At 32.5% G+C, this 70,023-nt stretch overlaps 8 protein-coding genes across 17 annotated transcripts; all 8 read left to right on the top strand.

Moving 5' to 3' along the window:
* The first annotated feature begins 15,095 nt into the window (after window positions 1-15,095).
* Window positions 15,096-16,280, top strand: LOC107924941 (uncharacterized). The gene has a single exon (XM_016855519.2). It carries the CDS (start codon window positions 15,386-15,388, stop codon window positions 16,013-16,015), a length of 630 nt encoding a protein of 209 aa, XP_016711008.1. The 5' UTR covers window positions 15,096-15,385; the 3' UTR covers window positions 16,016-16,280.
* Window positions 16,281-21,429: 5,149 nt separating this feature from the next.
* On the top strand, window positions 21,430-25,280 carry LOC107925306 (calcium-dependent protein kinase 21). 3 transcript variants are annotated; one of them, XM_016855963.2, is made up of 9 exons: window positions 21,664-22,202; window positions 22,297-22,358; window positions 23,084-23,227; window positions 23,305-23,457; window positions 23,719-23,834; window positions 24,006-24,173; window positions 24,288-24,415; window positions 24,691-24,790; window positions 24,870-25,280. In XM_016855963.2, the coding sequence occupies exons 2-9, from the start codon at window positions 22,313-22,315 to the stop codon at window positions 24,969-24,971; spliced, it is 957 nt and encodes a 318-aa protein (XP_016711452.1). In that variant the 5' UTR covers window positions 21,664-22,202; window positions 22,297-22,312; the 3' UTR covers window positions 24,972-25,280. The 3 variants fall into 3 exon arrangements, with proteins under 3 accessions (XP_016711450.1, XP_016711451.1, XP_016711452.1); XM_016855961.2 differs by having other exon boundaries at window positions 21,430-22,358; XM_016855962.2 differs by lacking the exon at window positions 23,084-23,227 and having other exon boundaries at window positions 21,471-22,358.
* A 2,411-nt stretch (window positions 25,281-27,691) lies between these two features.
* LOC107925115 (uncharacterized) lies at window positions 27,692-30,999 on the top strand. Of its 2 annotated transcripts, none has more exons than XM_016855686.2 (6): window positions 27,692-28,192; window positions 28,578-29,366; window positions 29,471-29,661; window positions 29,788-29,994; window positions 30,077-30,137; window positions 30,222-30,999. In XM_016855686.2, the coding sequence occupies exons 1-6, from the start codon at window positions 27,965-27,967 to the stop codon at window positions 30,801-30,803; spliced, it is 2,058 nt and encodes a 685-aa protein (XP_016711175.2). In that variant the 5' UTR covers window positions 27,692-27,964; the 3' UTR covers window positions 30,804-30,999. The 2 variants fall into 2 exon arrangements, with proteins under 2 accessions (XP_016711175.2, XP_016711174.2); XM_016855685.2 differs by having other exon boundaries at window positions 30,219-30,999.
* A 704-nt stretch (window positions 31,000-31,703) lies between these two features.
* LOC107925200 (uncharacterized) lies at window positions 31,704-39,208 on the top strand. 4 transcript variants are annotated; one of them, XR_005903652.1, is made up of 10 exons: window positions 31,704-31,837; window positions 32,393-34,038; window positions 34,115-34,472; window positions 34,622-34,706; window positions 34,806-34,862; window positions 35,316-35,375; window positions 35,454-35,675; window positions 36,133-37,635; window positions 37,862-38,504; window positions 38,658-39,208. XR_005903652.1 is itself a non-coding variant. In XM_041079466.1 (8 exons), exons 1-8 carry the CDS (start codon window positions 32,463-32,465, stop codon window positions 38,357-38,359), a joined length of 4,359 nt encoding a protein of 1,452 aa, XP_040935400.1. In that variant the 5' UTR covers window positions 31,919-32,462; the 3' UTR covers window positions 38,360-39,208. The 4 variants fall into 4 exon arrangements, 1 of the variants encoding a protein (XP_040935400.1); XR_005903650.1 differs by having other exon boundaries at window positions 37,862-38,511; XR_005903651.1 differs by lacking the exon at window positions 31,704-31,837 and having other exon boundaries at window positions 31,919-34,038.
* Window positions 39,209-39,482: 274 nt separating this feature from the next.
* LOC107925126 (protein MITOFERRINLIKE 1, chloroplastic-like) lies at window positions 39,483-40,475 on the top strand. Its single transcript, XM_016855698.2, has one exon. The coding sequence runs from the start codon at window positions 39,639-39,641 to the stop codon at window positions 40,155-40,157; it is 519 nt and encodes a 172-aa protein (XP_016711187.1). The 5' UTR covers window positions 39,483-39,638; the 3' UTR covers window positions 40,158-40,475.
* Window positions 40,476-41,760: 1,285 nt separating this feature from the next.
* On the top strand, window positions 41,761-48,255 carry LOC107925177 (starch synthase 3, chloroplastic/amyloplastic). Its single transcript, XM_016855777.2, has 16 exons — window positions 41,761-42,294; window positions 42,568-42,634; window positions 42,723-44,048; window positions 44,491-44,705; window positions 44,897-45,167; window positions 45,253-45,428; window positions 45,655-45,762; window positions 45,843-45,952; window positions 46,067-46,172; window positions 46,273-46,446; window positions 46,552-46,680; window positions 46,772-46,954; window positions 47,159-47,290; window positions 47,390-47,501; window positions 47,765-47,888; window positions 47,977-48,255. Exons 1-16 carry the CDS (start codon window positions 42,199-42,201, stop codon window positions 48,107-48,109), a joined length of 3,462 nt encoding a protein of 1,153 aa, XP_016711266.2. The 5' UTR covers window positions 41,761-42,198; the 3' UTR covers window positions 48,110-48,255.
* A 2,565-nt stretch (window positions 48,256-50,820) lies between these two features.
* On the top strand, window positions 50,821-51,823 carry LOC107925109 (uncharacterized). Its single transcript, XM_016855678.2, has 2 exons — window positions 50,821-50,929; window positions 51,178-51,823. Exon 2 carries the CDS (start codon window positions 51,180-51,182, stop codon window positions 51,576-51,578), a length of 399 nt encoding a protein of 132 aa, XP_016711167.1. The 5' UTR covers window positions 50,821-50,929; window positions 51,178-51,179; the 3' UTR covers window positions 51,579-51,823.
* Window positions 51,824-55,494: 3,671 nt separating this feature from the next.
* Window positions 55,495-59,714, top strand: LOC107924926 (probable beta-1,3-galactosyltransferase 2). 4 transcript variants are annotated; one of them, XM_016855504.2, is made up of 11 exons: window positions 55,495-55,866; window positions 56,613-56,700; window positions 57,187-57,248; window positions 57,347-57,558; window positions 58,051-58,114; window positions 58,187-58,259; window positions 58,348-58,468; window positions 58,578-58,665; window positions 58,761-58,886; window positions 59,002-59,111; window positions 59,226-59,714. In XM_016855504.2, the coding sequence occupies exons 1-11, from the start codon at window positions 55,757-55,759 to the stop codon at window positions 59,426-59,428; spliced, it is 1,257 nt and encodes a 418-aa protein (XP_016710993.1). In that variant the 5' UTR covers window positions 55,495-55,756; the 3' UTR covers window positions 59,429-59,714. The 4 variants fall into 4 exon arrangements, with proteins under 4 accessions (XP_016710993.1, XP_016710994.1, XP_040935398.1 ...); XM_016855505.2 differs by having other exon boundaries at window positions 55,548-55,866; window positions 57,190-57,248; XM_041079464.1 differs by having other exon boundaries at window positions 55,738-55,866; window positions 57,190-57,248; window positions 57,352-57,558.
* The last annotated feature ends 10,309 nt before the right edge of the window (window positions 59,715-70,023 follow it).

The following is a 70,023-nucleotide window of genomic DNA, read 5'->3' as shown; positions in this document are numbered from 1 at the left end:
TCAAATCCTTCTTTATGGACGGATCATTCTTTGGTAAAAGTATCATGTAGTCCTCTGTATTAAGAGTTAGATTGTATTTTATCTCATTTAAAAGAAAAAAAGGGGCAAATAATCCATGTACATTAGATTAAAGAGTAAATAGTCTTTTCTGTTAAAAATTTCATCCATTTTTACTATTAAAACTTAGTGTAGTCGGCAAAATAAGTAGACAATTTTTAACAGAAATATTAGTTTGTTCTTTGATCTAAAATATAGGAATTAATTTGTTTTTTTATAAAAATAGTAAAATATAATCTGACTCCTAGTACAAAGATATTCACGTAATTTTATTTCATTCTTTTTTCTGTGCTTGTGGGAACTTTGGATTGATTTCCAAAAAAGAGCAAAACTTTAAATGGCAAGGTGTGATCATGTCATTGTCTCTTTTGGTTCACATCATCATAGACCCACCTCCTTAAAAACTTTCCTGCCTAAAATTATTTTGTTTTCATGTCATGCATTGTTTCACCTTGAAAACATACCTTGATTCCCCATTTGCCCCTTGGCATTAGACATTCATCATCATTTTAAAGATATATATCCTAGTGAAGTCCAATCTTTGTCTCCCATGACCCATGTAAAGCCACTCGTTAAGATTATATAGTAAACTCTTGATGGCTAAATCCTTATACATGATTGGTAGTAGTAGCTTGTTTGGGTGCTGTCATATCATCTAAGCACAACTCCACCAGCTCTACCGGTTATCGGTTTCTGATGAGCCTCAGCCACACTTTAATGATTGTTTGGGATGGCTGAAATGCCTAGCATGTACCTAACTTGGATGACCCAAGAGAATGGAAGTGGGTGAAAGTTTGGGATATAAATTATTATGGAGGTCATTATAGTATGAGTTAGATTGTATTTTATTTTCTTTATTTAAAAATAGAGAAAATTTTAGATTGTATTTTATTTTCTTTATTTAAAAAAAGAGAAAATTAATTCTTATGTATTAGATCAATGAGTAAATTGAACCTTTTATTAACAATTTCATCTATTTTTACAGTTAAAAATTGGTCATATTGTACGTCAGTATAAGGTACATGTGACACACTATGTAATTGTTTAGTTATTTTGTTAGTTAAGCAAGTTTTTAATAGTAGAAATGAATAAAAATTTTAATATAAAGGATCAGTTTACTCTTTAATCTACCGTATGGAGACTAATATACTTATTTTTTAAGTAAAAGGGACAAAATGTAATTTAATTCTTAACACAATGATTTTACAACGTAATGATGCCCTAAATGGTTTTGGTCTGATGATGAAATGTTGAAATTTTGTTCTTTTACTTGAAATATGACTAAGGCCTATAAGTATAAATGACCTGTGTTCTTGTTATACTAGCTTATAAAACAGGTCACGGTCGGATCGAACTCGGGTTATAGCCCAAAGGAGGCACAAGACCTACAAGGTCCAAACTTCCTCAATCCTCAGCTGGTAGCTAAGGAGCATAGCTTTCAAGGACCAACAATCTTGTTAGGAAAGACCCAAATACGAATCGAGTTGCAGGTCATTGGATAGACTTGTCGAGCCAAGACAAAAGAATAACCAATCACCATGCATTTATCGTGTACCAATTCATTCTCACCGTCTAGACTCTTTCACACTTTTTCTCTACTAGCTTAAGCTCCTGTTGTAACAGCCTAATTTTCAGTGGTATCGGGAATAGAGATTTGAGATCACCAAATCCGACGAGAGAGTTAAAAATTTAATAAATTAATACCTATGAGTCAAATGCGAATATAAAAGCATTTTTGAATTAGTGAATTTGGTGATTTAAAAGAATTAATTAGGTAAATTGGGTCGAGAATGAGGTATCGAGACCTCGACTTCATAAATCGAGCCATAAATATTTTTAGAAATATTTATGGAGTGTTGGTGAGGTAGTATTAAAATTTAGTCAGAAAATTTTGACGTTTGGGTGGTTAATTAAATAAAAAAGACTAAATTGAAAAGGGTGTAAAAGTTGCTAGAAGGATTAAATAGCTCAATTGTCAAATGAGGAAGGACTTAAAGTGAAAATAATCCTAAAGGAGATATTTTTGGCGGCAATAGCTGAGAAAAATCAGGAAATGGATGAAATAAGGGCAAAATTGGAAAATTGCCAAAATTGGCTAAATAAAAATGGGACTAAATTGGAATATCTAGAATTCTCTTCATTTTCTCTTCATATTCATCAGATGAAAAACAGCCATGGAGGAGGGTTCAAGGTGGTTTTCATACTCTAGCTTCATGTAAGTTTAATTCTTGCTTTCTCCTTGAAATTTTTATGTTTTTGTGACTTTTACAACTAGGTCCACTTGTTGAATTCATTAGTTTTTGATTCTATGAAAGAAATTGAAAGTTGCTATGAATATGTGCTGGAAGTATATGATGATTTGACATGGAATTAGAGCTTTAAAGTATTTATATGCTGATTTTATTGAAAGAATTGAATAGAAAGTGAATGTTTGGGACCTAATTGTAAAAGAGTTTGAAGTTAGAGTTCCATATGGAAATTCTAAATTTCAATAGTTATGAAATAACTTATAATGTCTAGAAAAAGTATTAATTGAGAAAATTATCTTAATTGAGGGGTTAATTGAGTAAGGACTGAATTGTATGAATTGTGAAATTTGGGGCAAAATGGAAATCAACATTTTGCACTAAGACTGTTTTAGACAGCAGCAGTAGTCTAACTTTGAAAAATCACCAAAAATTATATAAATCGAATTAGAGGATGAATAAAATATGAAATTAAAGCTTATTGAGTCTAGTTTCTTATAAAAGAAATTATGTAAGCAATGGAATTGTAAATCATGAGATACAATAACTTTTGTGAGACAAGGTCAGAATGATTTCGAGTTTCCCTGTTCTGACTTTGGAAAATCATAAAAAATTGGATAAAAATAATTAGGGGCTTAAATTTCTATGTTTAGAATCCTTAATGAGTCTATTTTCAAGAAAAATAAACGAGGACATCATTCGAATTATGTACAAGAAGATAATTAATTTTTAGTGAAGAAGGGTCGGAACTGTCAGACAGCAGAATAGGGGAGACTTTAATGAATAAACTGTATTAATTGGCCCAACCAAAAATTATTAAATTTTTATGGTAAGAAGGTATATGAGTCTAGTTTCAGGGAAAATTATCGGATCTTAATTTTGAGTTCTGTAGCTCAAGATAAAAATAATTTAGTGACTATGACACAGATGGACAGCTTGAATATTCACATAAGTAGATAGTGAAAATTATGGATAATGTTACCTACAAGTGTGTTGTTTATACTAAGGATGTGGAATGGAGAGGAGGAGGAGGAAAAATATGTATGAATATTCAGCTAGCATGACTAATTTGTATGTTTTAGGCTCAAGGACTAAATTGAATAAAAGTAAAACTTTATGGGTAATTTTGTAAAGATGTCGAAAATGACTAAATTGAAGGGAATGAATTGTTTTATTATCTAAATTAATAAATTGAATGAAATTATCAATTTAAGATTGGGTGAAATTTGGGAATATGGTAAATTACCAATATGCCCCTAAATCTTGGTATTTCTGTAATTTAGTCAGGTAGGTTCGTATATCCTGCATGAGCATGTAAATATGAAAATTTAAGTATTGTATCGTATTTTATATGATATTTTAAATTGAATATATGAAAAGAATGTTACATGAAACATGAAAATGAATACTAAATAATATAAATTAATTGAAATTATTCTGAAAATCTCGGTAATGCCTCGTATCCTATCCCAGTCTCAGGTACGGGTATGGGGTATTACACCTGTTTTAATCATTACAGTATCAAACAACGTCTCAAAGCATAAATTTCACATCCCTTAACTAAAGTACTTTTCAGGAAGTCTCAGTACCATGTGGATTAACAGTTCACGAATCCATATACAAATCATAATATGGGATATGGCTTTACATTTATCTTTTGAAAACAAATATGAAAGTTTTTGGCCTCATTTATGGCCATGTTTGAATAAAATCATGGACCATATTGAGATTTTTAGGAAATTAAGTTTAATTTGCTGGTCCTAATATAAAGGCATTTAAGATGGGACTATAAAACCAGTACGATATAACTTCAAGCAATTCTTTTGGTTTAATCAACAAATTTAAGCATATTGTGATGGTTTGATCAGTAGGACCTAGGACCATGACACAAAAAGCCACATTTTTTTGTCACAATCCGACTTGTCAGGTTGTTTACATGATCCAGATTTGTTCTCTTTGGATACCCAGAGTTTCTTCTACATATACCTTTCAACTGATTCAAACTCAAACCTGTAAACACAAAGAAATGCCCTCTGCAACAATGATTTAAATGGATCAAGTTACTGAAAATCAAATAGACTATGATAAAAATGGAGATTAAGTGTATATAAATAAAAGTACCATGAAGATACTTATATTAAGAGTTATATCGCATTTTGCCCCATTAACTTAAAAATAGGCAAATTAGTCTCTCTCTGTTAGATCAAAGTATAAATTGAACCTTCTATGAAAAATTCCATCCATTTCTACAATTAAAAATTGGTCTTTGTACGTAAAAATGAGGTACACGTGTGTAACTGTCTGGTTATTCCATTAGCTACGCCAGTTTTTCACAGTAGAAATGGATGAAATTTTTAATAGAAAGTATAAATTTACTCTTTGATCTAACGTACAGAGACTAATTTACCTACTTTCTAAGTTAAAAGATAAAATACAATCTAACTCTTAATACAAAACTTTTACCGTGTACATCAGATAATTTAGATAAAAAAATCTTTATTATGAAAAAAAAGGTGACCAACTTTATTTTGTTTAGGTAACAGAACATGGCCATGATTTGATCTGGCCTTGGGGTCCTACTGTCAAATGATAAGATTGCAAGTGATGTTAGAGGCCAAATACAAGCCATAGTGCATATTGGTTCATGATTGAAGGGAAACCCTACCTTAATTTCAATGAGAAATGGACTTACCACCAGCACCACACAGAACCACAAGGTCTAGGCACCACACCATGCAAGTGGGATTTTTTTTTGGGGGGGAGGAGCACCTACACTCACTTGACTTATAAATATATATGCACTTTCTGTTATATGTCATTGTGTATGATAGAATGAAGTATCAGTTGATTGAGACATGCACATGAGTTGTAATAAAGCATAAATTGAAAGTGAATGTAAATCCATCTGAAACTTGTTTAAGACCTTTTGAAATTTATGGAGAAACACTAATTCTTGTAATAGCACTATAACAGTTGATTAAGATCTGCATATCAGGCTGAGTAGGTTAATAAGGTTTAATTGTGATTTTAATCCCTTTACTATACTGAAATTTGAGATTTGATCTATCTGTTTTAATTTGACATGATTTTTTATTCTTATACTTTTATTGTGTTATTTATCAGGTCCAAATTGTTAAGCCCATTAGTTGTTGCTGTTAAAACGATAAAAGTAGAATTTTTTTTTCTTGCTATTCGACCACATAATTAGGGTCACGTGGAAATTCAATTAACCATGTTCAGTCAATAATAAATTTAGATGTAAGTTAAATATTAAGGTTATTTTTTAAAAAGAAATCCATGTCATCACTTTAAGAGTCTGAACTAACTGTGTTATCAATTTAAACCTACTAATAATATTATAATAGTAAAGGAACTAAATTATGCCAAAGTAATTAAAAATCACATATAAATACCCCTTTCCTTTTAACAAGGAGGCAAGACAAGCTATTACCTAAAAGAAAGCAAATGCTAAATTCGTCCATAATACGGTTATTCATACTATATCACCATCACCGTGTAAACCGTCATCTCTTCTTCTTACCCTACATTGTGTCAACAAAAGATATCTATTTATATTAACATTGTTAACCAATTAGGTGAACAAGGTAAGAAAGTGAAAGGAGAACGAGAAAGGGAAGGATGAAGGTTGGAAGGAGATTTCTATTTCCGAGAGAGAGTTTGGAGATCGAGAAGAGGTAATGTCCTACATGAGCAGTTTGCCTAACCTTTTTGTAGTGGGGAACAAACTTACCAACATGTCCCAAGATTGCTAATATGAAAGTTTAATTTGATACCCTTGACAGTGATAGTGGCATGATGTGCTAACATGGAAGTCTAATTTGATACCCTTGACAGTGATAGTGGCATGATGTTTTAGGATGAGATATATTAGGGCGACTAGCAATCAATTACCATGTGTTTGCACGTGACCTTAACATAATCTCAGCGGAGTTATCACTTTACAAAGTTTGTCGAATTGGGATTCGCGAACTAACCTAGGTTGGCAATGTAACTGATACAATTAAGGGGACACTTGTACAACTCTCTATAAATACACAACTAAATTTGCAAAATACACTACAAAATCTGTGAAACCCATTACACCAAGTATAACAAACACGAAAGATAAATAATTCCATTTTTTATTACAGCTTCTTTGAGAATCATTAATGAATATCAACAACCCCAAAGTCCAAAAAGGAATTGTATTAAGTATTTTACTATGTATTTCGCAATAAAAAAAAAACCAAGTGAATAAGATAGTATAACTGCACCCATTCAAAGGGTACGTACCAAAGCCTTTGTTATGGCACTATCAAAAATACGTGTTGAGCACATGCATGTGTTCAAACCAAAAGGCAGGGACCAATCTGAAAGAAACAATTCCTACCATGCCCTATTTATATAGAATCTATCTCCCATCCCACCACCACGTACAGTGAAACAATGCTCAACTTGCATTTAATATTGCAGAGAGATTTATTCAAGTTTTAATGTCTTACACATGTCTCAGACTATTCATAAACAGGGAATTTAAATGGTATTTTAATTTTGGGGAAATCACGGTTTTGGTCCTTTGGCTATGCTCAAATTTAAACATTTTAATCTCTATATTTTGATTTAACATAATTTACTCCTTTTTTAATGTTATTAGTTTAGATTCAACCTATCATGTTGAAATGATTTTTTTTTATTTTTTTTTGTTGGAAGAGAAGTTTCTTAAAAATGTTCACTCTATGCTCTATCAGCAGCAGGAGAAACGCAGCCCCTCAAAGTGGAAAATTGCTCCTCTATTTCTCTCTTTAAAAATTATAAAATTTTAAGTTAATTCAATGATAAATTTGTATATTTACCCCTTAACATTTAATATTCAATTCTAATCCCTCCGAAACCAAATTGATTATAATTTAATCCTTCAAAAAATTGTAAAATTTATATTAATACAATGAAAAAAAATTATATTTTAACTCTCAACAATTCATGATTCAAATCCAGCCCTAAAATATATTTCTGGCATCCCCTTGATGAAGATGAACATGACATTTTATTTTCATGGTTTCATGCAAGCTTTTTACAATGGAAAAAAAAATTGCCGTGCACTCTCCTGTTTTAATACGTGGACTTGTAGTTCTATAGGTCTAGAAAAAAAAACAATGAAACCCCACTGTCCTGCACCAGTTTTGATTGAGTAGCTCGTGCAAGAATCTGGTTTACATTGGCTGGCCTCACAATACTTTAGCCTCACTTTCCGACAAAACCCTAAAACCAAACTTTGCAGTGTTATTTTTTCTTAGTACATCAAAGTTGGGAACCCTTTTCTTAAACTAATCATAGAGTACTGCATGACTTTATTTTATGAGTTTTAAAAAAGAATAATAGTTACCAAAAACTCTGATCCAACTTATCTAACCGGGGCATGCATGCATTATAGAGACTATATAAGACATATCAAATGGTATAATTGTTATACCTAACTTTTCGTGAGCTCACTTTATGCTCTACCAGTTTCGCAAGATTATGAATCACCTTGTGAGCTAAGGATATCTGCGAAACAAAGACTCGGGGAGTCCAAGTCTTTGCAAAAGCCCTCAACCTCATGAGTCCATGGCTTGTCACACCCATATCACATTTATATGTTGTTTTAACATGACAATTTATACTTACGGGACAGGACATAAGTAATTAGTTGGCAATGGTGAACTTTGAGATTTTGTTTAGAAGGAACCAAGCTAAGATTATAAATTTTGGGGGACCAAAGCTAAAATTCTTGCATTAAAAATGCTTGAAATTAAATTATTAATTTTTCAAAAGGGCTAAAATTATAATTTTTTTATTTATTCAAAGATTAAAAAGTACTAAATTGATCTTTTTTAATTTTGGGAGGGGATATAAAGCAAATTTTCCATTTAGCCAAGGGAGGGCAAAGCTAAAATTCTTGTATTAAAAATACTTTAAATTAAATTATTAATTTTCAAAAGGGCTAAATTATAAATTTTTTATTTAATCAATGGTTAAAAAAGACTAAATTGAATTTTTTTTTAATTTCGAGGAGGAGCCATAAAGAATTTTTCTATTTAGCAAAGGGACCCTTTGGCTACACCCCTGTCGGTTGGGGGATGTCTAGCGGAAGGAACAAAAGCATCCATTTTATCACATGCGTAGCCAGCCAAATGGTGAAATTCCTATATAATGCCCTCTAACAAGTAAAACATTAAATTTAAGCATTTTAAGCTTTTACTTAAATGGAAAATTTCAAATTTTGGTCCCTCTAAAAATAAATAATTTAATTTAAGTACTTTTAACACAATATATTTAGTTTTGTTCCCCTCCCAAAAAATTATAATTTTATTTTAACCCCTAAACAAAATTCCTAGTTCCAACCCTACCTTTTATAAACAATACAACACCCACCAAGTAAACCGATAATCCTAAACCTTGTATAAACTATACTAATCCCCAAAAAGTCATTATGTTTCATGCAAACATAAAACCATAAAATCATCACATGCATTGAGATCTTAAAATGCAAAGGCTTTATGGATTTGTTGCAGAGATGGGGACGGTGATGGCTGTGGTGGTGCATGTGAGAGTCTCAGATTCTGCCACAAATAATAACACACAGTACACCCCCCCCACAGATGCTGTCTTTGGCACCCAAGGCTGTTCCAAAACTGTATTCATTCAATAGAGATTATCCCAAATTGCATGACATGTTCTGTTTTTTCTTTTTTCTTTTTTTCTGGTCATGGTAAGTGTGTTTGGGCTGTCATGTTTTGGTGTATAAGGGACACAAAGTGGTGGGTCATGTTATGGGAGTTTAAGTGTGTGGTTTATATATATATATATATGTACAATCTAATAATAATTTCCACATTGTTGCCACTCTATGGGATATTTAAATGTCAATTAGTTAGCTCCAATGTTATTGGATATGGCTTATTTTATAGCCGCCATTATCGTCTTTGATTAGCTTTAGAATTTGGATGTCAGTATACAGCTAGATATGTCTTCTTTTAATTAGTAAATCATGACCATATTTGCATTGCTTAATTGGCTTTGTTATATGAAACTACTCTAACATCAACATATTATTACATGCACATACTTTGTATTAACCTAATATTAATACTCTATTAACTAATTGATTTATTCTCGATTAAGTTTTAATTTGATTGAAATTTATGAGTTTCAACTATAATTGTTTAAATTGTATCAAAAGAAATTTTCAAGTTTAGTTTTATTTTCTGTCCAACTCGTCCGCTCATTTCACTTTAAAAAATTAATAGAATATTAAATATATATTTGTAGATTAATATTTAGATATTTTATAATTAAATTTAAATTGAATTCAAGTCAAGCCAAGATAAAAATCATTGTCTAAATCGAGTCCATGGACAAGTACGGTTCAAACACACATCTTTCACTTTAGGGATGGGGTTATAGGTGGTTTAAGAAATGTAAGGAAAAGACAAATTGATTTATTAGCAAAGTGTTGAACTTGATTTTTTAGATTTGTCAATTTTTATATGAACTTGATCAGTTCGGTTTGATCGTAATGTTAATAATTTAAATTTGAATTGACTTGAACTCAAGCTAACTTGAATTCAAAATTGACCCGAACATGATCCAAACTCGAAATGACTTAAACAAATATTCCAAATGACTTGAACTTAAAGTGACCAAAACTCAAAATAATCTTAATACAATAATTCGACCAAAAAAAAACCCAAACTCAAATGGACAAAAAACCTTAAAAAATTCGAACAGAAATCAGCCAAAAGATTTTAGAATTCAAATTCATCCAAATTAGATTGGCTCGAACTAAAATAATTAAATTTTTAATTATATAAAAAGTTGTAAAAATGTGTTTTTACATCACATAAAAAATTATAAAACGTGTTTAAATTACTAAGAGTACTGAAGAATTGATGACCAAAGTAATTTTTTAAAAAATAGAGCCAAATGATAGATTGGATAAGTGCTAGGGACTAATTTTACTTTTATTCCATTTAAAATTTAGCACTTATGTTGATTATTAACACTTTGTAAAGTTACTATAGTTACTACTCAGCACACACATGGTAGGAATATACCCACATCACATATGCATTAACTTTAAAGAAAATTATTTAAATAAATGTCTAATCCTAATTCTTTTAAAAGCTTGAATTCAGATAGATTTTATAAGTAAATATATCTTGATTATCGCAATAATCATGAGATTTCTACCATTAGTGATTATACAATTGTAAAAAAGAATGATATAACCAGGTTCTATCACACACGTGTATATATATATATAATGTATGAAAAGTTTTGAATTTACTATAGTGGGGAAAAAGGAAAAAAAAACAGTGGACCGTGCTATCATCAAAGCTAACTTAGCATTGGATGCTGATAAACAATGATGGAACCAAGACTAGCAAGAGCTGGGTCAGGTGTACAATCTGCCGAACCCAACTAGTGGAAATAGGACAGTGGTGCGGGTCCGATCTCTGGTGAAACCAAGGTCTACCTTTTTCTACTATAAGGCCAACAGATGGTCAAGTGGCTAGTGGATGTGATGCATATTAAGCACACCACTATCGTCACGGCAATTATTGACACCCCTAAGAGTTGCTGTTTTCTACAGCACTATTTGGTACATAACTATTTTGAAAGGATTGACGTTTGATTAAAAGTTTTAAATTTAAACTTGGGTTAATTTCATCTTATGTCCCCCAAATGATAGTTTAGATTTCTACATTGTTCTTTGTTGATACAACGAGAAAATTGTGGTTGTTTGTGATGGCTCACTAAAAGGGTGGAGAGTTGTAGATGGATTAGAATGATCAAAATGTGAAAGCCAAGAGAACACTAGAGAGGAGAGAGTTGAGAGTTTGGTTAGAGGTGAAGGTGTCTTGTCTTCTTTTTCTACTGTCCAGAAATTTATAAGAGAGGTTTTGTCTTATAGTTCCTAATGTGTCACGTGTACTTATATATTAGTTTCGAACACCATGAAAGTTAGTTGGTCTACTGATGACTAGTTGTCGGAGGTTTCTTGGGTAAGTCTTAATGTTTGGGCTATCATGTCTTGGGAATGAATATACTTGATGTGTGAATAGTAAACGTCTTGCATCATGTGGCCCCGATGATTCAGGCTCATGAGGTCTTAACTCTTAAGTTCACAAGTGTCCCAACTCGCAAGGTGATCCCATTAGTCAAAGACATTAAAACACAAGGTTATAAATACTCGAGGTGAGCTCACAAGATATAAATATAACAATCTCAAAACATTTTATCTGAGTCATTGAAATATCAGTATCATGTCAAATAAGCTATTCTGTCAATTTAAACACTAGCTCGAATTTTCCTCAAAGCATTGAGGATTCTAATTTTTTTTAAAAATAGAATTGAACAGCTCATTACTAGGCTTTATGTAAGGGACTATGATTGTGATTTGTGATGATTTTTTTTTTAGTGATGGTGAAATGGGATAAGGTTTTTATTATTTTAAATAAAAAATGATAATCAAATAGTTTGGCCCTACAAAATAGCCTCTCACCCACAAGTGGGATTACTTAACTTTGAAACCACCTAAATTAACAAAAACAAATAAATAAACAACCCTTAAACCATCAATTATGGAAGGCTAATAATTATTATCATATGCACAACCATTGGAAAGAAAAAAAATTTACTGGTAGGGTTAAGATGGTAATATATGTCTATTTATTTGTGGGTAAATTGAACCCAAAGTTACTAAATTATTATTAAGTTTACATTTTAGTCACTTAAAAAAAGTTACAAAATGGTCATTAAACTATTCAAAAGTTTTCGTTTAAGTCATTGAATTATTCGAAAGTTTTTATTTAAGTCACTAGATTGTTAAGTTTTTTTAAAGATAAGCTACAATAGAGTTCACCCAACTATTATTTTTTTTTCTTTTTTGGTCACCCGACTATGAAAATTTACAAAATAGTCACCTAACTATTTAGTTTTTTTTTGTCATCAGCTAGCTAACGTAAAAATGAAAACACCCAAAAATCCAAAATAGTTGGGTGACTAAAAAAGACAAAATTAAATAGTTGAGTGACCATTTTGTAACTTTCCATAGTTGGGTGACTAGTTCACCCATTTTTTAGAGAAATAGTTAGACTAACAAACTCCAAGCGGTGATTAAATGATTGGTTTGATGGATCAGTAACCATCAAATAGTAGAAGAACATATCTTAGATCTAAGTTGATCTAACGGGTAGTGCCAAAGATCGGAAAGAAAACTGTTTGGATTTAGATTCGCAGATTTACGGCATTCAAAGCTATTTCACGAAAAAAAAACTAAATTGTAGAAGAAAAGGGGAATGAGAGCTTTGAATTGGTACAAGCGATACGAACAAAAAAGGTCATACATCAACAATGTTAATAGTCTAGTGGCTTAAATGAATACTTTAGAATAATTCATTAACTATTTTATAACTTTTTTTAAATTGAATGACCAAAATATAAACTTACTAACGATTTAACGAACTTCGATATAGTTTACCTTTATTTATTTTAATTTTTTTAAATATACTAAAAAACACATTATTGTATAAACTCTTCTTTCCCTAACAATACACCAAATAATAACTATTCTAAAAAAAATCAAATAATAATTATTTATTTATAATTTATTGTCACTCTCAATAGCCTTAAACCCTTTTCTAATGCTCACAACATCTCTACATTTTGTTATTAGTAAAAAAATCTAGCTTATATATGGAGCTACGTGGCAATGTTCTAGACGTAATAGTGACTAATGGGACACGTGTTGGAGGATTGAAGGGCAATGGAAATGAGAGGGGTTTTAGTGTGAGAACCCACGTGGATAGTGGGACCCAATTTTGTATGAAATTGACATAGTCAAACAGGACACATAAATAGATTGTCAAATTCTACTATTAGTTCTTATATTATATGTGTAAGTTGTGGATTTATCTTTTTATTCTAATTTAATCTTTCTCGTCAAATTTTAAATTTTCGGTAATAACCTGAATAGTAATAGTTAAGTCTATTAAATAAAATTTTGCTATTAGTCCCATACTATGTATAAATTATGAATTTAGTCTCTATTCTCTAATTTAATAATTTTTGTTCCTCTATTTTTTAAATTTTATAATTTCAATCTTAAACTATATGGTAGCAGTTAAATCAATAATGATGTGGGTTTTCTCTCAAGATTATGTATAAATCATAAGCTATCGTGGCATTAAACATGTGACAATACGTTCGCCACATAAAATTTTAAATATAGTAAAATTTAACTTAATAAATTTAATGGCTACCATTTAGTCATGAATGAATTTTCAAAACTTAAAAAAATATAAAGACTAAAAATGATTAAGTTATAATACACGGGTTAATACATAATTTACACATAATAAAGGGACTAATAATAGATATTGACCTAAATAGATAGCTTTATGGTGCGGGCTCCACTACTTTTTGAAGAAAATGAAATCTGACGTGGATATATTATTAAGGCCATTTGAATAAAAAATTGTCTAGAAAGTAACTTATATTATTTATAAATATAAATTAAACATAATTAATTGAAAACTTTATCCATTATTTTAATACATCAAATATGAAAGTATTTTTGTGAACTCTTAAAATATTTAACAATGATATTTTTTAATCTCATACTTTGACATGATGATCAGAGCGCTCATTGTTTCAAGTGGTTTGAATTTAAGTTGCGCTAATTATCTTATTGTTCAAGTTTTTTGCACATTTTCAAAAAAGCAAGTGGTAGACATTTATTTAGACATCTTCCTCTCGCGCGTGTGTGAGTACTACCAATGGTCTAAATGTTAAATTAATTACAAATTTCAAAACTTTCTAATTAAGTCATCTAAGTATCAAAATTATATGTAAAGCATATAGAAAACACACAATTTGATTTACAAACACGTATATTTACTGTATGAAAAAATTAGATATGACGTGCTAAAAGAATGTCACTCTAATTTATCTTCAACTCTCTATTCATTGGTAAGTATACTCCTAAATTACATATCACCCCTTTATTTCATTTAGGGTTAATTTCATCAAAATGCTTTTAAATTATGGTCCAAATGTTAAATTGATTCAAAACTTCAAAATATTCTAGTTGAATCGTCTAAATATCGGAGTTAATCAATTAAGTAAATCATTTACACTAGCCATTAACTTAAGCGTTAAATGTTATCTTAAACACGACATAAAGTATATAAAAGACACACAATTTAAATTATAAACACATATACTTATTACATAAATAATTTAGATATTAGGTGTTTTCATGTTGAAACACGTACAAATTATTTTTACAAAAGATGTATTTATATATTTTTATATAAAATCTTTTATAAAAAATTTACTTCCACTAACTTTGATCCTAAAATATCATTTCCGCCCTCCCCCCAAATTTCATCTTAACCACTTCAACTAAAATCGTATTTAAAATTGACGTAAATTTTTATAAAAAATATTAAAATTTATAAATAATTCTTCTTCAACTACAAATTAGTATTAATAAAGGAATTATTAGTATCATTATCCAAAATTTAGATTTTTGTTATTGTCGTTTACCTCTAAAATTTCCTCCAACCACCTGGCGGGGGTGTTTGCCACGTTCTTCATAACAGCGCGTGAACATACACTTTCTTCTTCTTCGTTCTTATTTTATTTTACTTTATTTTTCAATTGCATATATTATTTGTTTTTTTGTTTGTTTGTTTTTTTTTATAGTTTCGTGCCAGTGTTGGGTGTCTTCTAAATTCTCACCATAAATCTGATTGGAAAGTCGGAGATGAAATGAAAGACGAAATGAAGTCGAAATTCACATGAAATGAAAAAAAATGGCTTCTCGTTGTCTTCTCAAAATGCTATATAGTATAAATACATAGCTTCCCCTTATATGCCTCCTTATGTTCGAGTCTCTTCTCTAATGGACTCTAATTAAAATATTTTACCTCCCTCTTTTCTGGGTTTCTTTTTCTTTTCTCTCTTTGATTGAATTTTTAATTTTTAATTTTTTTGGTTTTTGATTTTGGTATTTTGGATAGTATTTTATTGTTTTCATGGCGAAGGGACGGCGGTTGACCACCAGCAGAAGCGAACGGTTTCTAGGAAGTTACAGTTACGGTTACAGTCATGGGGATGCCCTCACAGGCGAATCGGAACTTGGGGAAGAAGATGTATGGTCGATGGTTGATAACGTCACAGACCGAGATGACCGGAGAGAGTGGAGTCCACGCTCTGAGTCCGAGAGTAACGAAACCGCTAACTTCGACGTGAGAAGCGGCCGTCGTCGGATCCCGCGAGGTGACGCTGGTCACGTTGGCGGGCTTTCCTTGGCTTTCGATGATTCTTCATCGGCGAAACCTAGGATCGTACACCAGTACCGTGGCCATGATAACGTGTCGGCGGCGACGGAGGATTCGCCACGTGGACGGAATATGGCCACGTCAGCGCCGTTGAATGTGCCTGACTGGAGTAAGATTTATAGGTCCGACTCGGTGGAGGAGTCGATGCATGACTCGGATGACGATGATGATGGTGAGTCGGATATGATGCCGCCACACGAGTACTTGGCGCGTAAGAAATCGGGTGGGGCTTCGGTTTTTGAAGGTGTGGGTCGGACCCTCAAAGGCCGGGATATGAGACGGGTCAGGGATGCAGTATGGAACCAAACCGGGTTCTATGGTTAAAAGGTTAACCAATTTGTTAGCCACTTGGACCAGAAAAAAAAAAAAAAAAAGGAGCCTAAACCAACTTAATTATTACATAATAATATATATATTTTAACTTGAGCAATGATTCGACTGAGTCGACACAGTAGAGTTAACTCAGTTTCCGAGTGAGCTCAAGCAAGCAGGATTTTGAACTTAGGGTCCTAAAAGAAATGAAGTGTGTTTACCTCCTCCTCTTTACAAATTAAGTTCATAAAAGAAAGTGCCAAAATTTTCCATTTAATGGGACATTATCTTAGGATAACTCGAATATAGAATCAAGTTAAGACTTTTAAAACGAAAAGCAAAGTTCATTTAACATAGTTTCTCTATTTACAATATTCGAATACGAGACTTTACCTAAAAAGGTATCGAAATCTTTATCACTAAAGTCAATAAGTACAATCACTATAAAGCACCATTTATATGAATTTGACTTGATTTTGAATTTTTTTAAATTGAAAGCCACCCATTACCATTTTAGCAATTTTCAATTAAGAATGAAAAATAAAATAAAATTCAAAACTTGGTTTAAATTGTTCATAGATAGTTTTGGAGTTAGCTCCATTTAATAAAGGTCAAAATATGTTGTCATTAGCTGTATTTAAGTACATTTTCACTTAAAAATTGTAGTTTAATCATTGAGATCATTAGTATTTTATATCAAAATTTGTTTATTATCAAATACGCTTACTATGTTCATGATAATTTGACAGCATGGGTGCATTGATGATAAATCAATAGTGTTAATAATTGAACTAAAAATTTTAAATAAAAAAATGAAATTTTCTTGTAAGTATAAAATATAAATCTCAAACTTCATCAAATGACAGGGACTTACGGCATAATTTGACCTTTAATAAATAGTATGTTTGAAAATTGGCTTTTGGATTTAATAAAAAAATGTAAATGTTGATGAATTTTTAAAATATTCGAATATATAAATAATAGAAAATCTTAGTTAATATGTACATAATATATATATGGCGGTAAAAATATTATGGAGTCTCCTATAATAGGAGTTAGATTACATTCTCTCCACTTAACTGAAAAAATGATAAATTAATTATTGTACGTTGAATCAAATAGTAGATTAACTCTTTTTATTAAAAAAACCATCTATTTCTACCATTAAAAACTAACGTTATTAACAGAATAACTAAATAGTTACATGTGATATATCACTATACCTCATTATAGTGTACACGTACTAGTTAATGGATTAATTTTTTATTAGAAGTTTTGATCTAACATATAAAGATTAATTTATTTATTTTTTAAAATAAATAAAACAAAATACATCTAATTTTTAATACAAAAACCTTTAACCAATGAATCACATTCCTTCCCCTATTTGTAATGTAAAACAATAATACCAACCACTACTCCAACTAAATGTAGGCAATTTATTCATACTTTATATAACAAATAAAATAAAATCAAAATACTAAATTTATGTGTAAGTGAAAAAAAAAAATGAAGGAATAAAAACATGGTAAAAAAATGGACAAAAAGTGGGTCCAAAGTCCCAACCAAAATTGCTTTTGATGGAAGGTGATGGGTGGAGCAAAAATGGGGTCAAGATATAACACAAAATACACAACAAAGTCCATGAGAGAGAGAGCTTTGTATTGTAGCCAAAGTTGTGATGTGGGGGCTTTGCCATTTTGCAAGAAAAAAAAATTGACATTATAAGTCCCTATTTGATGGGTCTTTCAATTTAAGCATCAAAATTTTTATGACCATTCCTTCTTTCTTTCTTTTCCATCCCTCCATTCATTTCCTTTTATTTCTTTTATTTTTCAATGAAAATTTTATTAAAGCAATAAATATATGCCTTTTGGGATATTTTTGAGGTCCCATGGATTTTGGTAGCATTGGTTATTATTGGTTTAAGTTCATTTGTTCTTAGATTCCCATTCTTTTGATCCATCCAATTAAATAATGACTTTAGAAAGAAGAAAAAAAAAAGCCAAAGATGAACAATATCTTTCTCTATTGTCCCAATTTCATTCTCAAATTGTATTTTTTTCAATGCTATTTTTTATTGGTTACTAAAATTTCGAATTTAATATATATTTTTATCATTACAATTTTTTTTTGAATAGTTCGCATTATATTTGTTCTTTTTTGACACTGTGCTTAGAATTAGCTATAGCCTTTTTCCAACTTATAAATAAGAGGATAATGTGCTTCAATGCACTAGAACTCACGTCCTCTTGCATTAACAACAATACTCATACCAATCGAGCTAGAACTGAATCAGCTTATCATTACAAATTTGTGAAAAGATAATGGATTGTATTGATATAAACAAATAACAATTTTGTCACTACAACTGTAATTTTATGAGCTTGAATGTGATTTATTGGTGTTCAAATATAGCAAGTTGAAAATGAAATCCTTTAAATTTTGTAAGAATAAGAATTTGGGCTCACTGTATGACTTTTTTTGGGCTTGAAATTTATGCATCAATACAATAAAACCAATGGGTTACATTACATGCATCCATAGTGGCCATATCAAAATATAAATAGGTAAAAAATTGGAATTTTTCTTGAATACCCATATATATTTTAGTAACTGATAGTTTCGAGACAATTAAAATCATTTAGGGCAGCTCTTTAGTGGTTTCAATTCCACTTTGGTCAGAAAAAATTATTAACTTTTACCAAAGGTAGGACATTGGAGTCTATAACATAACTCTAGAGAAAATAATGATGATGCTGACGCTTTGACTAAAATGATTCACGATAAAAGAGAATAGCTTTATGTAATTAAATTGTTTCATTTTCTTTCCACTAAAAAAAATTTGTTTGTAGCAGTGATTAGAAATTTTCATTTGACATTTAAATGACATAAGTTTAAAATTTATCATTTCTCATCCCTCTCTAATATTTGTATTTTTTTATACAAGTGAACAAGGACATTACGGGAGAAAGAGGGAAAGTGTTTACAAATATAGAGATTGAACCAACGGCCTGATTGACTGCTAATATTTGTAATGATAAAAAGAAAAGTTTATCTATTATTTTTCCTTTTAAAATATCAATAAACAGTTAGAAATAGTAACTTTTTAAGTAGAATTAAGAGAAAAACACATAAATATAAGATTAATTGTATGAGACATTCTTAAACTATGACTTGGATTTTAAATCGGCCTTTGAATTTCAAAACATTGTAATTAGTTTCTCCAAGTACTAGTGTCATAGCAATCATGCTATTCCATCATCCCAACTATTAACTTCGAGAACTAAATGCTTGATTAAATATAATGTCGAACATTTTCAAAACATGAGAATTAATTTTAAACCTATTGCATAAACAACTTGAATTTAAATTGTCTATATGGTAGTCACACACATGTTAAAAATTTGATCCACGTGCTTTAAACGCGCTCTACATTAAGGCGTTTAACACCTAAATTGGCGGCTAAACTTATTGAATGGCATGATTGATATAGTATTGATCCATTGAGCACTCAATTAGAACATTTTAATGTTCAAGAACTAGTTTAAAATACAAGAGATAGTTGGAACACTCTTGGTGTAACTAACTCATAATAATAATGATGGATAATTATTTGATACACTATCAATGAACTTTTTTTAACTCCAAAGAAGACTCAATATAGAAGTATTATGGAAGCCCCTATAGTACGAGTCAGATTGTATTTTGTCCCATTTACTCAAAAAATGGGAAAAATAGTCTCCATACATTAGATAAAAGAGAAAACTGGTGATTTATGATAAAAATTTCATCCATTTCTACCGTTAAAGCTAAATTTATGTACGTCAGCATAAGATACATGTGGCGTGGTACTTTTACCGAAGAATCAACTAATTGTCAAGTGTTCTCTATTTTTTTTTGTGTGTGTGTTTATGTTCGGAATTCGTAATTATCCCTCTCAATAATATTGTCTTTAAGGGTCGAATTTCTATTCTTTTCTTTAGAATAGAATATATGTTCCTTTTAGTAATATTGTTTGTGGAACTAAAATAAAAAATTGATTAGCAGTGTACAGAATGACACAAAATCTGAGCTTTCTTTTGATAAATTTTTTATAGGCCCTTGATGTTGGTCCTTTTTAGTGTATTTTTCTTTCTTTTTCAGGCTTGAAGTCCAGTACTAATGGGGTTGAACTAGGGTCCAAGCTAGACCCTAAGATACAATATAAGAAAAGCATTTCCAAAGCCTAGTCCACATAAGCCCATCTATGTTTGGATATGAGGCTTTGAAGGTATTTTGGGATAAATAAGATAGTTAATAGCACTTACTTTAATAGTTGATGCTTAATACTTAGTGTCAGATTTTGAGAGGTCAATTAAGACTAAATTTATATATTTAAATTAAAATATTTTTATTTTATTAATGTAAATTATATATGTGTTGTATATTAAAATTATTTTTTGAAATATATTTAAACTAGATTAACCGAATTTCTATAGAAAAAAAATGTAATTTATATTTAAAAAAAGAAAAGAAAATCATGGATGAAATATAAAAATATTTTTTATTTAAAATATTTTCTGATTGAGCAGTTGACATCTTTGTTATTCCAATAACTATAAGAATATACATTTTTTTTCCTGATTTAACAGTAATGTTTTTTTTCCTCTTAGGATTCTATTTTTTTTATTATTGTTCGGTTTTTAATTAGGTCATGCTATCGTCTTCCTTTGATTATTATTTGGATATAATAATTTATTTGATCTTTCAATTTAAAAAAAAACTTTTTATTTAATTTTTCGTTTCTTTTAGCTCTTAAACATGCATTATTTATCAAATCTCCTCGAAATTGATGTAAAGTGAATATATTGTTAACTTTTACTAACGTGGCATATATGTCAATTACTATGTAAATGCTATGTTAGGAATTCATTAACTTTTTAAAATTTAAAAAATCAAAAAAATATTTGTAAGAAATTAAAAATTATTAAAATTACAGTATCCTTTATTAAAAGGATAGAGTCAGAGTATAGTTCAAACATTTTATAAAAAAATTATAATTTAAATAGTTTTTACTCCCAAAATGTCACAATTATTGTGGCACAAAAAAGGTACATAACAATGGGAAAAACAACTTTTTAACATGGAAGTAATTGAAATGGTGTCCTCATCTCACATCTATTTATTAATATATACAAAATTAATATTTTAAAATTTTGTATTTTTGTATTTTAATATTTTTATTTTTATTTATTTTATAATCTCATATAATTAATTAATATTTAATTTTATTAATTACATGTTTAAAAGAAATAAATTATATAAATAGTTATTTTGTAACTTTTTATAACTTAGTGATAAAATACTAACTTGCCCCGAAAAAAATCATCAGTTTGCATTTTCTTTTCCTTTTATGGTTTTCCATTATCCTCTAAATCAGGGAAAAATAAAAAGAAAGAGCCCATCAAGGCCTCGGCTTTGCCTAAACTGGGTTCTTTTAATAGAAAAATCTTATATTTTTTGTGCAAAGCTTTAACCTTTACTTCCCAAGTTTATTCTATTCATAAATTTCCGAAGAAACCCAATTTCCAAAAATTCCCAAAGTTTATTCCTTTCTTTGGAAAGATGGGTTGTTTTAGCAGCAAGCATAAATTGCCGGATCCTCCTTCAATGCCAACAACACAACCAAAACAAGTTCAAACCCAGGAAGTATCAATGCCTCAAACAAGACGGCCCCAACAACAAGTTCAAACCCAGAAAGTATCAGTGCCTGAAGCTCAAGTTCCACAAACAAGGCAACCCCAAGCAGTGTCTGTCCCTTTGAAGCCTTCACCAGCAAGCACAAGGCCAATTCAAACAATGGAAGATACAGTATTAGGGAAGCCATTGGAAGACATTAAGCAATACTACAAGCTTGGGAAAGAACTTGGTAGAGGTCAGTTTGGGATAACTTATTTGTGTACTGAAAATTCAACTGGTAACACTTATGCTTGTAAATCAATATTGAAGAGGAAGTTGAGGAGTAAACAAGATAGGGAAGATATAAAAAAGGAAGTTCAAATCATGCAGCATTTGTCTGGTCAACCATGTATTGTGGAATTTAGGGGTGCTTATGAGGATAGGCAATCTGTTCATCTTGTAATGGAGCTTTGTGCTGGGGGTGAGCTTTTTGATAGGATTATTGCTCAAGGACATTACTCTGAGAGAGCTGCAGCAGGTATTTTTAAGTCGGTGGTGAATGTGGTTCATATTTGTCATTTCATGGGAGTGATCCACCGTGATCTTAAGCCTGAGAATTTCTTGCTGTCTAGTAAGGATGCTGGAGCTATGTTGAAGGCCACTGATTTTGGCTTGTCTGTCTTTATTGAAGAAGGTTCAATTTCCAATTTTCCCTATGTTTTATAATAGTGTTTTTTCAATGAATTGGTTTACTTATTTGATTCTTAGAATGTGCATGTAGCTAATTGAAAATTTTGATGATTTTCCATAGCTACCACCATATGTCCTTTCTTATGTATGCTGTATATGATTTGTGATCTTAAATTCAAAAGTCTTACTGTTTTGTTGCTTAATTTGGGTGTTTGAACACTTAAATTTCAGATGCACAAATTGGTATGAAAGTAAATGGTAGAAGTACCATGGAGGTCCTCATTCTAAAAGTCAGATTGCTTTTTGCCCCACTTTAGTCAAAAAATGGGCAAATTAGTCCCTGTATGTTAGATCAAAGAGCAATTTTATCTTTCTGTTAAAGTTCCATCCATTTTAAAATTGATCCCTGAATGTCGGCATAGGGAACATGTGATACAATGTAAATAAAAAATTTTAACAGGAAGGACCATTTTGCTCTTTGGCCTAACATAGAGGGACTAATTTGCCCATTTTTTGAGTAAAAGGGGCAAAATGTAATCTGACTCCTAGTATAGGGGTCTCCATGATACTTTTACCGAAAGTAAATTGACATCATTGGAAGTTGGCATACTCATTAAGGTGCAATGATCACTAAAGTTTCCCTTCACCTTTTGATACCATTCTGTTTTGTGATTGATTCAAATGATATTTTTGCTGCAAATGTAATAACCATTTTTATTTTCGTCTCAGGGAAGAGATATCGTGATATAGTAGGTAGTGCATACTATGTTGCTCCTGAAATTCTACGACGTAGTTATGGAAAGGAAGTTGACATATGGAGTGCAGGCATTATTTTGTATATTCTACTTAGTGGTGTCCCTCCATTTTGGGCTGGTAATAGGAAAAACATTAGGTGTTTGCTACTTCTGCATGTTCTAGAAATTGATATATTTGCTGAAATTGTATTGCAGAAACTGAGAAAGGAATATTTGATGCCATTAGTGAAGGAAAACTAGATTTTGAAAGTCTGCCATGGCCTTCAATTTCTGAAAGTGCCAAAGATCTAGTGAGAAAGATGCTAACAAAGGACCCGAAAAAGCGGCTCACTTCTGCACAAGTTCTTGGTCTGTATTCCTTTTTAGTTATTGGTTATAGTTCTTGGAGATATATTACTGTGTCTAGTTTGATGGTCTGACTTTACTCAGAAATTCAATTTTTATGAAGGTTTCTTATAAAACTTCAATCCGCTCATATGACAGTATGCGACCCTTCTGGCTTTCCTTGTTTGTCAATTGATTAAGATAGGTTCAAATTATATTCTAATATTATGTTAGCCTTCTTCAGTTTTGATGTTTTTGATTAACATATATTACTGGTATGGTTAGAGCATCCTTGGATGAGAGAAGATGGTGAAGCATCAGACAAGCCAATAGGTAGCGCGGTTCTCTCCAGATTGAAGCAGTTTAGGGCAATGAATAAGCTGAAGAAGCTTGCGTTGAAGGTATGATATCAATTTGCATTGAAGTGGCTTCTTATTCGATAGCTCTAAGCATGACAGTTTATGCAGCACGCTTGTATTCTTACAACAGATATCCTGAAATTCTTTAGACCTATGAATTGTTCTTCTTCTGTCTTCAATTAATAATGTTGGTTTATCGGAAATACCCTATAGGTTATCGCAGAAAATCTATCTGAAGAAGAGATTAAAGGTCTTAAAGTAATGTTCACAAACATGGACACAGACAAGAGTGGCACAATCACCTATGAAGAACTGAAGACAGGTTTGGCTCGTCTTGGATCAAAGCTCTCCGAAGCTGAAGTAAAGCAGTTAATGGAAGCTGTAAGTATTTATCTACCTCACAACTATTACAGTTGCTCATTTTGTTTGTAGTTTATTATTGCTTCCATCTTACACTCCAATGGCCTTCTTGGAATTACATACAATACATTTCAGGCTGACGTAGATGGAAATGGAACTATAGACTATATTGAATTCATCTCAGCTACAATGAATAGATACAGACTTGATAGAGATGAGCTCCTCTACAAAGCATTCCAGTATTTTGATAAAGATAACAGTGGGTGAGTACCGAGTTTTTGTCTTTTCGTTATTGTAGCTGCATCCTTCTACTGACCTAATGCTAAACTGGCCACATTCGACATTGAACTGATATGCCAAAGAACTTATGAAAAATTTTCTTGTTAAATGTCGAAAGTTTTTCTGGTTCTTCTCTTAGATGCTCGATAATCGTTAAGAATATTTGAAGGAGCTAAAACTTGACAGATTTCCAGGACAAATTCATAGACTGCCGCTTGTTTGATGTTAATTTCATCCCTACATATATTATTCGTCACAGGTACATTACAAAGGATGAACTAGAGACTGCTATGAAGGAGTATGGAATGGTGGATGAAGCCAGCATCAGGGCTGTAATCTCTGAAGTGGATACCGATAATGTAAGTTTGCAAATCAAACTTTTGGAACATTTTATAACGTGTTTACATTACTGGTACTAACACTATTTGAATTCAACAGGACGGGAGAATTAACTACGAGGAGTTTTGCACAATGATGAGAAGTGGAACACAACAAACTGAAAAAGCTTTTTTAGATACTATTAACAGTTCCATTACCTAGCAACAACTGAGTCACTGAAGACTAAAGTGATTTAACAGTGTTAGAGAGCACTCACGGTGGAAGGTATGGGTTGGATATGGACTCATAGTCCAGGATAAGTTCCTTTTGGGTCCTTAGCTAATAGCTATCCTGGTTCTAGAAGTGGGCACTTTGTGAATTTGAGGGTAGAAACTAGAATTGATTTAAGTTGCAGTACTGCTTGTGTATATCTATTTTCTGGAATAAATTGCCCATCAGTTTTCAAGTTCAACTGATTTTTCAACCTTTAAGGCGATTCTTTTTATCTTAATGAAATCGCTTACAACTCTATCATGTTCTTTTCTCTCGTTATTCTTGCATAATCTCTCAATATTGCTACAGTTTGAATCTTGTCTGCAGCTGGTTTTGTCAATTGATAAATTTTATTTTTGGTGAACCGACAACTTAAGATTTCAAGGGTAAAAGTATCATGGACGCTCTTGTACTAAGATTCAGATTGCATTATAGCCATTCTTCTCAAAAAGGGGGAAATTAGTCTTTGAACGTTATATCAAAGAGTAATTTGGTATCTGTTAAAAATTTTATCCATTTCTGCTGTTAAAAGTTAGTCCTTGTACGTCGTAAGTATATGTGACGTGTCACATATCACTTTTTGGTGATTTTGTTAGCCATGTCAGTTCTTAATAGCACAAATGAGTGGGATTTTTAATAAAAGGGACCAATTTGCTCTTTGATCTAATGTACAGGAACTAGTTTGGTGATTCTGTTAGTCAAATCAGTTTTAATAGTAGAAATGAATGAAATTTTTCATAGGAAGAACTAATTTTCTTTTTAATCTATTATATAGGGATTAGTTTGCCCATTTTTTTAGTAGAGAGGGCAAAATGCAATCTGACACATAGTATAAGGGTTTTCATGGTATTTTTACCATCAACTGTCTGTTTGCTTTAGTTACATTGATGCAAACCTGTTGTTCAATCTTGTATATGTTGAAGTTACTTGCCAGGCATTGTTAAAGTTCTCAGAGCCCCCATTTCTTTAATGAAAACATAAACATAAAACACAGGGTATCCAAGGATTGAATATCATAGAATATCATAAGAGGCAAACTTATGAAACACACTTCACTAGACAAAACAAATTGCATCTTACACAACCCAAGGGCCACTTGCAATTTTCTGTAGCTACAAAAGTTAATATTTTACTCATTTTTAACCATAAAAAAAGGCCAGTGAATTAAAGGTGTATTCATCATTATTATAGAATCCTTTCTTCTTAAGCAGCACATTTTATTTTTTTACACACAACCCTAAGAAGAATATCTTAAAAATTCTTATATTATCCTTGCTGGCTTGTCCTCTTTTTCAATGTCTGGCCTTAACCCTTGCTGGTAGAAATACTACTTTGTCCATTGCAGAACCATTCCAGATTGTGTTGTGTATTAAGATCAGACAAGGGCTGATCGGTCTACTTCATCATGAACTAAAATAATCATGGGGTTTCATGTTTGTTTAAAAAAGTGGGGTTTAGTTTAAAATTAGAAGGATGGTATCCAAGGTTTAAGCTTCATATTCCCCTGACAGGAACTGCATTAGAGACAACCATTTAAGTTAACCTTTCCACGTGAGTTTGTTTTTCTATATTATATGTTGTAACCCCCTCCATTAAGCAAATTACATGCACGTGTGCACACATTTTCTTTATGCCTAGGAAAATGAAGTGCTTCCCGGTTCCCAAGTCAAGACAGATAGTAAATTTCCATCTTTTTCTATTACAGTAATCATAACCTTATATAATGAACTCATGGTCAGTCATTTTTCATTTATGTATTCATAATTAGGGTAATTTTTTTTATATTATGACCTTCAAGTAAGCCTTCACCAGTTCAATGCAGTTACCATATTAATCAATTTATATTGAAAGGTGTGCTTATATATATGAATGGAGTTTTCATGCATTTTGGAATCAATATCATAGCAAGATAAGTGGATTTAAATGTTGTTTATATTTTGAGAGGTAATATACCCTATATGAAGACAATGTTCTTCAAGCTACATGCACATAAACATAAAGCAAATCCAGTCCACTTATCAAATTCCTACAATGGAAGACAAGTGATCTATGGTTAGATTTCTTGATATACATAAACCAGGAAAATATATATAATTGCAGAGATCTGATCATTTCCAAGTGTGGTGGGTCAGGTTAAAGGGTAGGCATTGACATTCTCCCACTACTTTTGATCTTTGTCCTCTTTTAGAAGTGGGTAAACTCTTTTATATATATATATTCATTCTAGCTGTATAATTTACATTTCTATATCATTTTTTTTTTTGGTTCTATATGCATATAATCCAATGCCTTGGATGCTTAACAATGGGGGTACAGCCTTACCACTATATAACAAGACAATACAACTTTGTTAAATTAAAACTTGCTGTCAAATGAACAACGAAATGATAATCTAATAAACTTAGGGACTCTAAGAAAGAAACATAAATGATAATCTTTTGTAGTTTTGAGATTAAAAAGAAAAATAAAAAAGAGAAAGGAAAAAAAGGAAGTGGACATATAGAAAGAGATGCACGTGGGGTTGCATGCCACACTGCTCACCATTCTCTTTTAAATTCTTTTTTACAAAACCTCTTATGAATCTCTCTCTTTTCCTATAAAGATCAGTTCATTGCCTTCTTCTTACTTCTTATAGGTTCTTTCATTAACTTTTTCTTTGTTTTTATAAGTAAACAAGTTGATTATTTTCAACTTTGAAAGCTTTTTGACTTAGTGTTTAAGTGAAACATTCCTTGTTTTCTTCCTTTTGATATAGAAAAAAGTTGGTCTTTCTTCATGTTGATTTAAACAATCTTAATACTTCTTTTTATTTGAAAACCACCTTTGTGATCTGGGTTTTCCGTTTCATTATTGATCCTTGCATTAAACTTCATGGACAGAATGTTTACTTTTTTGTTTTGAAGCTTTTATCTGAGGTTTTCCTAGGAAGGTACTTTTGATAAATGGTGGAAATGGAACTTCAACCTTGTGCTAGCTTGGTTAATGCTTCAACAATGTGTGCAATAGAGAAAGGGATGAAAGGTGAGAGCAGTACCGTAAATTTTATAGCAAAGATTGCAGCCGAGTTGCAAAGAGAACGAGCGAAAAATGCAGAGCTTATGGAGAGAATATCGTCACTTGAAGCTCAAATACAAGGAAGGGATAAGGAATCTCTTATAACAAATGAACAAGTATTGCTTCACCAATCCATTTTGATTTGTTTTTTATTGTCCTATTGATTTTGATCTCAATACTATGCTTCATTTTTCCAAATAAAAATGCATATTTCCTTTTACCTTCGATGTGCTCTGGCTATTATGCATTGTTCAAGGCCTCTTAATATTGTCTATTTGTAATAGGATGAACAGTAGTTTTGATAAAATAATCCATTTAGGAGAGCTTCGGTGACATTTAAGTCGTATATTTTCGGATTAATTTATATCTTACTGCCTTAATCAAGTTATTGGTCTTTGATAAATGGTCCAATGGAGTTCTCCGTTGAAATTTCCGGTAATGGTCCAATGGTACATGGTATACTTTTTGACTGCTTAATGAGTGTCCTGTGTTATTTCACAGGTTAGCTGTCTTGATACCGCGGAACGAAGCTTCAAAAGACAGAAAATGGAAAGTGCTAGTCATAGAAGCGGAGATGGAAATGGTATCGAAAGTGAAACGGCTTCCAAGTCAAGAAACGGGACGCCAAACATGCCTCGTGTGGATGAAAACCAGGAAGACCAGTTAGTTAATTGGATGAGCATGGACGAGACACACTTTTCACGTTTTGATAAACTTGAAGACAATGACATCGCGGGATATCACGAGGATATGGATGAGAGTAATGATGAAGGTGAATATTACGAGGAGGATGATTCCAACATCGAGTATAAAGATAAAGAAAATGAAGAGAATCTAATAAGTACTTGTGAAGAAGAACTTCATGAGGAAGGTGAAGGCCATGGAATGCCTATATTGAGTCTCCAAAGTTGTCCCGGTGGTACGAGTGAGCTTACTTTTGCAAACACGAGCAAGTTAATGAAAGAAAACCGAGAAAAGGACTATACATTACGGGATATACAAGTACCTTTAAACCCAAGCAGTCTGAAGTATGAGCCTTGTCAAATGGTATTTTCTGGAAAGACATCAAAAAAACCTCCGAAAGTTCCTTTCTGTCCGAAAGAAATAAAGAAAATACTAGAATCGGATGTGCTTTTATTGAAAAACGCACAGTCGCACACCATAAGGAAGATCATCGTTTTTGCATCCCTCGGCATAAGGCATGGATGTGAAGATATGTACGAGCTCGACTTTAATCACTTCAGCATTTTAAGGAAGGGGGACCCATATGTATCTCCAAGTAACCCGGGTGTAAGCAGCCTAGTTTTCTAATGTTTGTCGATTGTCTTTGCTTTGCTTGTTGCTATTTGAGCTAATAGTTTAATGGTTGCTTTCACTGGTATATATTGTTACAGGAGCATGTCTTATACGAAAATCCTGGCATCCAGAGGAAGGTTTTCTATCCAAATCGACAGAATCCAAGGCTATGCCCTGTTCAAATACTCGAGGAAGAGAAGGCTATGCGACCATCTGATCCTAGTTGTCCATCGTGCCTCTTTTTGTGCATCAAGTATGGTGGAAGAACAAGAAATCTGCCTCAAAATGAGTGAGTACCGACTACCGAGTACTGACATTTTGAACGGTTTTTTACTGATACCCCCGTACTTTTATAGAGCTTGTACCTCATCGGCCTAATGATCTAGCAACATTTTTCGGGCTGAACTTTTTCCAGATATGTCAGGCAACAAATGGGAAGAAATAAACTCAAGTCTTTCGGACCTATCATGTGCCGAATGGCAATGCTCGTCCATGTTCGTAGTGGGAGCTTCTTCTTCAAGGCCTTGGGCATCACACTACTTTTCATGGCTGGTTTTCCTGACGACATTGTTCAAAGAGAAACGAAATATCGGAACCTAGACTTGCTGCAAAAATATTATAGGTAAGAACCGGATTAGGTTGCACTTTGCCACCATTATGATGTCTCCATTTTGCAGTTAATATTCAAATCCTTCGTATTGTAGGACCGACAAGGATGCCGAAGGTGAAGAGTTGTTTCTTTCACATTCGGTAGCTTCCAACATTGTAAGATCGTGATTCCCGAATTTCCTGAAAGCCTCGTATTATGTTTTGTTTATAGTCATGCTAATTATTTTGCTTTTTCAGCAGGCTAGTCCTAGCTCTCAGCCATTGAAGACAACCTCAACAAAAACCAAAGGAAAAAGGCATACAAACTCCAACAACAAATCTCTCACTTCGCCGAAAGCCTCATATCACCAATCGGCACCGTCGAGTTCAACACACCCTGTTCAATTCGGTCTAATGGGCTACACATCAATTCAAACGCACGCAATGGCAACATTTCAAACCACACCATCCCAGGCCCGACCCAATACTACGAAGAGTCTTGGTAACAATATCTCCTACCATAACCAAACCCCATATCCCTTGTTTCCACCGCAACCTGCGAATAGTTTCATGCCTATGGTATTTTGGCCTCCACCAAATGTGTTCCCTTCCTGTCCTTATCCTACTACATACAGTTATCGGTCCTTTCCGACGAATGCGAATTATGTCTCTGTCCATCCACAGCCTTATTATAATCACCCTTCATCAAGTTGTTTTACTCCAAAGATGAAAGAAGGCAATAATGAGAAGAATGTTTCAGCATCCTCGGAACCTGATAGCAACTCGAATAGCAGTTCGAGTAGTACGGAAGAACCGAAAGAGGCATTAGCTAGCTGCAGATAGTGGATCAAGTATCATGCATAGTCATTCATTTGATGAATAAATTACCAAATTTTGCATCAAACAATCATTTATCATAATTTGAGGGACTTTCTCTGAAATACACACATATATAGCCTTGTAAAGTAGAGGTGGTAATTCGGACGGCAGATTTTAATAGTATTTGGATTTAAATGTTAAAGTTACTATCAGTTACAAATTTGGAGTGGATGCGGATAGATATCTCCCTGTAATATTCATTATTCAAATTTTTATTGTTTTTTTAGATAATAGAATTGAACATCTAAATTCGCATCAAATTTGCAGATTTGAATTTAGATATATGATAGATTTAAAAAAAGATTAATTTTACATTTTAGCAGACCGGGACATGAAATTTGGTGAATTTAGATATCAAATAAATAATAATGTCTAATTCGAATTTGGATAGTAACACTTAAATAATTTGCTAATAAGAATTCTAGCTTTTAATAGATTTGGAAATTTAAATTTGGATAATTAAAAAATGCAGATATTCCTATCTTATACAAACTGGAAATAAGTAATAATGAAGTTCTAGGAAAAATTTTAGTTGATATTTAAGTAAATCTTAATTTTCATTTTGGTTTTTTTACTACATTCAATTTTAGGATTTAGCCACTGTAATTTAAATAAGATTGAATTATCGTTTTGGTATTTATATTACATTTAATTTGAATTATTTGAGTTTAATTTCAATATTTAATTTGGTGTTTGAGTTTTTATCTTTTTTTTCAAACTAAATCTCATTTATTTTAGTAGAACACACATATCAAACATTTATTGAGCCACGAAATATTATTTAATTTTGGTACTAAATTAAACATTTAAACTAAACTAAGGTGCTAAATAGTACATTAACCAAAAAGAAGAAAGCAAAAGGGACCAGCATTAACAAATTGTGAAGAAAACGACGTCGTTAACTGGATCTATTCCTCGGATGAGAAAGTTACACATGTTTCCATCTTTCGCGCCCTACATTCCCAAATTCCCTTTCACAAAACCGACTCAAATCGCCGGTACGACCACGATTCTCCTCTTTTCCTTTTTTTTTTCATTATATTTTAAGGATTTGTTCTTATTTTCCATGTTTTAAAATGTTTCCATAGAATATTTCGCGGTTTTTAATCTCTCAAACAAATTAATTTTCTCTAGTTCGCTCCGGTTTTTTTTTTCATGATTTATTTACAATGCAGTGAAATTAGGATTCAAAATCGATATGTATTTGATCTTGAACAATAAATTATTAGGTCAAAGCTTTCACTTTGTTGATTTTCCACACACAATCATCTAATTTAGTGAATGATATTTGCAGTTAGTGTTGAAATCTTTAGTTGACGCCGGTGATTAAAAAATTTGTTATTGGTTTATTGCTATACAATAGAATCATCTTTTCCCGGATTAATGTTGATGATGATCATGGGACGTGGCTTTTTAACTCTAGATTTGGGGTAATTGTTCATTGCAGTTTTTGGTTTTAAGTGTAGTCGAAGGCGTATTGATTTATAGATGCATGGATACTTTAGGTAATGCTGTTATGGAGTATTGATTTTTAATCCTATGTACGGTTTTAGGTAATTGCTGTTTATAGAGGAAATTGGAGATTATAAGGATTGGTTGTTGCCATTAAATCAGTCATTCAAAATGTCTTCATGTGAGAATGTGCAAACCAGTGAAGTTGGGAGCCAAGATCATCAAAATGATGCTCCTGTTGTAAGTGTTGGTTGCTTGAGACCTGATGATGGTGTGGAGGAGGAGGCTGAGGAAGAAGTGGAGGATGGTGAGGATGAGGAAGAAGATGTAGATTTCAATCCCTTTTTGAAGGAAACACCTTCTCTGGAGGCTTCTTCTAGTTTGAGCTCTGAAATTGAGGGTTTAGATGGTGATACTGTTGATAGTAGAGAAAATGTTAATGTTACTCCAGATGTCAATTCATCAAAGATTAATACTATGTTGCAAAACTCTGGTGTTGGAGATTCTGAGCACTGTGACGAGGAAATTGTGATGCAAAGTACTTCCTCCCATGAATTGCAAAATAAAGTTCCCCAGAAAAATTACAAGAGGGAAGCTGGATCTAGTTCTCAATTGGAAAGAGAAAAGGAAAGTCAGTTCAGCAATGTAAAGAATAATATGGTTGGAGACTTGAGTAATGCTACACATTCCCAGAAGATAATAATGCATTTGATTGATGATGAAGATGATGCTATCTGCAGGCGTACTAGGGCTCGTTATTCACTTGCCAGTTTCACTCTCGATGAACTTGAGGCCTTTCTTCAGGAAACAGATGATGAGGATGATGTTCAAAATGTCGACGATGAAGAGGAGTATAGGAAATTTCTTGCAGCTGTTTTGCAAGGTGGAGATGGCGATCACCAGTCAACTCAGGAAAATGAAAATGTTGATGATGAAGATGAGGACACTGATGCAGATTTTGAAGTAGAACTTGAGGAGGCACTTGAGAGTGATTATGATGAACCTACACTGGAAAAGACACAGGCAGAGGAAAATCAGGGAGCTGGTCGACGTCCAGAAACAAGGCAGAACAGACGGCAAAAAGCCTCTGCTCAGTATGAAAGAAAGCTTTTAGAGCAGACTAAGAGGCCATTGCGCCCCCTCTTACCAATCTTGCCTAATGAACAAGTTACACCCATACCTACTCTTAATGGGAAAACTTGGATGCCTGAGATTTATAAGAATTGTGTAGCTTCTGCAGCAGTAGATGGTTTCATCAATGGGTTCACTCCATATCAAATAGGCCAGTTGCATTGCTTGATACATGAGCATGTGCAACTTCTTATTCAAATATTTTCTCTTTGTGTGCTTGACCATTCTCGGCAGCACATTGCATCTCAAATTCAGGGTTTGATTCTCGAGATGCTTCAAAAACGAGATGAAGCGATAGCTTATAAAAGAAAGCCATATCCTGATTCTTGTTTCAAGCCTCCATATGTCTCTTCGTCAGTGCCAAATGAGGTCCCCCTGTTGTGCCCCACAAAGAACACCCCTGAAACATCTACATCTAATGCTAATGGAGTCTGCTTTTCCCCAAATACACAGCTGCCTGATGCTCAAAATATTTCCAGTCCTGGAAGAAGATATGAACATTCTGATGTGCAGTTGTACTCTTTCTGGGTGCCTTCTTTAAGCAGCCCAGTGTTATCCATTCTTGATGTTGCTCCATTCAATTTAGTTGGAAGATACATGGATGATGTATATTCTGGTATGCCTGATTCCTTTTTTGCTTTCTAGTTGCTATGCATGTCCTTGGGATTTGGCAATTTACAATTATTTGACAGCTGTCCAGGAGCATCGACAACGTCACTTGGAGAGTAGTACTACACAATATGAAAAGGCACCCCTGCTCCCTCTTCCTTGTTCTTCATCTATGATGGAAGCTAATAATGAAACATCAAGAAGCAGTGCTTCACCAGTTGGCTGTTTAGGGCCATCATCAGTCTGTCAGCCTCCGGCTAAGAAGACATTGGCTGCTACACTTGTTGAGAAAACAAAAAAGCAGTCAGTTGCCTTAGTCCCTAAGGAAATTGCGAAGTTAGCACAGAGATTTTTTCCATTGTTCAATCCAGCATTATTTCCCCATAAGCCACCTCCTGTTGCAGTTGCAAATCGGGTTCTTTTCACTGATGCAGAGGATGAGTGAGTTGCATGCTTTCCTGTTCTTTTTTTGTTTGATTGTCTTGACTCATTGTTAAGCATACACGATCATGTGAAGTTTCATTTATTTAAACTATGAGAAACAAATCTTGTGAAGGTACATGTTTCTTATAATTGAAAATTTTATGTAGATTACTGGCATTGGGCTTAATGGAATATAATTCAGATTGGAAAGCAATTCAGCAACGTTTTCTTCCTTGCAAATCTAAGCATCAGGTAACTTATATCCTCATCTTTAGTTGTAACACTATCTAAGTATTCTTGCTTATTAAATACTTAAGTTCTTATTTCATTTTATGCATTTACTTCCTTCAGATTTTTGTTAGGCAAAAAAATCGATGCTCATCCAAGGCGCCAGAAAATCCCATAAAGGTATCAACCGATCTTACACTAATCAGAGATGAACATATTTGCCTTTCGATATGTGTTTGAGTTAGGTTTTATCTTCTAGTTCGTCAGTGAATATTATTAGTTAATTATGATACTTCTCATCTTTTTCTTTTTCTTTATCTGCTTGCTTATATTCAAACTAAGCACCATGGTTCCTAAATATTTTAATTTTCATATTTTATTAAAATCCAGGTCATCTTTTTTTGCTCCATAAAGCGTCTTGCTTTGTTCGATGGCTAAAAGAGCTTTATAATTTTGGAATGTCTAATATGATTATTAGGTTATATTGCACTGAAAGAGGTGGTCTTTTGATTGAAATTTTCTTCTTAAAAAGTTACATCATAGGAGTTAACTTTGCATTATAGTTACTGGATTACTGACCTCTTTACTTTTATTTGGGAGGATATATAAGAAATATTTTGGTGCTTTGTTCAGGCAGTCCGGAGAATGAAAAACTCTCCTTTGAATGCAGAAGAGATACAAGGTATTCAGGAGGTAATGATTGTGTACTGCTTATGTCTGGTTCGTTTGATTATAATCTTGTAACTTGAAGCATGTCTTCAACATTCGCAGGGGCTTAAAGCATTTAAACTTGACTGGATGTCTGTCTGGAAATTTATAGTCCCACACAGGGATCCATCCTTGCTTCCCCGGCAGTGGCGCATAGCCCTTGGAACTCAGAAGTCATATAAACAAGATGCAGCCAAAAAAGAGAAGCGGCGACTCTATGAATCTGAAAGACGAAAGCGTAAAGCTACCAATTCGACTAATTGGCAACATGCATCTGATAAAGAGGTTTGTTACTAACCTGAAGTTGGAAACATGTATTCCCATTTCTTCACATTTTCACCTGTTATTCCGTGTACCATGTATGATCTTCGAAGCATGATTGTTTACTCTGATATATGAAAGACTGTTAGAAAATCTAAATGTTCTCTAAATAGTTGTATCAAAGCATTGATGTCTATTACTATTGAGCTTCAAAATAGCTGATCTCTTTATTGCTTGGCTAAAGCTTGATCTTGAATCATCCAATTAATTGTATTACATTGCAGAGTGGGATAACACTTTCAGACCATAAAGCAAAGATTCTAAAATGTTCAGAAAATTGTAATTAAAAATCCACCTGCATTTTGCCATATATGTTCATGTAATGTTCTTGTTCGTAGTTCATTTATTTACTTTATAAGATGATGCTTGCGTGAGGGTTCTTTTATAAGATGATTATTGAACTTACTTCTCTTGACTGTAGGACTGTCAATATACTGGTGTAGAGAATTGCAGTGGAGATGATGACATGGATAATGCAGAGGAGTCTTATGTTCATGAGGGATTTTTAGCTGATTGGAGGCCGGGTATTTCCAAGCTCTTTTCACCTGAACATCCTTGCTCGATCATTGGAGACAAGAACCCACCTAATGATATGCTTACAGAAGAGGGTGCAAATGTCAGAGAACAGTCAAATAGCTATATGTCTGCAGTCACTCGGCCCTTGAGTGGCCATAATCTGGGATCTGCACATGTGTTGAACCATTCTCAGCCGCCTTACACCTTTTCTCATTGTGCATCTAATGCATTGCAGCCAAAACACTCTGTTCCTAATATGATATTCAATACCTCTAAACCTCAAATATATTTACGGCCATATCGATCTCGTAAATCCAACAATCTACGGGTAGTGAAATTGGCACCAGACTTGCCCCCAGTAAATCTACCACCATCTGTTCGTGTAATCTCAGAATCAGCTCTGAAATTCAATCAATGTGGAGCATACACCAAGGTTTCTGCAACTGGAAATTGCGTTGTTGATGCTGGAATAGTAAATACAGTTTCTCCATTTTCAGGTTTTACTAAGCCATTGGTGAATAAAAGTGATAAAAGCAATCCAATGGGAGATAATGTCACAAATTCTAACTCAGAAGAATCTGGGGTTGTCAAGGACAAAAGTGTTGCAAAAGAAAGTACTCGTACTGATCTTCAGATGCATCCGTTGCTGTTCCAGGCCCCTGAAGATGGACAAGTTCCATATTATCCACTGAATTGTGGAGCTGGTGCATCCAGTTCTTTCAGTTTGTTTTCCGGGAACCAGCCCCAACTAAACCTAAGTCTCTTTTACAATCCACAGCAAGCTAAGAAAATGAAGGAATCTGTTTCAGGATCCTATGGCATTGATTTCCACCCGCTCTTGCAAAGAACCGATGAAACAAATAGTGAACTAATTACTTCGGGCTCTATTGCATCTCCATCTGTTGGTTTGGATGGCAAATCTGCTGCACCTAATCCTTCCAATGCTGTCCAGATGAGGCCAGTGGTCCATTACAGCCCATTTGCTGCTAGATCTAGGCCTTCTAGTCCAAATGAGAAAGCTAACGAACTAGACTTGGAGATCCATCTTAGTTCTTCATCTGCGAAAGAAAATGCTGCATTATGTAGGGGTGTGACTGCACATCCTACAAACTCATCAGTTAGGTTACAAAATTCTCATAATGCAACAGAAACACAGGACACTTTCCATTCATCAGGCAACAAGTTTGTTTCTGGTGGCTGTGCATCTACCATATCAAGCAAAGTCATTGGCAGATACATTGACGATGGAAGTGACCAGTCTCATCCTGAGATTGTGATGGAACAGGAAGAGTTAAGTGACTCAGATGAAGATGTTGAAGAACATGTGGAGTTTGAGTGCGAAGAAATGGCTGATTCTGAAGGAGAAGGAGATTCAGGCTGCGAACAAGTATCGGAGATGCAAGATAAGGTGTCTCTCCTCTTTCTTCATGTTATATTCAAATGTTTCTGAATTAAGAACATAATTGCGTAGGTATTTAAGTGTAATAACTTATCTATGTTTTTACTTTTCGGAAACCCAAAAAGAATATCCTTCTGCCGTCGTTTGTTCTTCTCTGTATCCCTTGTTCCTTGGTATTTTGTTACCAGTTTGCCTGTATGTTGTTTCTCAATTCCTACTTCATTGCTTTCTGTAGGATGCCCAAGGTTCCGTGACACGAGAAATTGTGATGGATGAAGATTGTAATGATCAACAATGGGAATTAAGCATCCATGGCAACAAGTCACAGAACAATGTTTGTGATCCTGAAAGCAGAAGCCCTTCTTTCTTGAAGACGGGTTCCACATGTCCAAAGAAGGATAAAAGCAGTTCCTGGTTGAGCTTAGATGCATCTGCATCAGGACGTACTTCACGTGCAAAACCTAAGAATGAAGCGAGTACAATCAGCAAATGCACTCCTACTAAAACTTCGGCTTCACATCGTACCACCAGACCTTCAAAGCAGGCAACACCAAGCACAAGAAAAGTTACACTACAGGAGCATGCTGTAGATATGGCAGAACAACTCAGCTTGGGTCCTCTATCAGCTCCAACATCGAGGAAACCAAGAAAACGTACATGTCGGGCAAATAAAATAACAAATGTTGGTACAAGTTTAGGGAACTCAAAAAAAGATGCGAAAGACAGTGGTTAGTTAAAGTGACAGATTTATTGCTGGTAATGGTGATTGAGTTGCTTATATTCCCCCAGCCGAGATTTTGTTTTTGTATGCTTGCTTCCGTGGCTGAAAAGAGAGCCCCCAGCAGAGATTTTGTATCTCCACTGCCTTCACTCTTGCTGTAAGTTGTAAGTAATTTTGCAATGGCATTGGAAGATCAAATTCCCAAAATTTTTGTTTTGTATTTATTAGTCTGGCATATAAAAGGAAAATGCCCATTCTCTTTCACTTTGTAGAGTTATTGAGTAATTAGTATCTTCTTGTATGCTTCCAGAATCCATTGGTCACCATGTCTTGCTCTCTAATCTAACAATGTGGGTGTCCTGAAAACCATCTCTTTCAGACACCTTAGAGATCGTATCGATTCGGTAAAGAACATGCTGAAGATTACCTAAGCCATAAAGCTTGTTGCTGCTGCTGCTAAAGTCAGGAGAGCTCAAGAAGCTGTGATCAACAACAGACCTTTCTCCGAGTCTCTCTAATGGAAGTTCTTTACGACATCAACGAACCACTCCGGAGTGAAGACATTGATATTCCTCTCACAAATGTTAGGCCAGTCAAAAAGGTTGCCCTGGTCATTGTTGCTGGTGATTCGTGGTCTTTGTGGAGGTTTGGACAATACATTCCCCGATCACGTCCAAGAACATGTGTGAAGGCAATTAATCCCTGTTATTAAAATGTAAGATTTTTACCAAATGTACATTATAAATGTTCATACAAAATCTTGATACAGACTTGAAAGTTAGGGCTGTACAAACCCTATTATGGTGACGTGAACCATAGGTAAACGACATCGTGGGTTGGTGTTCAACATCGTTTTGATCATCCATTGGTAAAAAGATCTTTTCAGTCTCTTTCACTTTCGATATTGAGCAAATTGGTTCTAAAAAATATCGGAACAATTTAAGTCCTGTCGATTTTAAAAGTAAACAACTAAAGATAAAAAATCACAATGTTAATATTTTTCATCAATTTTACATAAATATAATTGGTATAATAATAAATTTAGTTTTCATAATTTACATCTTCTATAAATTTGGTCACGATTTAACAAATTTAGCCTCTAATATTTTTGTAAATGTTATTATAGGTTCAACAGCTTCATCAGCTGTTTATTTTGGTACATGTGAATTTGGTAAGTCATTTTTATCCAAATTAGAGGATTATCCAACTTTACTTATTCCACCAACTACTGTTGCTATGGGAAATATTATTTCATCAGCTATTGGTACCTAAAGAGTTAATTACTCAAAGAATGCAAGCTGGTGCTAAAGGAAGATCATGGCAAGTCTTGTTGAAAATTTTAGTAAAAGATGGGATTTTGGGTCTTTATGCTGGTTATTCAGCTACTTTGTTAAGGAATTTACCTGCTGGGGTATTTAGTTATTCTTCTTTTGAATATTTAAAAGCTGCTGTTTTGAGAAAAACAAAACAGACTAATTTGGAACCAATTCAAAGTGTTTGTTGTGGTGCAATTTCAGCTTCTTTGACAACTCCTCTTGATGTTGTGAAAACAAGGTTGATGACTCAAGTTCATGGTGGTAATAAAGTTGCTGCTGTTATGTATAGTGGGGTTAATGCTTTGGTGAAGCAGATTTTGAAGGAGGAAGGTTGGATTGGTTTAACTAGTAGAGTTGTTCATAGTGCTTGTTTTTCAGCTTTGAGTTATTCTGCATCTGAGACTGCTAGGCTTGCAATTTTGCACCCGTATTTGAAGAACAAGGAGTTGTCCAAAATCAGTGTTGCACCGGCTCGAGTTACAATTAGTTGGTGATAATGCTCTAATTTCTATATCCGCTTTTGTTAAATTCGTTTTGTTAGCCATATAGAGTAGTTCAAAGAAACTGATTTTTGGCATTACATTTCCTGGTTTAATTGATGCACGGTAAAAGTATTATGAAGGCTCTTGTATTGAGAGTCGGATTGCATTTTGCCTCCTTTACTAAAAAAAAGAGCTAATTAGTCCTGTACACTAGTTCAAAGAGTAAATTAGTCATTTTTTTCTATTTCTACTATTAAAAACTGATAAAATAATGTATAATCTCATTTCGAGTTCTGACATATGAAGACCGGTTTTTAATAGTAAAAATGAACGAAGAACCTTCTTATCCTATAGTACCTGAGATTCAATATGCCGAATTTTACATTTTTCAGTTTGTAATATCCTATACCATCTTTGCTAGACCATGAACATATGAAGATTTCACATGAATAGTAGGTTGAAGTTTCTAAGACTTCCTAGTTGATTAGGTAGTAATGGTACTTTTGTGGTCATCTCTTGTTCTGGTGTATTAGATAAATTTTTTTATGGATTAGTGTGGCTTGTTATTGGTTTGGTGAATGGATTAAAAAATGACTGATAGTTCTCCATCCAGGGTGCTGTATGTAATGTAGATTCCTTTTAGAAGTTCCTGGTTAAGCCTAGATGGCATCTGCATCAGTTTAAGTCAGTTCTGGTCAAGATTATGCCTAAACCAATTGGATGGCAAACTATTAGATTGAGTTTCAATATTTTTTGCTCAATAATCTCTACATTTGATATCCCACTTTACTTCCCATCCTTCCCCATATTCTTGTTATAATTTAAGAATATTTCTCTGTAGTGTTAAAAGATGTTGGTCATATACAGTGAATCAAATTTGACCAATTATTTTGTATGTGGGAAGATTATTGGCTGTAAGATTTTATGGTGTTGATTCTATTTTAAGTTTTTTAGGGTTTTTTAATAGCAGTTTTCGAATTTTATCAATTTCAAGTAATTTTTGAGTCAATTGATTTATCTCTTTATTCGAATTGTTATATCAAACAGTTCTTGGTCTGTTTAATCTGATCGCGTTCCAGTAACACTGGTTACATAATCAAATCGTGATAGAATTCAAGTTCAGAAACCAAAATAGATCTAGTTGTCAAATTCAATAACCAAAATGAACAAAAAAAAATATAAGTATCAAAGTCGACTTAGTTGCCAAGTTCTCGATAGACTTGATCATGGATTGAGCCACTTGCTTAAATAGAGAGACTAAATGGAGTATTTTAAAGAATTTAGTCCCTCTACTTTTAAAATTAAAAAAGTATAAGTCTAATTGTTACGGAATTTATTTAGGTTGTTTAAAGTATTTTTTTTATTACATGCCTATTATGTGAAGTTTTCTTTTTTTAATTTGAAAATATTAAATTGATATAATAATTGGAACTAAAATTTAAAATTCCAGAATACAGGATTAAATCCTTAAGAAGTAAAAGTATAAGGACTACTCTAAATTTACTAAAAAAAAAGCCACATACTTTTTAGAAAAATATTCCTAGTAATTGATGTTGTACATAGTGATAGTGATAAAGATAAAGAGAATAGAAAGTGACAATGATGGTGGGTCTTACAAGTTGCAATCATTTCATCAAAAAAGATATACATACAGTGACATGTTGCAAATTTGACAGTTTATAAATTGACGAGTTGATTCGATTCTACGGTTCTTCTTAATTCATCTCACACTTAACACCTACTAGCAGCCGCTAAAGTCTTAATTTTTTTCTTCATAGATATTGATTCTGAAAACAGCCAAACAGGCCAAACTTTACAGTGATATATACCCATTTCGATTCTAAAAATACCCATTTCAATTCATGTATCATAGACCAATAATTATTAGACAAATGAAAGTTTTTGATAGGTTTAAAATTGTAGTCATTTTTAATGATTGAGCTTTGAGATTATATCACTCTTTTTTTTTTCTTTTTTTTTTTGTGTATGATGATGCAGGAGTGAAAATTGTTGTGTATCAGTTGAATAAAGAAAATTTGCACACTGTTCTCTCATGGAGGCGAGTTTACAATTACAGAGATTTTCCAGTTATGGTTGCTTCAAAATCAAACCATTTTTGGATTCCTTTCCTTCTGTTAAAACTACACAGGTAATTTTTATTTTTTTTGGTTTTTTTCTTTGTTAATAAATTGATGTTCATTGTTCTTGTTTGTTTGATTTTTTAGTAGAAAAATTCTTGGGTTTCCTTTTCTTAATTGAAATCATAAGTGATAATAATTTTAATTGCACTATTTTGCAGTAGAAATCTCATTCTTTCCATAGCTCTGGCAGTGTTCTTCCTGTCTGTACTTTGTAGCTTCACTCTATATATAATTTCAAGTATAATTGATTTGCTTGCTCTAATTTTGATAAATGATTTCAGTTTACCCCATGGCGTAGCAAGTGCTCTGTCATTTGTCTTTCACATAGAGTTACTGCTAGTGCTGCTGGTTAGTTATTGCTAATTGAATATGCTTTGATTTCAATTTTAATGCTTTTGATAACTAATCTTTGATTGCAAAAATGGGCTGTTTGTAGATTTTTCCAAGAGGAGACACAGAAGGTTTTCTAAAGGTTCAACTCCAAAGGGTTTCACTTCGAAAACACGAATAAGTACTCAGAAGAGAAAACAACAAAAGAATAATGAACAGAAAGAGGATTCTAGCATTCCCAAGTTGAGTGAGTTTGTAGAGCCAAATAATAGGGAAATTGAATTGAAAGTAGATGAAGTTGAAAATAAAGAAGAAAAAGAGGATTTATCATCAATTGGAAAAGAGTTAGATATTCGCTTAAGCAACCAAAATGTTGTAAATGGAAATGGGAATGGAATTATTATTGGAGATGTTGTTGGGTTGGAGAAGAAAGAAATAAGTTCGGAAAATGGCACTGCGAGTATTGGGTTGGAGAAGAAAGAAATAGGCTCGGAAAATGGCACTGCGAGTACATTAAGAGATGTTGTCTCTAAAGGAAAGCATATAGATGATACAAAAACTGATGAAGTTGTTACTGTCGAGGTTGAAAGTGTTGAGATTGATGAAAAAACAGTTCAAGATAAGTCTCTACAGCTGAAGTTGGAGATGGAATCTAATTTGCGTAAGCAGGAAATTGAGGGGCTTGCAGATGAAAATTTCTTAAGAGGAGACAAGTTTTTTGTTTATCCTCAAATTATAAAGCCCGATGGAGAGATAGAAGTGTTCTTTAATAGGGGTTTGTCCAACTTGAAAAATGAACCAGATGTTCTAATTATGGGATCTTTCAATGACTGGCGATGGAGATCATTTACTGTAAGGTTGAATAAGACACATCTCAAAGGGGATTGGTGGTCTTGTTTGATTCGTGTACCGAAGGAAGCTTACAAAATGGATTTTGTGTTCTTTAATGGGCAGAATGTTTATGAAAATAATGATAAAAATGATTTCTGCATAACTGTGGAGGGTGGAATAGATGTGTTTGCATTTGAAGATATCTTGGTTGAGGAGAAGCGAATGGAATTAGAGAAAATTGCGAAAGAGCAAGCTGAAAAGGAAAGACAAGAAGAAGAGCAAAGAAGAATAGGAGTAGAGAAGGCAGCAAGTGAAGCAGAAAGAGCACAAGCAAGAATTGAGATTGAAAGGAGGCGAGTAATATTGCAACAATTGATGAAAAAGGCTGCACAATCACTTGATAATATTTGGTTCATCGAGCCTAAGGAATTCAAAGGAGCAGAAAAGGTTAGGTTGTATTATAATAAAAGTTCAAGCCATCTTACTCATGCCAATGAGCTTTGGATTCATGGTGGTCATAATAATTGGAACAATGGATTAACAATTGCTGAAAAGCTTGTCAAATCAGAGAAAGAGGGTGGTGATTGGTGGTATGCAGAAGGTATGTTTGATCATACATTTTCCGGTTGAATTTCTTGTGTAAAGGTGATATGGACTAAATTTTATAGATATTTTTTAAATTGTTACGAAATGTTACTTTTTATACAAGATATTGTATGCATAAGCTTGGTGAATGAAGTGATTGTTATGGCAATAGACATGTTTGCTTCATTACATAGGAACTTATGTTACTTTCCAATTGAAATGTTGTTTTATATGCAATATATTGTGGTGAATGAAATATTTGTTATGGAAATAAACATGCTTGTTTGATTACATATGAACTTATGTTTGTATTCAGTTACGAGTCACATAATGCTTACGACTTCTATCTTGGTGTTCCCAAGTTGGATAGAGAAAGATGATATTGAGTTATTACTTTGTAATTAGAGGGACATTTCTGTGGTATGGTATCATACAATTGGGATGAATTTTTTCTACAGTTGTTATACCTGATGGAGCCCTTGTGTTGGATTGGGTCTTTGCCAATGGACCACCTAATGCTGCCACTATCTATGATAACAATAATCATCATGACTTCCATGCTATTGTCCTGAAAAGCATTCCTGAAGAGCAGTTCTGGGTTGAGGAGGAACACCGAATATTTGAGAAGCTTCAAAAGGAGAGGAAACTAAGAGAGGAGGCCATTCATGCAAAGGTCTGTTTCTGTTAAAGATGTAATTTTCATGATGTGCACACTTGGGCATTTTGCAGAAAGGTTGGGGTAGTCACATTTAAGAACATTGTAATGAAAGATCGGGTTGTAGTTTTCTGATATTATAGCTATGATAAAATTGTGGTTGCTTGGTTGTTTACTGATTTATTTTTCTTATTCTTTGCTTGTCATAGGCTAAAAAAACAACACAAATGAAGGGTGAAATGAAGGAAAGAACTTTGAAGAGGTTTCTGCTTTCTCAGAAGAATGTAGTTTATACCGAGCCACTTGATATTCACGCAGGAAGCATGGTGAAGATTTTTTATAATCCTGCTAACACTGTCCTCAATGGAAAACCCGAAGTATGGTTTAGATGTTCATTTAATCGTTGGACTCACAGTATAGGTCCATTGCCACCTCAAAGAATCTTGCCTGTAGATAATGGCTTTCATGTAAAAGCTACTGGTAAATTGAGTCAACCTTCTTGTGATTTTAAGTTATATGTACCTCTTTGGATGCAAAGACCGACTTACTTTACGTGTCTTTACAGTCAAGGTTCCATTGGATGCATATATGATGGACTTCGTATTCTCTGAGAGGGAAGATGGTGGAATTTTTGACAACAATGGTGGTAGGGATTACCATATACCTGTTGTTGGAGGAATCGTGAAAGAGCCACCAATGCACGTTGTGCATATTGCTGTTGAGATGGCCCCTATTGCAAAGGTACCTTTTGGATATTAAGGGAGTTTCATTTTTAATAGTTTCCACTGCACTTACCTATATCAAGAATTTTCGAGTTTATAGTTGCTTATTATGAGTCTGCTCAAATTCTTTTTGTAATGGAAAGTATTTCGTAAATGAGATAGTTCGGTGGAGTGAAGGCTTCGCCTCACAAAGATTTTTCGATTTGCATAGTTTTCTCAGTTGCTTCCATTTTATAACTTTGCAGGTTGGAGGCCTTGGAGATATCGTTACTAGTCTCTCCCGTGCTGTTCAAGATCTGAACCACAATGTGAATATCGTTTTTCCGAAATATGACTGCTTGAAATTTGAACATGTAAGCTTCATTGCTATCCCTTTAGTCTTATTTTTCAGTTTCATTGCTTTCACTGGGGATATTTCTGTTTTATAATGTAGGTGACAGACTTTCATTACCAAAGATGTTATTCTTGGGGTGGCACTGAAATTGAAGTTTGGTTCGGTAAAGTGGAGGGCCTTTCAGTTTACTTTCTCGATCCACAAAATGGGTGGGTAGTTTTTATACTCCCGAGTCTCGATGCACTTTGTAGAAAGAAAATGTTTAACATCGTTAAACATATTATATAATCATAAAACTTCCTTTCGTGTACCGTTGCTTGTAGATTCTTCTCGACAGGGTGTGTTTATGGTCGTGGAAATGATGCACAGAGGTTTGGTTTCTTTTGCCATGCTGCTCTCGAATTTCTACATCAAAGCGGATTTCACCCTGTGAGTTTATGATTCAACCTATAGATCTTGCTCTAAACATTCACAACAGCGGTATATCAAGCCTGTAACAGGCCTTACAATTAATTTTAACCCCTGGCAGGATATCATCCATTGCCACGATTGGTCTAGTGCCCCGGTTGCATGGTTATTAAAGGACCATTATATGCATTATGATGGTCTTAGCAAATCTCGGGTTGTCTTCACCATACACAACCTTGAATTTGGAGCACACTTCATTGCGAAAGCTATGGTACATGCAGACAAAGCAACAACTGTACGTACCTAACATTTTGCTGTAGTTATGATCAATTACACTTGATTTTTATTATATTTTTGTTATTTTGTGGTGTCTGAGTTAGTTCTTATTCATATTATGCAGGTATCACACACGTATTCGAAGGAAGTTGCTGGAAATCCTGCAATAGCTCCTCATCTTCACAAGTTCCATGGAATATTAAACGGAATTGATTTAGATATTTGGGATCCTTTTAACGATAAGTTCATTCCTGTAAGTAGATAAGGAGACTTTCTTCTTTTTTATGCAGGAAATTTCGTTTTTTCCATTTTTGTTCTTGATTTTTTATGCTTTTTCATTTTAGGTATCTTACAATTCGGAAAATGTCATCGAAGGCAAACAAGCTGCTAAGAAAGCCTTACAACAAAGGCTTGGTTTGAGAAAATCTGATCTTCCTTTGGTCGGAATTATTTCTCGTTTAACTCATCAGAAAGGAATCCATCTCATCAAGCATGCAATTTCACGTGCCTTGGAACTCAATGGACAGGTTCTCCTTCACCCCTTTCATGATCCCCTATATGAAGCTCATATAGAATCACACACTACGAGTTCAATATTAGTCCAGACTTATCAGTGAAATTAGTATGTTTCGAATGATTTCATAAACAAATTGTCAGCATCTCCTTGATTGTGTTTTTCTACTTAATGCATCTTTATAAGCAAGTGATGGAAATTTTTTATTTTGTGGCAGGTTGTATTGCTTGGCTCGGCTCCGGATCCTCATATCCAAAATGATTTTGTGAATTTAGCCAATCAACTACATTCATCTCATGCAGATCGTGCTCGTCTTTGTTTGAATTATGATGAGCCTCTTTCTCACTTGGTGCGCATTCTCAGATTTTATGTTTATGTATTTTCATTCCCTCAATAAGCATACTTGTATTTTGCCTTTTCATTTTTTTTTAAATTTTTTTTTTTACAGATATATGCTGGTTCTGATTTCATTCTAGTCCCATCAATTTTCGAGCCTTGTGGATTGACACAACTTACAGCAATGCGATACGGTTCCATACCAGTTGTTCGTAAAACTGGAGGTGCATACTCATCTTTGAACAATGTCCTTCTGTCTTTAATTATCAAGTTGTGTTAAACACGCGATGCCTGGAGGTATACAGGCATTATGGACAACTTTTCGGTTTCTCTTTTTGTTTTTTTTCCTCAATTTGCATATGATTTTCATTGAATTTGTTATTTTTCTTAGATTGGCATACTGTTTTATATGATTTTATTGACCTCCTGTTATTAGAATCTTTCAGAAAGTGTACTAATACCGTGTTTCGGTTACTTCTTCCGCAAGGACTATATGACACTGTATTTGATGTTGATAACGATAAAGCTAGAGCAGAAGCACAAGGTCTTGAACCCAACGGATTTAATTTCGATGGAGCCGATGGTAGTGGAGTTGATTATGCCCTCAATAGGTGAGTCCATTTCTCAGCATTGAAGTTAGTAAAACCAGTTTGTTCGGTCTCTATCACTTAGTTGACTTCATTTTTATCGATATTCTAGGGCGATCACGGCTTGGTACGGTGCTCGGGATTGGTTCAACTCATTGTGCAAGATGGTGATGGAGCAAGACTGGTCTTGGAACCGGCCTGCACTCGAGTATATCGAGCTTTACCATGCGACTAAGAAATACTAGAGCTTGTACAGCACTGTATGATACCTTTTAAGGGTTCATCCCTTTCAGAACCTGCTTTTTCCTACCATAGTTTTATCTCTTAAAACAATCTTAGCTCCATTATACTTTGCAAAAATTATGGATTTAGTCCTTATACTTTACTTCAACATTTTTAATCTAGTACTTTTTAAATTTTAAATTTTCAATCAAATCCCTAAACCTTTAAAATAAAAACTAAGTTGTATCATTTTGAGACCAATCCCTTCTTTTCAACTGTTCATTATTGGTGTTTATGAAATGATAAAATTGTTAAAAAAAAATGGTTGTATTAGTTAAGAGCGAAGTAGTGATTATATTAATAATAGATTAAAAAATTCAGTTACAGTATCATCAACTATCGCTAAGATTATTATATTAGGAGTTAGATTAAATTTTATTTAATTTATCTAAAAATTAAGTAAATTAGTATTTTAAATTAGTTTAAACCCTGTGTATTTGTTTGATGGCTAATATATTCATCACCTTAGGTGTAGTTTGGGTTCAAATTATGCGAGTTGTGTTACTATTAGGATTTTACCCCTTCTCTTGTAATTCACCAAAAAAAAAGATAAATTAATTTTCTTATTAAATTTTTATCAATTTTTATTATTAAAAACCGGTTAGATTACACTAACATGAAATACATTATGATACAATATGTAATTCTCTGATAATTTCATCAATCACAATTTTTAATAGAAAGAACTCATTTACTTTTTAATTTATTGTATACAAAGTAATTTAAGTTGTCAATTATTTTATCGATGATAAATCAATCATCCATTGCCACATATATCAATGCAACCAAATGCTGTTTTACTCCTTAAAAACCACCTTCTCCTAGAAAGGCAAAAAAGTTTATTTCCATTCATGCACTGCACTGAGCCCTTTCTGCTAACGCCGAATGAACTGAGTTTTGCTACTGTGAATTTGAGGATAAGGTTACAGAAAATCAGTGAATTTGGTCAGTCCAACCCTTCCTTTCCACCTTCTACGGTTCTACCATATCACAGGCCAGTCTTTTCTCACTGATTGCATTAAATATAGTCATTAGTGAGCTGGGTTTGAAAATATTTTAGGTGGAAATTAAATTATAAATTTTTTAAAGATTAAAATATAATTTTATTACATATTAATTTATATTTTTATAGTTTTTAAAAAAATTAAATGTAATATTTTTATATTAAAAAAATAAAAGAGTAATTTTATCATAAATAAAATTATAATTATAATAATTTTTAATACTTGTCCCTTTACATTTGCCCTTGATTTTGGTAAAAGTATAGATTGGATTGTATTTTATTCTTCTACTAAAAAAATAAGTAAATTAATATTTATAAATTAGATCATAAGTAAATTAATCTTTTTGTTAAAAATTGGTCCCTATATACCAAAATGAGATACATGTAGCACATAGTTGCTTGACTATTCTATTAGTTAAGCCAATTTTTAACGGTAAAAATTGATAAAAATTTTAACAGAAATTAATCTTTAATATAATGTCTTTTAAATTCATCAGTTCGTCGATCCAATTGGTTAAAGTATATAAACTAATTCATTCTTTTTTTAATAAAAAGGACAACATGATCTAACTATTTGTATAAAAACTTTTATAGTACTTTTACTATGATACTCTTTATAGAAAATCTTCAATGCTCCCCTTTGGATGTATAAAGCAATGAAAATATTGAGACCCTGTATGATGAAAATCTTTCACACACAATGTCTTTTAAATTGAACTAATGTCGAATTAGACAAGTCATCAATTCGTTAATTCAATTGGTTAATTTAAATTAAAATTTTAAAAGAAATCTGATTCAACTGATGATTTAATTGATTTTTTAATCTATTTAATTGACCCATACTAATTTTAAATCTAATCAATTCAAAACTATCCTCTAAATTAATATTCCACCGATTCTCGATCTAACTAGTTAAATCCGATTGAATATACTCTGATGATAAGAGATAATGCCTCAACACCCTACCGTACTCTCTTTACTGTAAGTGCCAACTTACCTTTACAGACACCATTTAGAGGTAAATTTATGGACTAGTGTCAACTAAGTAGTTTACTGGTTTACTTCATCATAATATTATTTGGTAGATAGATATATAGTCATTTAGATCATAAATATAACTCCATTAAAGGCATAAAAATTGGGGCAAAAAAGAAATTATTTCATTTTTACATCTGTTGCTGTTGTTGTCTTTTTCCTCCTCTGTTATTGCAGGCTACTATTTTGAGGGTCTTGAAATCTGTGATTTACTTTGGAAGTATTCAGATACAGGTGAAAAAGGATTTTTTGTTAAATTTTATTATTAATCCATACTCTTTAAATTTTAAAATTTCAGTTAAATTTAAACAGTCAAGTTTTATTATTTCTAAAATCTGATATTATAAACATATTATCATATGTGTAACGTCATATCAATTTATTATTTTCACCTATTCCTTATTAAAAACTTAATTAATGAATTAACGACTATCTTTTATATCAATATTGAAATTGAATATTAAATAAATCTATAATTGTAGTTGTAAATATAATACAGGACTAGTAATTAATTTTAACCAAGCGGAATTAACTGTTACTATTTGGATCATGACTAAAATCTCAAAATTCGGAAAGTAGAAAACTAAATCTATAATTTTCGCAAAACACAGGGACTAATACCAATTTTTTTTCACACTTCTCTTCCCTTTCTTCTGGTTGGTTTTTGAGGTTAAACCATTTTGTGTTATCTTTGGAAAAAAAAAAGGCTCTGGTTTTTTTTGGAAGGTATTGGAACAAAGGCAAGGTAGATTCCTGATATTATTCTCTTACATCTTTTTTTCCTTTTTTATTCCCAAGAAAATAAACTCAAATTTTCCTACACATGAACTACAAAAATATATAAAAGAAAATAGTAAGAAAATGGACTTTTTTTTTTTGAAAACTTGTATTTATATGGAAAGGAACCATTATTTTTTTGCTCAAGTCTCCCTCTTTTTTCTATAAAGTTTTGACTTTTACACTCAAAGATTGAATCCTTTTTTCTTGCCAAAGCCATGGCAGATTTTGATGAAAAACAAGTATTGTGGTCATGTGAGAAGGAAAATGAAGATTCAAGCCCTACACAAAGGATGGTCAAACGAGTTAGCAACTCAACCAAGGTAGTGAGTCAACAACAATCATCAGCACCAGTGAGTATCCCTGATTGGTCTAAGATATATGGCAAGCACCATGCAAACAAAGATGATGATAATAACGGTATGGATGATGGTATGGTTTATGATGGTGATGATGATGATGAGATGGTGCCACCACATGAATGGTTAGCTAAGAAGCTAACAAGGTCTCAAATTTCTTCTTCTTCAGTATGTGAAGGTGTGGGAAGGAAACTTAAAGGTAGAGATCTCAGCAAAGTGAGGAATGCAGTGTTGACAAAAACAGGCTTCCTTGAGTAAAATTAATGTCATTTACACACACATAGTGAAATCATCAATAGTTTCATTTGCATTATACAAACATTTCATATAATATGCTATAATCACCATCATCATCATCATCATCATCTTCATTGTTCTTTTGGGTCCCATAATGTAACCCTTCTTTTGCTTTTTATCAGCTTTTTTACCCATATTACTATCACGTTGTAGGCCATGTAGTGAACTTGGAAGAACAATAAAATTACTCTCTTTTTATTTATTTATTTATTTAAGCTAAGAGCGAGAGGGTTGGTGTTAGATGTTGCTTAATATAGGTGAAGTTGTGGATTTAGTTTTTATATTTTTTGAATCGGTCAATTTTACGTTCAACCCAAACAGTAATATTTAAATATGTTTTGTTAAATTCAATTAACGGTCTAATACTATGCGTACAGTTATATTCTTGCTTTATATTCTCTAATTAAATAGTAATAAATCTCTATACTTTTTTTAATTTTGAAATTTTAATCTTAACATAAATGACAATTATTAATCCATTAACTAAATTTGTGAAAATAATAAGATGACAAGTCAACATTAATATATAATAATATATTTGGAGTAACATATTTTGTAAATAACTGAGCTTAACTTAATTAATTTAACAATTATTGTTTGATGAGATTGGATATTTAAAAAATATAAAAATTAAAAATGATCAAATTAAAATATAAAAATTATTTATAACATTCATAAAGTACTCCATATTTTGTAAATAACTGAGCTTAATTTAATTTATTTAACAATTATTGTTTGATGAGACTGGATATTTAAAAAATATAAAAATTAAAAATAATCAAATTAAAATATAAAAAATATTTATAACATTTTATATTCATAAAGTATAGGGACTAATAGGGACTAATAGCATAATTTAACTAGGAAGGTTTCCAAAGCTCATCAATAGGCAAAAATTTAGATGTTTCCTATGATTTATCAAATTAGTACATGGTAATTGTTCTATTACTTTCACCACTGTTGCTTTTCCTCTCTTTTTGTCTTTTTATATTTAAATTTTGTACTTCCATATTTAACTTATTCATTTTGCTGGTGAAAACACACAAGACAATGAAGTCAGCAGTAAAGTATCCAACTAATTAGTTATTTTATTAAAAATTTAACATGTTTTTCTATATTAGCCACTCCACATTAGGTGTTTGATGCATGTAAACTAGTTAATAGTGGCAAATGGGTTGAATCTAAATTGGTTCCAATTATTTCAAGTTGGACAATATTAAATTGATATGATATATCAATAGTGAGGGTTAAAATCGTTATTATGTCAATTTTAAAAGTTATTAAGTTAAATAATTATTTTATAATTTTTTCATAATTGAATAGCAAAAAAATTTATTAATAATTGGATGACTATCAATATAATTTAGCCTAAAATTTACTATCACCATAAGTTTGTGTCGAAAGATCTTTCTACTTATTAAAAATAGTATTGTATTTAAGTCAATTAATCTATATACGCTTAGATCGTAGAGTAAATTAGTTATTTTATTAAAAATTTTATTTATTTTTACTGTTAAAAATTAATCTATGCATGTCAGCGTGAGGTATATATGGAACGCTACTTTCAATTGTTTGACTATTTCGTTAGTTATTGCAGTTTTTAATAATAAAAATAAATAAAAAATTTTAACAAAAATTATTAGTTTATTCTTTAATTTAATGTATAAAAATTTATTTATTTATTTATTTGAGTAAAATAGGTGAGATGAAAATTTTAATTTAAGGGTTTGATGTTATTTTCACCATTGAATGTTGGATCACTTGGAAAAGTGCCCATATTTCATGGCTGTCTGCCGCTACCACCATAACTACTCCCACCTTTTTTTTACTTTCAGATTAATCCGTTGATGAAAAAAGTTGAAGATAATTACTAGCTTGTACGTTTATATTATTAATCTGAAGAAAATGATTAAATTAGTTCAATATGTAAAAAAAAATAAAAAAAAGTTAATTGATAAAATAGGTTAATTTTTTTTAAATTAAAAAAATAAATTATTTTTGAAGAGAGAATGGCGTGTTTTATGTACAGTTGATAGGAAAACATGTTTAACTGGACGTGTTTTTTTTTTAAGTCACATTTTTTAAATTTTTTAAATTATAATCAATTTTTTAATCAAATAATTAAATGCTAGTTAAAATTAAAAAAAATTAGAAAAATACAACTTAAAGGGAAAGCAAGTCTAGCTGGACATATTTTCCTATCAAGTGTGTAGCGCCCAATTTGATACATTTTTACACTTTTCTTCTAAAAACAACATATTTTCTTAAATTTCAAAAATAAAAATCAACTTATTTTATTAATTAACTTTTTTTTCACATATTTAATTAATTTAGCCAAAAAAATATTAATGGAAAAGATGCAATATATTTTCTGCAAAGTTAAAACCAATAATTCCTTAGTTACTTAAGTCAACTATATACCCAATAGGGAACTAAGTCCACATTCAGGTCTTGGGCCAAAAACCAAAATATTTTGGTTTCCTTTGTCAAAATAGATATGAATGTCACAAAAGGAAAATAAACGTGTAAAAGTATTATGAAGATGAGATTGAATTTTGTTTTTTCCTTATTAAATAATAAGTCCATTATATTAAAAAATAAACTAGTCATTTTTATTAAATTTTACACGATTAAAATATCATGAGCTTATGTACTCTTTATAAATTTGAAATATGGTTTCTATAAATAACAAAATAATTTTTTAAAAAAAAGAGACTCACTTGATAGTGATGTAACTAAAAAGATGACGTTATAATTAACCTGAACTCAACAAAATAGTTGTGATATTGTTTAACAGTTGAACTAATTTATGTCATATTTCTACAAATAAAATAAAAGTACATGGACTAAATTTCAAAATTTCAAAGAGTACAAAGACTTATGTCATATTTTAACTAAATTTAATCTAAATCTACTATTAAAAACTGGTGGAGCTGGCAAAATAACCAGATAGTTACACGTGGAGTGTCACATGTACCTCATATTGACATATAAGAACTATTTTTTAATAGTCTAAATAGATATAATTTTTAATGGAATGGTCACTTTGCTCTTTAATCTAACACATAAGAACTAATTTATTTACATTTTTAAATAAAAGAAATAAAATACAATTAGACTCTTAATACAATAATCTCATCGATATTTAAAAAAAAACATAATTATGTGTAGGGATGAGCGTTCGATCAAATCGAGTCGAATTGAATGAAAAAATTTTGAGTTGACAAGTCTCATTTTATTATATTAAGTTAATTTGATTTTTTTTTTTCAAATTAAGTTGAGTGAAATGAAATTCGAGTCAAATCAAATCGAAATCGAATTGAGAGAAATTAAAATTTTAAAGATGTCAAATTAAAATCTTGTTATAATATAATTAACATGTTAGAGCATAAAAGTTAGAAATCATATAAAACTCTTTCGAAGCAAAATAACAAAATAAAAATAAAATACTTTAGTATGCTAAACTTGAATAATTTATTTATTTATTTAGGTTCTAAAATTATTATTTTAAATTTTCTTTAAATATTTATTAGAATTTTCTAGATTTTTTAAATTTTTATAGATATTTTAAATTTATTTTGATTTTTTTAATATTTGTTGAGAGAAAGAGATCAAATTACTAAATTTCAAAATTGACAAGGACCATAAATGTATTTACACTAATCTATTATGAGTTATTTAAATTATTTAAATTGTTAAATTTAATTTGACTTGAACTCAAAACTTAATTTACCTATTCGAGCTCACTGGAAAAAAATTAAATAATTAACTTAAAATTCGAAAAAAAAAATGAAGTTTTACTCCATTGAAGTGAGTGAGGTTACTAAACATTAAAAAAATACATTTATAAATGAAGTACGTTTTGTTTGTAGTGGACGGTTTTGTTGTAATTTAAAAAGTATTAAGAGGGCAGCTATTATGTCTATTTTCACCAGTTGTTTTCTCTTCCCCTTTGTCTCTTTGAGGTAGGAGAGATAGAGAGAAACAACAACAGAAGTTGTAATTAAAAAAAAAAACCAAACCTTTAAACTATTAATGTCTTGTCATTTCTAAATCTATTTCTGGGTTTTCTTTTTTACTTCCAAATTTCTCATCTTTTTCTATAAATTTCACATTTTTGAGACTTGGTTTGACCAAAGATGTATGTGAAGAATAGAGGAGAGTATGCTTCAAAGCATGTTTTACCAAAGAAATTAGCTATTTTGCTTTGTTTTGCTAGCTTCTTTGCAGGAATGTTCTTCACCAACAGGTAATTTTTTGGCCTTAATCCTCAATTAACAGTTTTTAATTTCCTCTTTTTTTTTGTTAATTTAGTATGAGTGAGTATTAGAATAATGGTAGATCTCAACATGGGGTATTTCAAATTTCAGTTCCTTCAGTCTTTAGTCCTTGTACTTCAATATTTTAGCTGAAGCTTTTCTTTTAAATTGCAAGCAGAGCTTTGAATGGTGCTTTGGGAAAGTCCTAATTCTTCTAAAATATTAGTATTTTACACCATATGGTATTGTTGGGTTAAAACTTTGTTATTAGTCCTTGTACTTTAGGAAAGTTATGGATTTAGTCCCTGTACTTCAATTTGGTCATTTTTAGTCTTGTATTTATTAAGATATCGGTTAAATTCATTAAGTTATATTATTTTCAAATTTTGATGTGGCAAAAATATTATTATCATTTGTGTCAAAGACTGAAATTTTGAGATTCGAAAAGTATAAAGACCTAGATTGATCCAATTGGAGAACATGGACTAGGTCTATAACTGTATAGTACAGTGCTAGAATTGAATTTTACCAAACAGATTTAACTACTTTGTTTAGAGGGACTAAAATTGATCAAATTAAAAGTGCAAGAACTAAATCCACAACTTTGCAAAGTACAGGGACTAATAGCAGAATTTAACCTTTTTTTTTGTCCTGTGCTTCTTTTGTAAATGTTTAGTGTCTTCCATGGCTTACTTTATATGCAAATAATTTTAATTATGAGGTATACTAAAATCAGGATGTGGATGGTGCCTGATGCCAAAAGCATTGTAAAGAAGACATCTAGAACTGGGGATGAGCAACATGTGGACTGTGATATGAAAATTGTGAGTACTATTTGTTCCATCTCTTCTTCTATTTGATTGAGCTTTGATGATCCTTCTTGTTGTCATTCTTTTGAGTATAGTGGCAAAATTTACGATAAAGGTATTATGGAGGCTTTTGTACTAGTACTCAGATTGCATATTACCCTTTCTACTAAAAAAATGGGCAAATTAATCCCCGTACATTAGATAAAAAAGCAAACTGATCCTTCTATTAAAAATTACAACCATTTCTATTGTTAAAAGCTGCTCCATATACATCAGCATGAGGTACATGTAGCATAGCATGGCAGTTTTAACGGTACAAATGAATGAAATTTTTAACAAAAAAAATCAATTTAACATACAGAGACTAATTTGCCTATTTTTTGAGTTGAGGGGGGAAAATGTAATCTAACTTCTAGTAAAGGGGCCTCTAAGATACTTTTACCCAAATTTTACTGCCAACTTTTGTTTTGTAATATATTGGATCTTTTTTCTTAAACTTAGAAGGTTCTAAAGAATGAAGACAATAGCTCTAGAGGCATTTCAGGGTCTCAACATTCTATTGAGTAAGCCAAGCTGGTGTTCTTTTTAATCTGGTTTCAAGCTATTATTGTAATCTAATGTGGCCTTAACCGCGTACCATGTTGGTGTACATGTAATATAGGACAGTGGATAAAGCAATTTCAGATTTGGAGATTAAATTAATGGCTGCTAGGGCAGAACGTGAGACAGTTATGAAAGATACTATAATATCCGAGGACTTGAAGAATGTTGAATTGACTTCGAGAAGAAAATATCTCATGGTTATAGGAATTAATACGGCTTTTAGTAGTCGTAAGCGGAGAGATTCTGTTCGTGCAACTTGGATGCCTCAAGGTGCTGTAATTGTTTCATAGAAGTCTTTATTTTAATGGACCTTAAATTGGTAAAAGTCAGATGAATGCCTTTGTACTAAAAGTTGGATTACATTTTGCCCTTTCTACTTACAAAATGAGCAAATTAGTTCTTGTACATTAGATTAATGAGTAAAATAGTCCTCCTGTTAAAAACCTCATCCATTTTTATTATTAAAAATATTGGTCATTGTACCTTAGAAAAAGGTACAGGTGGCATGCCACGTGTAACTGTTTGGTTATTTTATCAGCCATGCCATTTTTTAACAATAGAAATGGATGAAATTTTTAACAAAAAGGACCTGTTTGCTCTTTAATCTAATGTACAAGGACTAATTTGCTCATTTTTTACTAAAGGGAGCAAAATGCAATCTCATTCCTAATTCTTGGGCCTCCATGGTACTTTTATCCTCTTAAATTCTATTTTTTCTATGGTTTTCCTCGTGTAAGATAAATGTTAAAATATATGTCCCAGGTGAGAAGCTAAAACAATTGGAGGAAGAGAGAGGCATCATCATACGATTCGTTATAGGTCACAGGTAATTTTCACTTTCCGATTCTTCTGGCAACTTTTCATAAAAACTAAAATTTCTGGATGGTCTTTTCGTCAGTTCTACGTCAGGTGGCATTCTCGATAAAGCCATCGAAGCTGAGGAAAGTATGCATGGTGACTTTTTGAGATTGGTAAATACTTGTTATTAGTCGTTACAAGTGTGAAATGGTACATATGAGAATATGTAACAAGCTTTTACTTCTGTTTGTCCTTAAACAGCAACACGTCGAGGGCTATTTGGAGTTGTCGGCCAAGACGAAAACATATTTTGCCACAGCAGTTTCCTTGTGGGATGCAGAATTTTACGTCAAAGTCGATGATGATGTTCATGTAAATCTAGGTAAAACAAGCTGCCTCTCGTAATTCCTTTGTGAATATGCCTCGTCTTACTCCTTATCGAGTTTATGTCTTACTCCTTATCGAGTTTATATGCTCTAAATACGATGCAGCAACACTTGGTATGACTTTAGCTGAACATAGAAAGAAACCTCGAGTTTATATTGGTTGCATGAAGTCTGGCCCCGGTCTTGCTCGAAAGTAAGCAGAAATTACTGTGCTTTCTTCTAAATTAGCTTATGTTACGATATTGGTAATATTCAGCTTTTCTTATACATACGTTCTTTATTTAATAGGGGAGTGAAATACCATGAACCCGAGTACTGGAAATTCGGTGAGGTTGGAAACAAATATTTCCGACATGCTACAGGACAATTGTATGCTATATCTAAGGATTTGGCCACTTACATTTTGATAAATCAGTCAGTTCCTACTTCTATTTTCTCTCGTTTTCAATGTTATGTTCGATCAGTTGATACTTCGAGCTCTAGAACATCGAGTTTGTACATGTTCAAATCTTGTTTACTTTTATCTCAGGGATGTACTGCATAAATATGCTAATGAAGATGTTTCATTGGGATCTTGGTTTATCGGTTTAGACGTTGAGCATGTCGATGATAGGAGACTCTGCTGTGGTACTCCACCAGGTAACTCGTATATATATGCCCCGTTTCTATGGAAGGACGGCGTATGGAAGATTTCCTTTTCGGGGATAAGCATGGCCTCAACTGAACCTTTTTTTTTTTTTTATGTTTTTGCAGATTGTGAATGGAAAGCACAAGCCGGTAATATCTGCGTTGCTTCGTTTGACTGGAAGTGCAGTGGGATTTGTAGATCAGTGGAGAGGATCATGGAAGTACACGAACGATGCGGCGAAGACAAAAATGCTTTATGGACCGCGAATTTTGTGCAGACGACTAGAAGTTCTAGCTCAGGAAAGATACACATGAGGGTGCAGGCATAGAGATGGTTTATTTTCCGTCTCCCCTTCCTACACACTTACATATATGCATTCATAGGTGTAATATATATATAAATAGAGGCCTCCTTTGCTACTGGGGTACCCCTCTACTTTAGGGGATATACTAACCCCAATAGCAGCCTCAACCCTCATTCTTTGAATGGTGGAGGACTGTATTACAAAGTTCGCTACCATGGTGATGAGATCCACAAACTAGAATAGTAATCTTTGTGGGCAGTATTTTGCTGCTTCCTACTCAATAAAGATCAATAATATACACATTTTTATATATGCGATGCTTTTATCTCTTGATAATATCGATGATGACTTTGGCTGAGGTGTTTTATGCTCTTAACATTGCTTGGTTAAACCTCGTCGGGATATCCCATTTGACTGAGAAAACCTTGCCAATTAAGTTGGGCCTGCCAAGAGTAGACTATCTCCCAGATTATGTGTAAGGTAGTTCAAGGTTGGTTGGACTGAAAATCGAGGTATCATTTTGAAAAAGGGTATTGGACGGGTTGATATGAGAACCGGTAAGGCCTAGCCTACTTGAATCGGGTAAAAATTGGATTGAATCGATTTTTTAATATTTAAATATTTAAATCCTTTTTTGTCTAAACTTGGTAACTATTTCACATTGGGGTTTGAGTTTTTTTTTTAAGTTAAGCTCTGAACTTGACAATTGTTCTCACATTAGAATTCAAATTTTTTTTATCTAAGTTAGTCTTTTATATTTTCTTGAAAATTTTAAAATTTAAGCCCTAATATGAAAATAATTGCAAGTTCAGGCCTTAATATGGGAACAAATGTTAAGTTTAACAGCTAACTTGGATAAGAAAAAAGGTTTCAAGCCTCAATGTGGAACAGTTGTCTAGATTAGGCTTAATGTGAGAATAATTGTTAAATTTAAGGCCTAACTTTGATAAAAACAAAGTTTAGGCCCCAATGTAAAAATAATTGTTAGATTTAAGTTCCAAATGGTGATTTAACTCATAAGTGGTAAAAGGATCATGGAGGTTTATGTATTAAGTGTATTTTACCCCCACTTGGGAAATGGGCAAATTAGTCCTTGTATATTATATCAAAGAGTAAATTAATCCTTCCATTACAAATTAATCCCTATATGTCAACATGATGTACACATGGCACATCACATGTCACTATTTAGTTATTCTATCAACTATGTTAATTTTTAACAGTACAAATTAATAAAATTTTTAACAAAAAGATCAATTTTTTCTTTAATCTAGTGTATAGGAATTAATTTATCTATTTTTTAATAAAATAAGTAAAATGTAATCTAACTCTTATTGCAACGAAATCCATTTTCCCCAAGAGTTTATACTCGCAGCCATAGATCCTATAGAAATAAGAAGTGTAATACCCCTACCCGTATTCATTGCCGGAATAGGGTACGAGGCATTACCGGAGTTTACGAATTAATTTTTTTTTTTTCAATTCAACATATTTTCATGATAGATTCATGCATTTATATAAGATAACGTCATCACTTATCTATAACCAGGTTTGTTAACCATACTAATGGCTAACTTTACATTCATTTCACGTTAACATTTACTTTGTTAGCTTATACATGCCATTGATTTCCAAAATAAAGTTTCTTTATATACCGGAATCCTGAGGTTGACAGTGTGATGTGTCTCCGACCAAATCCGACCTCCGAGCTCTTAACACTACAAAACAGGGAAAAAGAAAACGAGGTAAGCACTTCGTGCTTAGTAAGCTCATGTAACAAGAATTATACTTACCTAATATTTTCAATACAATATAATAAACATTCATATATCCATTCAATGCATTATTACCCTAACATGCACAAACTCAACATTCAAGTTAGTACAATAATTTCCATGTACCAATAATATATACTATGATTTCCATTTCCTTGTTATTTTTCCATATTTATCCCGTTGAATTTCTTGGAATTTTCGATGGATTTTCAGAGGTACACTTTTAGTGTACAATTCCGGGTCCGTCAATTCATATTCATGTGCGCACATTTCCATTTCAGAGAGCACACTCCCGCGAACCTCAACCTTGCAGCGGGATTACCAGTCCAGGCTAAATCCCCTGCAATATAAACTCATAGAGTATTGTCGGGATTACCAGTCCAGGCTAAATCCCCTGCAACGACAATTACTCTAATGAGCTTGGATCTGAATTACCAGTCCAGGCTAAATTCAGACCCTAATTCGGATTACCTGTCCGGGCTAAATCCATTTTACACATATTCTTCGGGAGGGCTATATCAGGATAGGATTACCCGTCCGGGCTAGATCCTTTTTACCGTCAATTCCTTTTCAGAGATCCATCGAATTTTCCTTTCATTCAAACGGGATTTCTTCCCATTTTATCAAATATATCAATGTTTCATAAATTTTCATACAATGAACATTCAAATCATATTCATATCAAAAACATGCATTTCAAGCATTTAAGAATATAATTCAAGTTACATGAATTTACCTTGATACTTGTTTGTAAACAGTAAAAATCTATTAATCCCGAACTTTTTCCTTTCCTCGATCTAGCTTCGTATTTGAATCTTCTGGATCTAAATAAATAAATTTAATTATCAATTTAATACATTTCATGTTCATATGCAACATTCTCTAATTCAACTATTATTTATAGTTCATTCAAAGTTGTCTACTTGAGTCATAGTCACTAAATTATTTATAACTTGAGCTACGGAACTTCAAATTAAGATCTGTTAATTTTCCCTGAAACTAGACTCATATATAATTTTACCATAAAATTTTAAGAATTTTTGGTTTAGCCAATCAGTACAGTTTATTCTTCAAAGTCACCCCTGTTCTGTTGTCTAACAGTTCTGACCCTTCTTCACTAAAAATAAATTATCTCTTTATACAGAATTCAAATGATGTTCTTGTTTGTTTTTATTAAAAATAGACTCATTCATAATTCTAGACATATAAATTTAAGTCCCTAATTATTTTTATTCAATTTTTTATAATTTTTCAAAGTCAGAACAGGGAAACCCGAATTCATTCTGACCTTGTCTCACAAAATTCATTATATCTCAAAATTTACAAATCCATTGCTTACAATATTTCTTCTATGAGAAATTAGACTCAATAAGCTTTAATTCCATATTTTTTTCATCTTCTAATTCGATTCCTACAATTTTTGGTGATTTTTCAAAGTTAGTCTACTGCTGCTGTCCAAACTGTTTTAGTGCAAGCTGTTTATTACCATTTTTCCCCTAAGCTTTTAATAAATGATAATTTCGTCCCTACTCAATTAGCCTCTCAATTGAGCTGATTTTTCTCAATTAACATTTTATTCTATCACCTTAAACTAGTTTACAACCTTTAGGAATCAGAATTTCAGCAATAGACTTTAATTCCAAACATTTTCACAATTAGGTCCCAAAAATCAATTTCCATTGAAATTGCCTAATAAAATCATCTCATAAACAAATTAAAGCTTTAATTTCATTCTATTTCATCATAAACTTACAGCACTCAACCATGGTGACTTTAAATTTCATCCATGAAATCAAAAACTAATGAATTTAATAGTAGGATCTAGTTGTAAAAGTCTTAGAAACACAAAAATTACAAGAAAAAGGCAAGGATTAACTCACTTGGTGAAACAATTATGAAATACCAGCTTAGAGAACCCTCCTATGGCATTTTTAGCTGCTGTAATTGAAGAGAAATGAAGAAAAATCTAGATATTTCCTATTTAGTCCTAGTTTTATTTAGTTAATTTTGCAATATTCCAATTTTACCCTTAATTTATCAATTTTTCTGCTGATTTCATACCATTGCCATCCAGCCCAAATAACTTTTGGGTCTAATTGCCTTTTATATCCTTTCTCATTAGACTAATAAGCTATTTAATCACTCTAGCAACTTTTGCACCTATTACAATTCAGTCCTTTTCATTTAATTGACTACCCAAACATTAAAATTTCCTAACAAATTTTAATACCACATTAATAACATTTCATAAATATTTATAAAATTATTTTTGACTCGGTTTTACGAGATAGAGGTCCCGATACCTTATTTTACCCAATTTCTTCAATAATTTCTTTTTCTAACTAATCACTAAATTGATAAAATTTTCCTATCAATATTTTCATACGATTTTCCTATCATATAAATTTTCAAGCAAAAATATTGAAATAAATTTCTCTTTAAATCGGATTTGTGTAATTCAAGTATTGGAAGATATGCTCCGATGTTGTATACTAGAGTTTGAAGGTAATTGGGAGAGGTATCTACCTTTGATTGAATTTGCTTACAATAACAGTTATCAGTCTAGTATTAAAATGGCTCCGTATGAAGCTTTGTATGGTAGAAAATGTAGAACACCGTTTATTGGACAGAGCTCAGTGAAAGGAAGATAAATGGGGTTGATTTGATCCGGGAAACAGAAGAAAAGTAAAGGTTATTCGAGATAGTCTAAAGCAGCTTCCGATCGTCAAAATCATATGCCGACCTTAAGCGAAAAGAGATTAAATTTCAAGTCGGTGACAAGGTATTTCTGAAAGTGTCTCATTGGTAGAAAGTTCTTCGATTCGGTCGAAAGGGTAAATTGAGTCCAAGATTTATCGGGCCCTATGAAATCATAGAAAGAATTGGACCGGTCGCTTATCGATTGGCATTACCACCGGAACTTGATAGAATCCATAATGTTTTTCATGTATCTATGTTACGACGATATCGATCAGATCCTTCACATGTTATTTCTCCGACAGAAGTAGAGATTCAACCGGATATGACTTACAGTGAAGAACCGGTCAAGATATTGGCACGGGAGACAAAAGAGCTTAGAAATAAAAAGATAAATTTGGTGAAAGTATTGTGGCAAAAGCACGGGATTGAGGAAGCAACATGGGAACCGAGGAGGCAATGAGGAAACAATACCCAAACCTCTTTACTGGTAAGATTTTTGAGGACGAAAATCCTTAAAAGGGGGGGAGAGTTGTAATGGCGTAAATTCAATGTTATTGGAACAGTGGTTTCGTAACCACAAATCTGATTTAAATAGAATTTAATTTCAATATTTTTGCTTAAAAATTTATATGATAGGAAAATCGTATGAAAATATTGATAGGAAAATTTTATCAATTTAGTGATTAGTTAGAAAAAGAAATTATTGAAGAAATTGGGTAAAATAAGGTATCGGGACCTCTATCTCGTAAAACCGAGTCAAAAATAATTTTATAAATATTTATGAAATGTTATTAATGTGGTATTAAAATTTCGTTAGGAAATTTTAATGTTTGGGTAGTCAATTAAATGAAAAGGACTGAATTGTAATAGGTGCAAAAGTTGCTAGAGTGATTAAATAGCTTATTAGTCTAATGAGAAAGGATATAAAAGGCAATTAGACCCAAAAGTTATTTGGGCTGGACGGCAAGGGTATGAAATCAGCAGAAAAATTGATAAATTAAGGGTAAAATTGGAATATTGCAAAATTAACTAAATAAAACTAGGACTAAATAGGAAATATCTAGATTTTCTTCATTTCTCTTCAATTCCAGCAGCTAAAAACGCCATAGGAGGGTTCTCTAAGCTGGTATTTCATAATTGTTTCACCAAGTGAGTTAATCCTTGCCTTTTTCTTGTAATTTTTGTGTTTCTAAGACTTTTACAACTAGATCCTACTATTAAATTCATTAGTTTTTGATTTCATGGATGAAATTTAAAGTCACCATGGTTGAGTGCTGTAAGTTTATGATGAAATAGAATGAAATTAAAGCTTTAATTTGTTTATGAGATGATTTTATTAGGCAATTTCAATGGAAATTGATTTTTGGGACCTAATTGTGAAAATGTTTGGAATTAAAGTCTATTTCTGAAATTCTGATTCCTAAAGGTTGTAAACTAGTTTAAGGTGATAGAATAAAATGTTAATTGAGAAAAATCAGCTCAATTGAGAGGCTAATTGAGTAGGGACGAAATTATCATTTATTAAAAGCTTAAGGGAAAAATGGTAATAAACAGCTTGCACTAAAACAGTTTGGACAGCAGCAGTAGACTAATTTTGAAAAATCACCAAAAATTGTAGGAATCGAATTAGAAGATGAACAAAATATGGAATTAAAGCTTATTGAGTCTAATTTCTCATAGAAGAAATATTGTAAGCAATGGATTTGTAAATTTTGAGATATAATGAATTTTGTGAGATAAGGTCAGAATGAATTCGGGTTTCCTGTTCTGACTTTGAAAAATTATAAAAAATTGAATAAAAACAATTAGGGACTTAAATTTATATGTCTAGAATTCTGAATGAGTCTATTTTTAATAAAAACAAACAAGAACATCATTTGAATTCTGTATAAAGAGATAATTTATTTTTAGTGAAGAAGGGTCAAAACTGTTAGACAACAGAACAGGGGTGACTTTGAAGAATAAACTGTACTGATTGGCTAAACCAAAAATTCTTAAAATTTTATGGTAAAAATATATATGAGTCTAGTTTCAGGAAAATTAACAGATCTTAATTTGGAGTTCCGTAGCTCAAGTTATAAATAATTTAGTGACTATGACTCAAGTAGACAGCTTTGAATGAACTATAAATAATAGTTGAATTATAGAGAATGTTGCATATGAACATGAAATGTATTAAATTGATAATTAAATTTATTTATTTAGATCCAGAAGATTCAAATACGAAGCTAGATCGAGGAAAGGAAAAAGTTCGGGATTAATAGATTTTTACTGTTTACAAACAAGTATCAAGGTAAGTTCATGTAACTTGAATTATATTCTTAAATGCTTGAAATGCATGTTTTTATATGAATATGATTTGAATGTTCATTATATGAAAATTTATGAAACATTGATATATTTGATAAAATGGGTAGAAATCCCGTTTGAATGAAAGGAAAATTCGATGGATCTCTGAAAAGGAATTGACGGTAAAAAGATCTAGCCCGGACGGGTGATCCTATCCTGATATAGCCCTCCCGAAGAATATGTGTAAAATGGATTTAGCCCGGACGGGTAATCCGAATTAGGGTCTGAATTTAGCCTGGACAGGTAATTCAGATCCAAGCTCATTAGAGTAATTGTCGTTACAGGGGATTTAGCCTGGACTGGTAATCCCAGCAATACTCTATGAGTTTATATTGCAGGAGATTTAGCCTGGACTGGTAATCCCGCTGCAAGGTTGAGGTTCGCGGGAGTGCGCTCTCTGAAATGGAAATGTGCGCACATGAATATGAATTGACGGACCCGGAATTGTACACTAAAAGTGTACCTCTGAAAATCCATCGAAAATTCCAAGAAATTCAACGGGATAAATATGGAAAAATAACAAGGAAATGGAAATCATAGTATATATTATTGGTACATGGAAATTATTGTACTAACTTGAATGTTGAGTTTGTGCATGTTAGGGTAATAATGCATTGAATGGATATATGAATGTTTATTATATTGTATTGAAAATATTAGGTAAGTATAATTCTTGTTATATGAGCTTACTAAGCACAAAGTGCTTACCCCGTTTCCTTTTTCCCTGTTTTGTGGTGTTAAGAGCTCGGAGGTCGGATTTGGTCGGAGACACATCACACTGTCAACCTTAAGATTTCGGTATATAAAGAAACTTTATTTTGGAAATCAATGGCATGTATGAGCTAACAAAGTAAATGTTAACGTGAAATGAATGTAAAGTTAGCCATTAGTATGGTTAACAAACCTGGTTATAGATAAGTGATGACGTTATCTTATATAAATGCATGAATCTATCATGAAAATATGTTGAATTGAAAAAAAAATTAATTCGTAAACTCCGGTAATGCCTCGTACCCTATTCCGGCAATGAATACGGGTAGGGGTGTTACATTTATTGGTATCAGAGCTACGGTTTAGCCGGTTCTAGGACCGATGTAGCAAATACGGGATTAGCTATACATGCCATTTAAATTATTATTGATAGTGTGATATCTCCTGACCATTTAAAATGTGTTTTTCTTATAGTAATGTCATCCGACCGAGCTCAATCTGAGGAAGCTGGGAGTCATGCTCCGGCTTCAGTACAAAGAGAAGAAACTAGCAGTAGAAGGCCCGAGACAAAGGGTCGAGGGGAGGAGGCAAAAACAGCCTTCTTTCAAATGATGAATGAATGGTTTAATCAATACTTAAGAACTAACCCTGTAGTGCAGCAAGTTCAAGCTCCCCCTCCTGCTCCTTCACCGGTTCCCGAGATCCCACAAGGTACAGGTACTGAATCTGTCAGAAAAGGGAAAGCTCCAGTAGATAAAATTCGAAAATATGGGGCCGAAGAATTTCGAGCAGCAGTTGATGATGATTCCGAACGGGCTGAATTCTGGTTAGAAAATACTACTCGGGTTCTGGAAGAATTATCTTGTACACCAGAAGAATGTCTGAAATGTGCCGTCTCACTGCTAAAAGATACAGCTTACCATTGGTGGAATACTAAAGCTTCAGTTGTTCCGAAAGAAGAAATTACATGGGAATTCTTTCAGGCCGAGTTCAGAAAAAAATATATCAGCCAGAGGTTCCTTGACCAGAAAAGAAAAGAATTTCTTGAGCTGAAACAGGGCAATAGATCAATATCTGAATATGAAAGAGAATTTGTTAGATTGAGTAAATATGCTCGAGAATGGGTACAGTTAGAAGTTGAAATATGCAAACGATTCGAAGAAGGGTTGAATGAAGACATTAAGTTACTGATCGGAATTCTTGAAATTCGAGAGTTCGCTACATTGGCAGAGAGAGCTTATAAGGCAGAAGAATTGAGCAAAGAAAAGAAACAGGCTGAGAGGGAAGCTCGAATTTTTAGTAAAAGACCGATGGGAAAATCCCAGTTTTCTGCTTCAAAGAAATTGAAGAAATATCAGGATCGTTCTACTTCAGCCATTGGGTATTCGGGCAAAGAACGAGGTTCTCAACGCACTAATCCAAGGCCCTCTACTCCATCAGTGACTAGTGTTGGCAGTGTTGGCACTCCTAAACCGAGATGCCAGTACTGTAATAAAGCTCATTTTGGTGAATGCCGATTTAAGAGTGGGGCTTGTTACCGATGTGGTTCTTTTGACCATTTCCTCAGAGATTGTCCTGAAAGGGTTGAAAAAGAAGTTGAACATATATCGAAGCCGAGTAATCTAGTTTCGAGGGGCAGACCACCTCGACCATCCGGTAATGTCAGTGGTAGTCGAGGAGCTACAAAAGATATTATAGGTAGGCCTGAGGTACGAGCACCTACTAGGACATATGCCATTCGTGCCAGAGAAGATGCTTCAGCACCCGATGTTATTACTGGTACATTTTCTTTACTTGATACTGATATTACTACATTGATTGATCCTGGTTCTACGCATTCATATATATGTGTTAAACTTGCAATTGTTAAAAATTTATCTGTTGAACCTACTGAATTTGTGGTTACGAAACCACTGTTCCGATAACATTGAATTTACGCCATTACAAGAAGAGTAGTAGATAACTTAATAACCTGCCCACCGATAAAAATCATGATAAAGATATGACTTTAAATGGATTGAAACAAAACACCATTAAAAATATATACTTAACAAAGAGAGAATTTAAGTTCGAACTTTAAAGATGACATAGTTAAAAAAGACAGCCACGAACCCTTAACATGAACCATAGATCGAACATAAAGTATATAAATATATATATCTTTAAATATAGGCATTATTTTTCATGTTTCTAATGCTGTAATAGCACTGAATCACTATGATAATGTTACAAAATGTTACATAATGTTACCTAATAAAGTCAAAAACTCTCCATTCACTCCGCTACAAGCGTCCTCTTGGGGGCCTTGGATTCATATAATATACAGCAATCAAAGCTAAATAGTACATGGTTTGGCTTTCCCTTAATTTTGCCATGGAATGTGATCTTGTGGGCGAGCCATGTTTGTTCTTATATTTTATGCTGAAAATATATTCACGTGGCATGCCTTTTTTATCATTACAATAAATTTAACAAATTTGAGAACTTAATTTTACCATTTTTGGCTTCTACTTGAAAACAATTTTTATATCGGTGTATAAATGCCTCTTGTCCAAGTTAATCTCTAAACTTAATAATAGTTCTTATATTGAGGACCGAATTAGACAATTTTTTCCACATTGGGTTTAAACTTTTTTGGTTCAAGTTAGTTCTCGAATTTAGTAATTATTCTCACATTAGGATCTAAACTTTAGGGTTTTAATGGAAATATCAAGGATCAAATTGGATAAAAAAAAAGTTTAAGATTCAATATAGAAACAATTGCCAAGTTTAGGACCTAACTTAAATAAAAAAAAGTTTAGACCCCAATGTGGAGATTGTTGCCAAGTTTAGGTCCCAAAAAAGTTATTTAACCCAACTTTTTTGTTGTCCAAGTTAGTCTTTACGTCACGGGGCTAGATCTCCATGTGCAACCCATGACACTTGAACTTGGTAATTGCTCTCATATTGAGGCCTAAACTTGACAACTGTTCTCACATTATAGTCTGAACTTTAGGGTTTTCAAAAAATATCCAGAATTAACAAAAAATAATTGCAAAGTTTAAAGATTAACTTAAAACAATAAAAAAAAATTTAAACCCATTA

This window comes from Gossypium hirsutum, chromosome A10, assembly GCF_007990345.1.
Source record: "Gossypium hirsutum isolate 1008001.06 chromosome A10, Gossypium_hirsutum_v2.1, whole genome shotgun sequence".
In the NCBI taxonomy this organism is placed as follows: domain Eukaryota; kingdom Viridiplantae; phylum Streptophyta; class Magnoliopsida; order Malvales; family Malvaceae; genus Gossypium; species Gossypium hirsutum.
This window is presented reverse-complemented; position numbering and strand designations above follow the sequence as displayed.

Excerpts from the sequence above, each read along its gene's own strand:
- LOC107925126 (XM_016855698.2), top strand. The coding sequence starts at position 39,639 with ATGCAAGCTGGTGCTAAAGGAAGATCATGGCAAGTCTTGTTGAAAATT.
- LOC107924941 (XM_016855519.2), top strand. The coding sequence starts at position 15,386 with ATGGCGAAGGGACGGCGGTTGACCACCAGCAGAAGCGAACGGTTTCTA.
- LOC107925177 (XM_016855777.2), top strand. The coding sequence starts at position 42,199 with ATGGAGGCGAGTTTACAATTACAGAGATTTTCCAGTTATGGTTGCTTC. Across the intron at positions 42,295-42,567 it reads CTTCTGTTAAAACTACACAG|TTTACCCCATGGCGTAGCAA; the intron begins GTAATTTTTATT and ends AAATGATTTCAG. Across the intron at positions 46,173-46,272 it reads ATCAAAGCGGATTTCACCCT|GATATCATCCATTGCCACGA; the intron begins GTGAGTTTATGA and ends AACCCCTGGCAG.
- LOC107924926 (XM_016855504.2), top strand. The coding sequence starts at position 55,757 with ATGTATGTGAAGAATAGAGGAGAGTATGCTTCAAAGCATGTTTTACCA. Across the intron at positions 57,559-58,050 it reads TGCAACTTGGATGCCTCAAG|GTGAGAAGCTAAAACAATTG; the intron begins GTGCTGTAATTG and ends TATATGTCCCAG. Across the intron at positions 59,112-59,225 it reads CTGCTGTGGTACTCCACCAG|ATTGTGAATGGAAAGCACAA; the intron begins GTAACTCGTATA and ends ATGTTTTTGCAG.
- LOC107925306 (XM_016855961.2), top strand. The coding sequence starts at position 21,611 with ATGGGTTGTTTTAGCAGCAAGCATAAATTGCCGGATCCTCCTTCAATG. Across the intron at positions 22,359-23,083 it reads GTCTGTCTTTATTGAAGAAG|GGAAGAGATATCGTGATATA; the intron begins GTTCAATTTCCA and ends TTTTCGTCTCAG. Across the intron at positions 23,458-23,718 it reads CACTTCTGCACAAGTTCTTG|AGCATCCTTGGATGAGAGAA; the intron begins GTCTGTATTCCT and ends TGGTATGGTTAG.
- LOC107925115 (XM_016855685.2), top strand. The coding sequence starts at position 27,965 with ATGGTGGAAATGGAACTTCAACCTTGTGCTAGCTTGGTTAATGCTTCA. Across the intron at positions 28,193-28,577 it reads CTCTTATAACAAATGAACAA|GTTAGCTGTCTTGATACCGC; the intron begins GTATTGCTTCAC and ends GTTATTTCACAG. Across the intron at positions 29,662-29,787 it reads AGAAATCTGCCTCAAAATGA|ATATGTCAGGCAACAAATGG; the intron begins GTGAGTACCGAC and ends AACTTTTTCCAG.
- LOC107925200 (XM_041079466.1), top strand. The coding sequence starts at position 32,463 with ATGTCTTCATGTGAGAATGTGCAAACCAGTGAAGTTGGGAGCCAAGAT. Across the intron at positions 34,039-34,114 it reads CATGGATGATGTATATTCTG|CTGTCCAGGAGCATCGACAA; the intron begins GTATGCCTGATT and ends ATTATTTGACAG. Across the intron at positions 34,707-34,805 it reads CTTGCAAATCTAAGCATCAG|ATTTTTGTTAGGCAAAAAAA; the intron begins GTAACTTATATC and ends TACTTCCTTCAG.
- LOC107925109 (XM_016855678.2), top strand. The coding sequence starts at position 51,180 with ATGGCAGATTTTGATGAAAAACAAGTATTGTGGTCATGTGAGAAGGAA.